The sequence below is a fragment of the Sturnus vulgaris genome, chromosome 4 (assembly GCF_052056855.1).
Source record: "Sturnus vulgaris isolate bStuVul1 chromosome 4, bStuVul1.hap1, whole genome shotgun sequence".
Lineage (NCBI taxonomy): Eukaryota > Metazoa > Chordata > Aves > Passeriformes > Sturnidae > Sturnus > Sturnus vulgaris.
In genome coordinates this window covers 59,365,948-59,431,486 of record NC_142246.1, presented here as the reverse complement: position 1 = coordinate 59,431,486, position 65,539 = coordinate 59,365,948, and the positions used below count along the sequence as shown (strand labels likewise).

At 47.4% G+C, this 65,539-nt stretch overlaps 3 protein-coding genes across 10 annotated transcripts in view; 2 read left to right on the top strand and 1 right to left on the bottom strand.

Annotated features, from left to right (window-relative positions):
* Positions 1 to 5,142: 5,142 nt before the first annotated feature.
* Positions 5,143 to 30,083, top strand: SCD5 (stearoyl-CoA desaturase 5). Its single transcript, XM_014880567.2, has 5 exons — positions 5,143 to 5,514; positions 20,494 to 20,624; positions 24,804 to 25,009; positions 27,646 to 27,878; positions 28,405 to 30,083. Exons 1-5 carry the CDS (start codon positions 5,310 to 5,312, stop codon positions 28,593 to 28,595), a joined length of 966 nt encoding a protein of 321 aa, XP_014736053.1. The 5' UTR covers positions 5,143 to 5,309; the 3' UTR covers positions 28,596 to 30,083.
* Positions 30,084 to 36,732: 6,649 nt separating this feature from the next.
* TMEM150C (transmembrane protein 150C) lies at positions 36,733 to 58,902 on the top strand. 7 transcript variants are annotated; one of them, XM_088164042.1, is made up of 10 exons: positions 36,788 to 36,815; positions 38,092 to 38,300; positions 41,919 to 42,053; positions 47,842 to 47,923; positions 48,950 to 49,003; positions 49,121 to 49,153; positions 49,254 to 49,321; positions 53,311 to 53,438; positions 55,735 to 55,912; positions 56,565 to 58,902. In XM_088164042.1, the coding sequence occupies exons 3-10, from the start codon at positions 42,047 to 42,049 to the stop codon at positions 56,771 to 56,773; spliced, it is 759 nt and encodes a 252-aa protein (XP_088020168.1). In that variant the 5' UTR covers positions 36,788 to 36,815; positions 38,092 to 38,300; positions 41,919 to 42,046; the 3' UTR covers positions 56,774 to 58,902. The 7 variants fall into 7 exon arrangements, with proteins under 7 accessions (XP_088020165.1, XP_088020167.1, XP_088020169.1 ...); XM_088164039.1 differs by lacking the exon at positions 38,092 to 38,300 and having other exon boundaries at positions 36,733 to 36,815; positions 47,839 to 47,923; XM_088164041.1 differs by lacking the exon at positions 38,092 to 38,300 and having other exon boundaries at positions 36,742 to 36,815.
* The window catches only part of ENOPH1 (enolase-phosphatase 1), an 8,408-nt gene continuing 1,750 nt past the window's right edge, over positions 58,882 to 65,539 (bottom strand). Inside the window, exons 2-6 of one of the 2 annotated variants that reach the window (XM_014880570.2) lie at positions 64,233 to 64,334; positions 63,185 to 63,387; positions 62,136 to 62,268; positions 61,746 to 61,869; positions 58,882 to 60,774 (exon numbers count right to left, since the gene is read on the bottom strand). In XM_014880570.2, the coding sequence (XP_014736056.1) occupies positions 60,635 to 60,774; positions 61,746 to 61,869; positions 62,136 to 62,268; positions 63,185 to 63,387; positions 64,233 to 64,334 (702 nt within the window). In that variant the 3' untranslated portion in view covers positions 58,882 to 60,634. The remainder of the gene's footprint in view (positions 60,775 to 61,745; positions 61,870 to 62,135; positions 62,269 to 63,184; positions 63,388 to 64,232; positions 64,335 to 65,539) is intronic. The other variant, XM_088164038.1, reaches the window with a different exon arrangement.

The window sequence follows — 65,539 nt, the reverse complement described above, 5'->3', positions numbered from 1 at the left end:
CAGCAGCACCAACCCCACTGTGCCATTATCCCAGCTGGGGAGCCCCTAATGCCTGAGAGGGGGAACAAAGGAGATCCTGAGTCAGGTATTTCCCTTCCCTGCCTCCCCTCCCCACACCTGCCATCCCACATGGCTCCACGCCTCAAAGTGTCCCTTGTTCCGAGGCATCCATTGCAAAGGCAGAGCAGCAGGTATGGAGCGAGACATGGCTCAAAGCTAAAGGGAAATCCAGCCAAACATCTGCCACCAGCTGACAGCACCTCCCTGCAGGGAATGCAGAGTGTCCTGCTGAGGTGCCTGGTGCTCAGCTGAGTCTCTCAGCCTTGAACAAGGGCCAAGGCTTCACTGAGGAATGTAATAAATACTGCACTGATAACAGGAACACTTTCAGCACATCCAGTCTTAAACGAGTAACCTCCCAGCCTTGACATGCTATACACTGGGTTTAGCATTCCCATGTTTCCTCCGGGGATCCTGCAGATCAAACAGATACATCACCAAATGGTCAGTCAGCATAGATGTATGGATACACTTAATGCAATCCTCACCCAAAAGAGGCTGAACTGATTAAAATTCCTCTGAGCTTTAGAGCTGCAAATTATCCAGAAGAGCATCTAATTAAGAGGGGATTTATTATGAAGCACTCTAAAAAAGAAGCTGCAGCTGACCTCACCCAGTAAGTCCCTGCTTGCCTGGACAGCACACAGACGGTTTCTTGAGAAATTGTTGCTCAAATTCTTTGCCAGGTACACAAGAAGCATTTCAATCCACAAAACTGATCACATATTCCTTGTCCCTCTAATGTTTAAGGCTTTGTTTCCGTCTTTACTTGAAGTGTTTATTTGAACAATGTTTTGGGGTCATTATTTTTCATGGGAAAAGAAAAGAAAAAAGAAGAAAAGAAAAGAAAAGAGAAAAGAAAAGAAAAGAAAAGAAAAGAAAAGAAAAGAAAAGAAAAGAAAAGAAAAGAAAAGAAAAAGAAAAAGAAAACCATTGTTGGCAGCATGTTAAATAGCTATGCACTGAAATGTGATGGTAGCAGGCAGGACAAAATACCATGAAAATTATACTAAATGATCACATGAATCATTCACTGCTTTTCATCATTGCTGCCCTCTTTCTTTCTTCTGGGCAGAGAATTCTAGAAGAATGTTCAAAATATACCAAAAACAATCTTGGGTTTAATGATATGCTCTCTGCTGATTTAGTAGCCTCAGGAGGTGTAGTTAGTAATTAATTAGCTCAGCAGACTAATGTGCTTTGTAGCAATATCACTCATTAAGCCACGCTCTGCTGGGTCCAGGCCCATCAGGAGTCGAGGCCAGTGCTGTTCTGAGACCCACTTGGGATGGAGGTGAGCTGGTGTCTGCCTGCCTCCCCCTGCCACACCACTCTCAAATCCTGGCAAAAGCCTCCCTCTGAACTCCTTTGGGTGGCTTTCTAAAGCAGGAAATAGTCAGGTCAAATAACTGGAAAAGGACAACTAAATTCTGGACCTATGCAACATTAGGGGTCATTTTTTGGTGTTTTACAAACCTTTGTGATATTAAAAAATTTTGAAGATACAAAGATTTTTCAGGCCCTTTGCAGCCCCAGCTCCAGAGGACCATCCTAGCCTGGCTCACCCCAGTAAGGCAGAGAGCCTCTAGGCCTTGTTTTACTTGGCAGTGAGGATTTTTGACAGCACAGCATCAACCTGACAAGCTGCTGCTGCCCATGCACTGACACACAGAACACGACAGGCAGGGCCATTCACAGGTGTGAGTGGATTCCCCCGTGCTCCTCCCTGCACAGTGAGAAAACAAAACAGGCTTTGTCTGAGGAGCAGTACCTAACTCCAGCAGCAGTGCTGAACCCCGCACTCCTTCAAGTCCATGATGTTTTCTGCTGGAATAGGAAGCTCCACAAGATTGAGGTCTTTGCCCTTTGGTTGTCTGACACTCAGTTGTGCTGGCAGAGTAACCCTTCCTCCCAGCAACACAGAAGCCTCTTTGTGGCACAGAGACGGCTGTCCCCATCAGCTGTGGGAATCTGCCAGTGAGGTATTCCCAGGCTGGTGTCCAGGACAGCATTTCACACCTCGGTGCAGATGATGGATGAGCCCTCTCTCCCTGGTGAGGCTGAGAGGATGTGTGATCATTTGTGGGGTGCACTGGAGCACTACCCAGAGCCCATGCCAGTGTGTTCAGTGACCTGGTGCAGCATTTCAGCATTCAGGTTCAGAAAGGCAGGCTCAGTCCCAGGGGAATCACACTCTTGCCCTGCTTCCTGCAAGTGGATTTGAGTCTCTAGTCCAGCCCTCTCGCCCAGCAGTGAGATTTGAGCAGGAGCTGTGTGATGCAGACCACACAGTGAGATCATTTGACGTCAGTGCACAAGACAGGAACAAGAGCTGTGGACAGGGCCCCTGGACCACAGCTCAGTGCCAGGTGCCCCTTTTACCTGTGCAGAACAGGCATTGCTGCAGCAGCTGAGGCCAAACTCAGAGAGCAGACGGACAGGCATGACAACAGAAAGTCCAGCTGGAATTGCCAGCAAAGGCAAGATGTGCAGACAAGAGGGATGCTTCCTCTCAAAACACTGCCTTGAGTTCTCATTTTCAGCACATCTACGTTCACCATTGGATACAGCAGACAAAATCAAGTTGCTTCTAGATCTCTGAACTACACTCAAGCTCTTTTTTCTTCTTTTTTTTTCCTTCCGGACTTGCACATCCTCAGCTTTTAAAAATATGAACCCAGGAATGTTTATTGAGAAAATCTCCTTTTAACTCTGTTGCTGTTTTGGTTGCAGCTCCCCAGGTTTTTTTTTTCTCTAGGCAATTCTGGCTCACTGAATGTTTTCCAATACTATTTTTTTACCAAGCGAAGTAGGATTCAGATTTGCAAAATCTTTTCTTTGCATTTCTGGGTACTAGCAAGGTCTTAATCTGAAAGTCCAGACCTTTCTCTGTGACATGTAGTCCTGACATTAGGATCTATGTAGCCAGGTACCTTTATTCAAGAGAGTATATGTTTTCACATATCCGTATATGTTTTCACATATCCGAAAATATGCTGCTTCCCATAGCCACTGCAGTGATCCTGGGACAAATGCTGATGCTGTCACTGAGTTGCTACTGCCCAAGCAGTGATTTCTGGGATCAGAGGAACAGTGATGGGCTCCACACATGAGAAATTACACTGTGCAATGACATTCTCAAAGGAGATACTTGGGGCTTCCTCTGCTCCTCCATCAGGACCAGCGGCTCCATGAGCATTAGGAACTGCTCTGGAGCCATCTGGGCTGAGTACCACATACTATTCCCCTTACAGTTTTGCTGCTGCACTTGCCAAGCTTTCTCTGCATGGAGAGGGACACGAGGACTTCTCCTTCACAGAAGTTACTCGACAGTGTCACCCTAAAGTATCACCACTCCCTACACCCAGAGGTGGCCACAGCAGAGCATTTTTTGTCATCTTTGTTCACCTGCTTTCCCTGCTGCATTGGCTACTCTGTAAGCAAACTGCTGGGAGCTAGAGATAAATGTGGAGTATGCCACTTACAGTATTGTGTTCAAAGACTCACAGAGGGAACCTTCACAGATGTGTTCATCAGTGACTCGAATTAGCTGGAAATGTGGCAAAGCAATTTGTTTGTGTTTGCCTCCTGCCAGGGTGGCAGGAATTGTCTGTGGAAGGCAGCTGGGAGGCTTCAGTGCCACTTGCATCTGCATGAGCATACAAGACTGACATCTATCCTGTGCCATGCTTTAACAGCCTGCAAAAACAGGTCAGGGTGAATGGTTACATCCTGCCTTTTCAGAGACATGCTCCCTGGGTCTCCATACTTCCTTGCTGCCTGGTAGCATTCCCATTTCATTCACCTTGAACCCTGACATTCCTGCCTTAAACACTCAGGGAATCCTATCCCTGGTGTTCAGAGCTGAGCTTGGGCTGTGTGAGTTCCTCCTGCCTGGTGTCCAAGGGAGGGGGCTTCTTCCTGCTCTCAGGCACCAAGACATGGAAAAATCATTAAAGGAATCATTAAAAATCATTAAGTCTTCTTCCTGCCTGCCCCCAACATCAGATTGCAGAGTCCAAACAGGAAGATGAGTATTAGATCAGTATTAGGTACACTTCAAATAAGCCTGACTTTGGGCACCTGGTGGATGTCAGGGCAGGAAAGCATAGTGCAAGTTAAATCACCTTCTTCTGCTGTCCTGGTGCAGCACTGGAAGGACATGGCATGGAAATCATGGAAAATCTGGTCCCAGCCAGGGCGGAGGGCAGCTGGCACTCCTGGACCACTCCCTCCGTCCCTCCAGTCCTCTCAGGAGCATTCAATACCAAACAAAATGCAACACAGGCAAACGTTTTATCTGGAACCAGTGTCTGGTTCCCACCTAATGGCTTAAACCCCTCTGTATGCTGCTCGTGTGGGATGTTCCTGCTCCGCAGCAGGTGAAGCACCTGGCTAGTGACAGTGAGCTCCTCCGGGCCACCCAGCTGCCACCGGCGAACTCGCCACTGACAAAGTCCCCGCTGGCATCCCCGGTGCCCCGGGATCCTTTCCCGCACGGGGCACGGACACAGGAGAGTGGCGGCCCCACGAAGCCACAGCTGAGCGCTAAAACAAGGCCGCTCCACCCGCGGTGGGACTGAGCAAACAACAAGTGTGGCAGCTCTTGGTTCGGGGGAGCGCTGCCGATAGCTTGGTGCTTGTCTGTGCACTTGTTTTCAGTGCGCACCTTGTCCCTCCCGGGAAGGAAACTTCACCCACCACCTCTCCAACACCTGCTCCTCTTCCCTAGCGCCAGCGGCATCTTTTACTTCCATGGCACGGGCTTCCAGAATTAAACACGGGCCACTGAAACCTCTGTCTGCAGGGAGCCAGAGAGCCGGGGGAGCGGTGCGGGCCGGGGAGCGGGGCCGGGGGAGCTGGGCCGGGGAAGCTGGGCCGGGGGAGCGGTGAGGGCCGGGGGAGCGGGGCCGGGGGAGCGGTGCGGGCCAGACACCGGGGCCGCGCTGCCGCGGGGGCGCGCCGGGGGGCGGCCGCGGGCGGAGCCGGAGCCGCTGCTGGAGCCAGGACCGGGGCGGAGCGGGCGGCCCGGGGCCACCATTGGCTGTCGCTATGCGGTGCCCGCGGCCGCCCCCCGCCCGTCCCCGCCGCGGTGCGGGGCGCAGCCGGCGGCTCGGCGGCTCCATGGAGGCGGCGGCGGCAGCGGCGGCGGCAGCAACAGATGCGGCGGCGGCGCGTCCCGGCCGCCCGTAGCCGCTGCGGGGCCGCGCTGCGCGGGGGCCGCCCCTCCCCAGCGCCCGGCCGGAGCCATGGCCGCGGCCCGGAGGGCGGCCGGCGGCGAGGCGGGCTCGGCGGGCTCGGAGGGCTCGGAGGGCTCGGCGGGCTCGGAGGGCTCGGCGGGCGGAGGGCAGGCCATCGTCTGGCGCAACGTGGTGCTCATGGGGCTGCTGCACCTGGGCGCTGTGTACGCGCTGAGCCTGGTGCCGCGGGCGCACATCCTCACCCTGCTCTGGGGTGAGTGCCGGGGATGCGCTACAGGTGGGGCGGGGGGCGGCCGGAGCGTCTCGGGTTCCCCGTGTCCATCCCCTCTTCCCTGGCGCGGTGGCTTTTGTTCCCGATTCCCCCCCCGGCAGCTCCCGGGATGCCGGCGCCGGGCCCTCGGTTGCTGTAGAAACAGGAGGCGCTCTCCCCGCGGTGACATTTATCAGGTTTTTTAGTTAAAAAAGCCCAGTCGAGCGTTGGTGTCTCGGTTTGAAGGTCTGAGGGAGGACGCGCTGGCCGTCCCTTTGCTGTTTCACCGTGTCACTTTCTGAACACTCACGGTGCTCTGCTCCGGTCTGGAGTAGAAAATCACCTCGTCGTTGGTTTCTTGAGGAAGGTGATACGGATTTTCATTAGGGAAGATGTGAAAGTCGAATAAGAACTGTAAGGTGCTGGCACAGAGAGGATAAGCCGGGCTGTGCTCTCTGAGGGGAGATGGCTTGCAGCGTCTGTCCTGCCAGCCGTGAAAAGACAAGGATTCAGTTTGGGGAAGAGAATATGAAATACAGCGGCTTTTCTTCCATCCCACAGTGCTGAGGTCCTCTTTTCTCCACAGAAGAATGGTGCTGGGAGAAAATGCAACATATAAGCACTGCAGTATTGTGCAAGGCTTGTCAGGGTTTGTGAGACCAAATAGATGGTGAATGTCAGCATCACTATTCAGCAGGCAGAACTGTATATTGATTCATGTAAATCTCAGTGGCCAAGAGGGTAAAAACTTGAGTGCTGCTTACAGCTGATGTAATTTCTTGGATAAATAACCTGCTTTGAGGTGAGTGGAGAATATAACAGCCCGGGATTCTTTTATATAGAGGAAAGAAGAGTCTCTGCTGCAGGAACTCACAGACGTGAAATTTGGGTTGTTAGGCTGCCATCATTACTGTCGAGGTGACTCTTCAGAAGCCCCAGCTAAATGCTTTAGAAGTCAGGCTTATTCCTTCTGTTTGGAGAAGTCTTAAATCTCTTTTCACAGGTTCAGCTTTTGATATTCAATCTGTCTTAAACCCCTAGAAGTCTCCACCTTGCTGCTTGCAGCTGGGAAATGAATCTTTCCATCAGTTCCCATCCTCAGTTTCTGGGTTCCTGGGGGGTACCTGCATTTGACTGGCAACCTGATTTGCACAGTCCCTCACCTGGCTTGCACATGACCAGGAGAGGTTTGTGGGGTGGTTGTGTTTTGCATAGTTTCCTTCTGTAAGCACTGCTCCTCTCGCCTCCCTATTCTTGGTTGTGTTCAGGCTGATTTCATAGTTTATCTTGGCCACAGCTTGGAGATCAGGGAGACCAGGAGAGCCTGTGGGAGCTGTGTGGCTGGAATGCACAGCCTGTGGTCTGCTTTCAACCCTTTTAGGTCCTGTTGTGTGCAGGCAGGTGGGCTTTCTTTTTCTGTTTTGCCTTTCCAAGAAGACAATTTGAAATCATCTCTAATTTCACTGTGCTTAATTACAAAAATCCCTAAGGCTGGAGAAAAAAGGACGGAATTACCAATTCAGCCCTCCATCCTCCGAGATATTTTTTTCCTGGTGGAGATTAAACAGAGGCTAGATAATAAGCAGTTCTCAATGACTTTACAGCTTAATGCCTTCCTTCTGACAGTGAGAGCCTCTCATTTCTTGACATTGTTAATTTTAACAGCCACCTGAGAACAGACCACAGAGTTTTTACAGGAGTTTGGTGGGTGGTTTTTACAGGGGCTCCGCAGCAGGGAGTGAGTGCTCTGGCTCCAGCTGTCCTGGACACTGCATGCTACTCTTGCATCTGGCTGCTGTCAGCTCTGCTCCCCTTAGAGGTGCTTAGCAATGTGAAAACACATTCTCCTGCAAAATATGTCAGACAAATCGGCTTGCTGTCACGCTGGTGACCTGTTTCTGAGCGACTCAGGGTAGATAAAAAAGGGTGGCTGTTCCTTAAGTTGACAAATCCACCTCGGTTCAGTGTGGAAGGAGCCAACCAGTGAAGTCATGTTGGAAGGAATAAGTGTCAATCGGCGGTGTCCTTTGCCTTCCTCAGCTCTCCACATCTCCTTCCCTGTGCAGATCAGCTGTGAGACTGCCTTTCTGTGGGTGCTGGCTGCCAGCCAGTCTTGGGAGCAGGGCTGGCACGCTGGCAAACTGGGATGGTATCAGAGTAGTGTCAGGTAGTGCAGGGATGGGTGTGTGTATGATGAAGGGTGCAGATGGAGGAGCTGCAGCCTTCCATGCATCCCTCTTTTTCTTTCTCTTCCCAAGGAAGCTTCCCAGTGATCCTGTGCAAGCCCTTGCACTGCTCCACTCTGTGTTCTCCACCACTGCTCCCCCATGGATAAGCTGCAGGAACAAGTGTGCCGGGAGTGGGATGCCAGTGCTGGCTGTGACCTCCATGGTGTCTGGCAGGAAGCCGACAGCTTCCCGTGACTCACCACTGCCTGCTTAGCTTTTTACCTTCTCCTCCCCCAAGATATCCACCTCTTGTTGAGTTCTCCCCTGGGGGAGGCCAGGTACAAACCCTCCCTGTGTGCAGGGCTTGCTTTCCTCCTTCCCTCCCGACCCCCGGTGGCAGCTGATGCAGCACCGATTGCAAAGTGGAGCTGGAATGCCACTGTGCCACCTAGAAAACATCTGCTCAGGCCAAGCTGCCTGCTCGGCAGGCTCATTTCCATTGGTAATGTATTGACATTTGTCCAGCTGTACATAATAGACAATGGGGAAGCGCTGCCAAGGAAGGCTCAGCTGGTTGTTTACTCAGGATTATCTGTGCTCCTCTGTTCCCTCTGCCTCCCGCACCAGCACCTTGAGACCCGTGCTGCACTTCCCACACCCCACGTGGAGCTGGGGCTGCACAAGGGATCCCAAGCAGCACTCTGGGTGCTGCAGAGTTGGGGATGTGAATTGGTGCAGAACTGGGAATTCAGTTATCTCTCAGTGGGTGTACAGATAAGCTGGTTAAAACACAGGCTTTCAGGGCCATCCCAGTGTCTCTGTGGAATTTGGTTTCAGTCCAAAACGAACAAAAACAATGAAATTGCTCATGTCAAAATTTTCCATGAGCTGGGAGCTGCCTTGACCCGAGAGGCAGCAGACGGTGTGTGTGAGGCATGGAGCAGCCCCGGGCTGTGCCCATGGGACAGCCGTGGAACCGGCTCAGCAGATTTGGAATGTCCCCTGCTGCAGCAGCCCGGGCTCACTGGGAGCTCTCTTGTCTTTCTCTTTGCCGGCCTGACTTGTGGTTTGGTGCAGGGGTGGGTGGAGAAGACCCTGCTGCCTTCCCCCTGGTGCTCAGCACCCCGGAGGTTTGAAGGGGAGGCAGCACCATTCTCTCCAGGCTCCCAAGAGGAGCTGAGACAGAGTGGGAACAGCTCACTGCTAATGGGGCTGGCTGGGCCAAGCATGCAGGTTTTCCAGGAGTGGACTTGTTCAAAGGGGTGCTTGTGGCCAGCTGGGGCTGTGGCTCACTGATGTCCTCTTTTGGGCTGGACATGCTGCCCCACCTTCCAGAGGTCACTTGGGAGGAACCTGTGCAAGGCTCATCCCCTACAACAGTAATGTGCCATTAAATGATGCTTCTTAGCCAGGAGCCTCCTTGCTCCAGCCAGGTCCACCCTGTGACAGTCCCGGTGAGGTTTATCTGTTCGATTTAGGAAAGCAAATTAAAGAACTCTAAAATCCTTGTGCAGAGGGAAGTACCAGCATGTTTCACTGCAGGGCCCGATGCTAACAGCTGCTCACAGTTTCTTTTGGTGGGCTCATGATAACTTCTTAAAGACTCCGTCTGGGGGATCACGTGATTGTCTCACATTTTGTTTGGAAAAAGGTGCTTTTTAGTCTCTGCAGAGGGCTCGTGAGGAAACACTTGAAGTACCCAAATTAATTTTAGGAAATGGAGCCGCCACAAAAGAGATTAGGCTGTTTACCTGCTTTAGAAACTTTTATTTCAGGCTGCTGAAACAACTTTAAAAACTTTTGCAAGCACCTGGGATGCCTGGATCCCGCCTGGGATATCTGGATCCCTTCAATAAAAGAGATTAAAGCAATTGCGGTCTTAGCACTCTGGGTTATCGCCTCTTTCTCAGGCTGCTGATAGGCAGCACGCCTATGTAATGAGGCACAGGTTGTTGTTGTGCACTGCAGATGCAAGTTTTACTGGTCCTGCATGATTCCAGAGTCTTGGATATTCTTGAGTGCCACCTGCTGGCTTCCTGGTTATTAACTGGTTTTAGTCCCAAACCATTTCTATGCACAGCGTTGGAAACTCTGCGCAGACAGCTGTAAATAAAATCCTAGCTCCAGGGAAGATCCCCTTGGTACCTCTGTGGATGGAGAGTGGAAATATTGTCTCTGTTTCACATCCAGTGAAATGGAGACATTTGATGGAAACTTCTCTGTCAGTTCTGCTGCCACTCTGGAGAGTGGCACTCTTCTGTGGCCTGAAGTGGTTATGCTCAGATGATTTCTGTAGGTGAGGTTTTGGGTCAGAAATAGGGAACAAATGAATTTATCTTGGATACTTAGTAGGAAGGGCTTAATGAACAGAAGGACTTTTCCCCACCTTACTCCCTGCAGTGATCTCCTGTTTGCTGGCTCCCAGAACAGTCCCAGCCATGAGCAGAGAGCAGCTCTGGGAGGTTTCTGTGGAATACAGGAGGCTGGCCTTGTTGTCCATCAGCCCCCAGCTCCACCATGCTTTCAGCAGCTCAAGACTGCAGCTGGTCCACTAGATGATGAGTGGAGAAGAGGTGGAGCATCCGAATGTTAATTGCATCTCTGAGGTGCACATCTGCACAGTTGGGCAGCCCTGCTTGTCTCCAGAGAAGTTTTGGACCACATTTTCCTCTCCTGGCCCATTTGAAAGCATAGTTATATTGCTGTCACTCTTAATAGCCAAATTCTTAGCTTGTTCCTTCTGTCCTGGCATCAAGAGCTGAACTCCCATCATCTCTGACAAGAACAAAGTCTTTTCTCAAACAGTGTTTCTCTCCTTAAAAATGGCATGAGCCCTGGATCTAGGGATTGTTGTAACACATCTGGGAATGGTCTGAGCTTCATGTCCGTGGTAAAACTGGGAACACACCCTCACATAATGCATGTAATGCAGGTTGGAAAAGACCTCTAAGATGATCAAAACCAACCATTAGCCTACACTGCCAAGTCCACCACTAAACCATGTCCCTAAGCAGCACAACTGCACATCTTTTAAATCCACCCAGGGATGGAGACTCCACCACTTCCCTGGGCAGCTTGTTCATGAAAGAGGTATGGATGGATGCAGTCCCTCAGGTGTTCCTGGGTCTGTTTCAGAATCCTGCTCCGAGGTGGTCTCCTGTTGAGAGCACTCCTGCCTGTTGGATGTTTTCCCTTCCCCGATGTTGACTCCTCTCTTGTTTTTACTTGTTGCCGGAGATGGTTCCTTAAGGTCTTGTCTGTCACAATGTTCAGCTCTAAGTATGTGTTTTTGTTCCTTATCCTGATTTAATTCCCAGTGCATTGGTGGTGCTCCTGTGTTGTTTCCCTGTGTTCTGTGTGCTGCACATGTGATCACTGCGAGCATGGCAAAGGAATGGGAAAAAATTCCATTCCATGTGTGTGCTGAGCTCTGGATGTATGTGATGGTCCTTTGGTCCTGTTGCTCTCAGGAGTGGGCTCCAGGCACTCCTGAAGAGTTTCTGCAGTGGCAATGGGTGAGTGAGCAGTGAAGCTGTGTGTGCTTGGCTTCGGGGTGTTCACCCAGCACAAAGCACTGCGGGGCTGCTCTGAGACGTGCTCCAGCCAAGCCACAAGAACAGCAAGCATTCCTTCCCTTTGATCTGTGTGATGAGGACAGAGATGACAGCTGGATCTAGCAAAGGTAGAAATCCCTGTCTGAATTTGGCAGGACTGTTGGCATTTGGGCTGCCCCCTGACACTGTGGGTTTGGGAGAGGCATCCCTGTGAAGCAGCTCTGTGAAGGGAAGGTTTCTTGGCACCCCCAGAGCTGGCTGTAGCAAACAAACAAAAGCCCAGCCAAAGGCCACAAAAGCATGAAGTGCCTTCTTTAGGCAGTCCACCAGTCCCTGAGCTATTGCAGGCGGCTCTGGGGAGTCATCAGGGATTTCTGGCTATAGCTTTTTATCTTTGGTTACTTGTGCAGGTGGGAATGGCAGAATACAGGCTCTGAGGAGTTTCAGTGGATGAGTCAGGATGAACTTTTCTGCAGGAGAAGTCTCAAGGGGCTTACTGCATTGAATTTAGTGTGGTTCCTCATCTCTGTCACTCCACCTACCCTCCCTGCAGTCACAGTTGTAACTAACTTGTAGCTAACACTGATGTTATAATTGAAGCCAAGCAATTTCTTGTAATCAGATTTTATTTTTACCACGTAGGCTGACAATAAAATGTGCTGCCCCACTGGAGAGTGAAACATTACCAATTACTGTGCTAAGTAAAGCAAAGCTGATGTGAAACAGAAAGGAAGGCTGTTTGTGATGGGGAATTATGTGCCTGCCATCCCTCTTGTGCAGGGGCCTCAGCAGCAGGAGGATTTTCCTCAAGACACTTTTGGACAAGGGCATCTCAGATAATATTCTGAGTGCTAGAGCTTGCTGGAGGAGCAGAGCTGGGCTGGGGCAGGGCTATTTGTGCTGGAGGGACACAGTGAGGAGTCATTGGGGGAGTGTGGGGAGCAATCATCTGGTGAGTGCCCCCGGGGAGCATCAGCTTGCCCACACACACACAAGGTCTCCTCCTCTGTCCTGGCATTGTCCTCCAGCCTGACAGCTCTGGCTAACTGACCTGTTGGGTGCAGGGGGCATGTGCCTTCTAATTTTAATGAGGTTTAGCACTTGCAGCCCAGATCTGAGGCTGAAACTGCCAAGAGAGAAAGTTGGAAGATGTCATTTTTTGCAACAGGTTTTGCTCTGAGCTGTGTTTGGTTTTGGAAGGGGGAGGAAAAGGTGCAGCAGCTGGTGGCATACAAGTGGAGCAGACACAAAGCACGTAGGCAAGGTGCAGTGATACAGGAGGAAACATCATCTGGACTGTGAAATCCTGGAAAGTCAAACCCATGAGATCTCTGCTTCGGTGGTCATGGGGAGGGCACTGGGTCAGAGCAGGGCATTCCCCTGTCATGTACCTGGTTCTGCACAGGGTGAGCTTTGGCTTTCCCTTTTTGGACAGGGATGCTAAACAATAACTAAACAATAACTAAATCTTCTTCCTCAGGGCAGAGCTGCCTGCTGAATGCAAGGCTCTGGGGTGCTGTGCTAATGGCTTAACCATGCTATTTCTTTACTCTGTCCCTGAAAAAAAGAGGTAAAATTGGCATTTATTCTGTCTTAGCATTTATAGAGCACTTAAAACCCACCAGAGCTGGAGTCAGTGTGCGGATTGAGGACAGCAGTGAGGTCACTGGGAAAGAAGTGAAATCTACCCGTGGTTTTGTGATGCTGCAGGACCCAGCTGAACTGAGACAGGCTACACGTAAGCACCAAAAATTTCAGAGAAGCCAAAACATCTTCCAGCCTTCTCTTTTGATCTAAAAATATATGTAAGCTGTTCGGCATCTTAAGGCAATCTTCAGTTGCTGGTGAGTTCAGGGAATCTGTATTTCCTTCCTAGGGGAGTTCTAGCATTGGCTGGAATAATTGCTGTCAGCCACGATTTCTGTTGCTCTATTGTCTTGATTGGCTGCAGTTGTCAATATGCACATTTCTGCTATTCCAACCGGAATAAAGTCTTTTGTATACTCAGCCAAAAGTGCTGGCTCTGGGGAATGTTCCTGAAAATGCAGATGCAGGCATATGCATCCAGGCAGAGGCAGCCTGGATTTCATGAGCTGGTGATGGCAGAGCCAAGGGGATGTGATAGATGGCTTCTCCTGGAGCTCCACCATGGTACAGAGGGGCAGGATCAGGGCATCATCAGAAATCATCTTCTCTGCAGCTCTGAAAATCCACTTCCCCTTTGCCTTTGATGTGCTTCCTCTTATCTCTGTCTCTCTTGGCTCAATTTAGAGTAGCTCAGAGGATGTGTAGATCTAATTTTAGATGAAACTTTCTGGCTTGAGCTTTCACATGCTTGGTCTCCACAGGAAAGCACGGCTCCCTGTGAGAGCTGGCATGACCTGTATGGTGGGCGGCCCAGGGAATTGCTGCTGCTGCACGCCAGTGCTTTTTAATTCTCATTTGCTCGCTTGAATCCAGCCCAAGGAGCTTTTGATGCCAGCCTTTGATAGTTAGCAGGGCTCAGTGAGCAGAGGGTTGGCTAGCAGAGCAGTGTTTCCTTCCCAAAGAGCCCAGGGCCAGAACACTAATTCAACATCACTTCTTGGCAGCAATTTAAGGACTAAGGTGAAAATTTCTTCTTCCTTAATAAATGTAGTTCCAGGTCAGGAAATAAGACCTTTTTAGTAGGATACTGCAAGTTAAATGGTATGTTACTGCTCCCTGGTGTCTCTTTGCTGTGGAGGAAGAGACGTCCAAGGTTTCCCTGGAGTTTAGCAGTAGAGATGTGTACTGGGGACTTGATATCTAATCTGCATCTAAGAATGCTGCATGTTGACCCTGGCCCTTCCACTGGTGCAGTGCATGACATCAGCCAGCATTTTGAACTGAGGTGTTTGGAAAGATTGCTGGCCTGATTTGGGGTAGGAAAACTTTCCTTTCTGAGGGCAGACATGGCATTTTAAGAAAATGTATCCCCAAACTTGACATTATCGAATGAAAGCATAAAAGAGCACAGGAGGCACCACAAGATTACCAGCTGCATTTCTGGTCTGAGCCCTGATGTTGAATCCAAAGACAATCTTCTACCTCTGTCTGTGTGTACAGTGAAGTGGAGGATCTTTTAGGAGTTCAGAAGAGACCAGGCATGGTGCAGCTACTGAAATGGGTGGCAGTGCTGCCCCGAATTTCAGTGGGAATGAAGTTTGGTACCACTTGGCACTACTGGAAGCACGTTCCCTGGTTTGGTCATGTTAGTCCTAAATCTGCCACTGAATAACAGCAAGACCCCACAAGTGAGGAGGAGAAGGCAGATACAGGATATGCAGATGTAATTTAATTTTTAGAAAGGAAAATTTCCAGGAGTGTTACATATTTATAGCAGTCAGACAGCTTTGCATGTTTGTGCTTGAGCAACTTGCTGTTTGTATGTCTCACGCAGTTCTTGCAGCACAATGGAAAACTTTGGGTTTGACTAATTTGGTTAGTAAAAATTCCCAAACAAGCAATTTTTATCTGATTGGGTAAGCACGGGATGCTGGTGTGTAAGCAGACAAAAGTTTCATGTCCATTCCTGTAATTTTTAATCCTCAAATAGTTTTGTTTTTTTTTTTAATACAAATGAGTCAAGTTGTGATATCATTTTATACACGGGGAGAAAAAATGGCTTGTGCTAAGATGAAAATTTCTCGGCAGCTTGCTTGAGACTTTGCTGGCTACTGTGGAGAGAAAATTTCCAACAAACGGTGTCATGTCACGAGTTGTTGTCATCATGAACAGCATTTTAAGGTCAGCTGTCTCCAGCTATCCTCTTGTTGAAGAGGTAACTTCAACTCCTGTTAAAGAGGTAACCTGTTAAATAGGTTGCCTCTTCTTGTTGAAGAGGTAGCAGATGTCTACAGGTGAAGCACAGCCCTTGCATTTGTTACATTTAATTCCCCAAGCAAAAGATGTGCTTTCTTTGCCATTAGTGTGATTTGAATTCACGTCTGAGGAAGTTTCTCCCTCCTGTATCCATGGGATCTCACCTCCTGATCCTTGAACTGCTGGAGACACAGTGTGTGTTTGCAAAAATATATAAGCCTTTTCTGAATGTAACTTCAGGCTAGGCCTAGGAATGTGTCAGGCCTTGTAGGCTAAGCAATATTGGGAATGTCATGTCCATCAGAACAGAGTGCTGTGTGCTTCTGAAGCTGTCCCCAAAGAGATGGCAGTAGAAGAGCTAAGGTTTTTCCAAAATAGCAACTAAAGGGCCAAGACACCACTGAAGGAGGAGCTTCCTGAGCACGTACAAAATAGTGCTGGGGTTGCTTGTGAGCAGGTCTTTGCATCAGAGTGTTGGCAGGAGGGGACAGCAGCCAGCACAGGACTAAATGGAGCTGATGGCCTCAGAACAAGACACAAAACCAAGGCCCTGACCCTTGGTGGCTATCCTGACCCAAGGTCTGTCACCCTCCTGGTCAGAGCAAGTGATAACAACTCTGGGACAGCCTACAGTAATTGCTTGCCTTGGTAATTACTTTTCACATACTCTCTGTGCAAAATGTCACAACTTAAAGTCCAGACCACTTGAAGTGTGCAGGTAGTGCTAGTGCAACAATAGCTGTCCTGTGTTGTCTTTTTTATTTTTTTAAATTTTTTTAAAAATTCAGTCTCCTCTGCATACAAACTCCCCTTAGCCCTGTTAGAAGAAAGTATGGGGCCAGGTGAGCCACTGCTGTGATCTCACAAGGCCTGCCCTCTGTCTTGTTTGAAGGGGTGAGTACTTTCCCCCACATGTTTTTCCCCATTGTTGGTTCTGGAGAGACTGAGAGTTTCTGCCCTGCTTGCTGGCACTGATGTAATACACCCCAATCCTGGCTGGTGTAAGATGTGTCATCACTTGACTTAAAATCAAGTCTGCTCCAGGACCAGAAAAAAGTTTCTTACTTGCTGTAACATGCAAAAAGCTCAAAGGTTCACAGAAGTTGCCCAGTCCCAAAGTGTGTTTGGGAAATAGGGCTGTGGTGGGATCTGTGTTTGGAACAACTCACAGAGAGTAAACTGTGAGGATAGTGGTTCTCCAGGCAAGTGCCAGGTGCAGAGAAGTCACCTTGCTGTGGTTGAATGCAGTGTTCAAGTCCCTGTGAAGGGACTGGGAACCACATGGGAGAGAGATGCTGGCAGTGAGACTGGCAAGGGCTGATTCCCTTCCCTGCTCCCAGCCCTGCTGTCCCTCCTGTCCGTGCCATCTATGCACAGGGATCAGAGATCAGAGCCACTGGGTGTGAACTGGTGCCAGGCTCCGTGTGCTGCCACCCCATGGGAACAGCTGTGTGACATTATTCTGTATTTTAAAGATGATTTGTGTGCTGACAGTAATGCTGTTGTGAACGTGCAGTTGATTTTGTGTCACTGCTCCTATTTTCCTGTCTGATGTATCGTCCCTCTGAGATAATTGTGATTTGCTCCATCTAACTGGGTTATGTTTGACATTGGTAACGTGTGGATAGTTGCTATCCCACAGTGTCTCCTTGTCATCTGTGCTGAACAAGGATGTCCAGTCATCTTCTGGCTTTCAGGAGCTAGAATTGTCTGTTCAGATATGCAGAGTGAACCCAGACTTTGTTGAGCATCTTCTTTTGGTTGATTTATTTTTTTAAATAACGAGCTAAAAGTCAAAATCAATCTGCAATGTGCTGGGTTCACAAACAATAAATACATGCCTTTCTAATGTGGTCCCAGCTTTCAGAAACAGAAGTTCTAATTTTGATATTTAGCTTAAAACAGAATTGAAATTTTCGGGGGGTGAGATCTGCTTCAATTTAACCAGTCACTAAGATCAGAGGATTATTTCCTGATGCCTGTGAAGTAAATACAGACTGTGGCAACATCTCTCCATGTCTTCATAAGAAGCCAGTTCCCTGGATACTGAGATTTTTGGAAGAGTTTGGCACTGGGCTTAGTAAAGCTTTTCTGGAAATCCAGCTATGGGCATAATGAGTTGTTCTGAAAAAGGTGCTTCAAATGTTTGATGTTGTTGATTTCCCATCCATTTTTTAACTATTTGCTTGGTGTAGTTTTCATTGCTTCTGTCTGACAGTGAGATGTACCTCTGTGCTGTTCAAAATCACACTCATGTCTTGCTGCCTTATCATATGGCCCACTGGGAATATTTTATGGACTGTTGCTGATCCTCCTTTCAGGCTCCTGCTTCCCCAAGCTTCTCATCCTCATTACATATCCCTGTCTCCAATTACTGCTCTCCAAACTACATTACTTTGCTTGTCTTTACTTTGAGCCTTTCCTTCCCGGTTTCTGCCTGGATCCTTCCATGTTTTCTTAGCTCTCTCACTGCTGCTCCAAAAATAGCATCATCCACTGTTCTAATTAGCATGCTGTTTGCCTTTGTTTCAGGTCATTAATAAGGATGTTGAATAAAAATCTTCTGCCTATTGATTCTGGCATGTTCCCATAAATAGCATTTGTGCACAGGCACCGTGTATTGGAAGCCTAGCAACCCGCCAGCTCCCTGCCTGCACATCACTTTAACCTCGTATGTCTTGTCTCTCTTGTCCTTTTGCACAGGTTTACTTGCTGTTTTCTCTTCCCCCCTTTCCTCTTTGTTCCCTCTTTTAAGTGGTTCTCCCCCTGCTCCAGTTCTGAATAATTTTGCTCTTATGCTGTGCTCTGTCGAGTGAGCTGGTTGGAAATGCTCCTGTCAGACCTTAGCAGAACACACAGAGAACACATCCAGCTGTTTTACCAATTTCCTCTTTGTACATTAGCTCCCCCACTAAATTAAAAAGAAATACAACATTAATTGTTTGAATTGTAGGTTGTTAATTGGTACTTTTCTTGTGGCTTTATTTCTCCCCCTTTTTCTCTGCAATAAATATTATTTACTCATTATTACTTAGGAAACCTGTTTAGCTACATTTTTAAGAGGGTGTTTTCAGTATAAGGAGGAATTACTATTAACTGTCTGCTTTGCTCCACATTGCAATCCTTTTGTGTTTCACTGACATGTTGACCCCCTACGCACAGTCCTATCCCTGAAAATGGGACAAGTAAGCAAGCAGTGGCTTTCTTCTCATACAGTTACAATGTGCATGACTAATATATAATCAAGTGGTTGGTAGTCTGATTTTTTTATTTGAGATCCTAATTTATTCTGCAAAGGAGAGCTTGGGACCTGTCCTTTACATAGCAAATATTTATTATCTTGGCTATTTATACATTGGGAATTAGTGGTCAAATATTTTCGGGCACCTTAATTGCTGTAAGAATCACAAAACTTGCTATCACTAAACAGTGCATTTGTCTGACAGGATTTGTTTCTGCTCTGATGCTGAACCTCCTGAGTAATTTTGTTTGTTTGTTTCTGGGGATGTTCCAACCCTCGGGATTTATATTAGGAAGATTCCTGCTCTTATGATTCCTCCTCTGCAAAGCCAAAAAATAGGCATGGTGCGTGGGTATAAGCCCCAGCTGTTTCCTTGATCACTTGAGCACTGCAGGGGTGGGCTGGGGCTGGCAAGTCCCCGTGGGGCTGGAAAGGGCCAGAGAGTTTTGTCTCTGATTGTGTTTAGTGCAGATATTCCATATGGTCTGTTACCTACCACGCAGCCTCCTCCTTACACTGGACAGAGAAGGGAAGTGAAATCAACCCTAACGTCACATATCTCTCACTTTACCCATTTATCTTTCACTCTCGTTTTAAGCAATCATTCCTGATTAAGATAGATGGGTGCCCTTGAGAAGCATTTGGTCAATTAAATGATTTGTTGCTTTGAAGTGGGAGAAAAGCCCCCTTGTGCTTTAAGGAAGCAAAGAAACTGCTGAAGCTGGGAGATTCCAGCCCATGACTAGCAGGAGGTTAATCAGTCATAAAGCCCACAGAAAATATGTTGCTGTAATGATTCAGGACTCTAACCTTAATATTTTTATGTTAGCTGGATAATGTCAGTATTCTGTGTGTCACAGATCTGTTCCCACAATTACAGTCATTTGAGTGATTTGGAGGGCTTTATTTAGTGATGTTTCTGCACAGCTCAACATCACACACAGCAAATGGTGGGATAGGTTTTCCCTAATTTCATAGAAGTCCAAATCCTTGCTCTAACAAGGCATATGCAAGAACTGGAACTCTGTAGTAGAGAGTGGAGTGTGAAGAATTGTGGTGTCAGCTTTTTTATTGATTTTAGAGTAATCTCTAAATTCAGCAAAATCTGTAGATAATGTGCCGAGAAAAATGCATGATTTTAGTTCCTTTCTGTAGCTCTCTTCAGGTTAGTAGAAATTTTAATTTCATGATAGACTTCAGTGCACTGGGCAAAACGGGACAAATGAGCCTTTTTAGGAATACCATGAGCACTCAGCCTGCTGAAAATCAGAATTGTCTCTTCAATGATGGCACCCAAAGCAGGTTTTAGAGAGGCATCATCTTTACTGGGACTATTCTGACTCCAGCTGTCCACTGCATCTTGTGAGAAAGGCTTTGGTTTGCTGTACAGGGGATGACAAGGATTTTGGCCGTGGACATGATGACAAGCAGTTTGGGTAAATCTGTTTTTGATGGATCCACCAGCGGAGTGGAAAAGTCCATTTGCTTCTTCAGTCTGCAAGAGTGACAATCAACTTGAAATATGGTTGCTGTTATTTTCCCAAATATCTTTCCATTCTATTTTCTCTCAGATGCTGCAATTTCAAGCACTGTGAGCTGGGAGTTGATAGAGGGACACAGTAGACACACACCTACATATACACTTGTTTTCTTTTTGCAAAGACAAATGTTTTACATTACATACTGAAAAAAACAGACTGTGAATTCCCGTCAAACCACTGCCTGTCTAACAGGACAGACTCCTGTGCAGACACAAGTACAAATCCCCTTTTTGGGGATCTCGTTTTCCTTATTAGTTCTGGTATCTCTATTTAGGTATATGAAATAGGCTGTTTTAACCAAAACGGGTCTGTGTGCATAGGGTGGCAGGGAGCCCTGGCTAAATAACACATTGCTGCAGATGGTGTAAATTGAAGTTGTCCTGTAAGATCTTTAATGCTTGAATCTGCTCTAGTTTTAATTTTACACTTGCAAAATAAGCCTGTCCTCCTTAGGCAAAGAGTCTGTGAGGCAGAGGTGGGCTGAGCACCTCACCTCCTGTCTGCCCAGCCTCATCTCCTGAGTGACCCTGCAGGTGTTGGCAGGCAGGGCAACGAGCATCTTTACACCAAGGCGAGCACGGATAATGTCAGCTGGCCCCGCGGCACACGCTGTGTTTTGTTCTTGTGTCTTTCAGCGTATTTCTGTTTCCTGATGACGGCTCTGGGTGTGACAGCTGGCGCGCATCGCCTGTGGAGCCACCGCTCCTACAAAGCCAAGCTGCCTCTAAGGATCTTCCTGGCTGCAGCTAACTCCATGGCTTTCCAGGTGAGCTTGTGTTGCTTGTTCAGTTTCTTGGCCTTCAGGCAGCTCTCTCTGCTGTGTAGGGATCCCCTCAGCTTAGAGACAGCAAAAGAAAGAAAAAAAAACCTGGCAGAAAAACAGAAAGACATTTATTTGCTGTAACACATTCTGCTGGCTCAGGGGATGCAGAGCTCCTCTCACCACCCATGTAACAACGTGCACTAGGCAGACCAGGAGCAATAATTACATGAGGACTAAGCTGAACATGACCAAATCAGAGGCTGAGCACCCCAGCAATTGGTGATCTGTAGCTCAGGTCAGGCCCCACACTTCACAGGACAGCATGGAGACTTTTAAAAGGGCCAACTCAATGCAAATGTGTGTGTGTGTGTGTGTGTGTGTGTGTGTGTGTAACCAAGAGTCTGTTCATCCAGGCAGCCAGAGACTTTGTGGCCAGAAAGGAGAGCAGGCATCCTTTCACAATCTTAATTTATCTCTGTTTTATGCAGCGTTTTTCACCAGCCAAATTCAAATACATTTGTGAAGAAGTGTGTTACTAGCTCTGTACTTGCTGGTAGGCAGTCCTAGACCACAGAAACACTTGTGTAACACCCAGCTGGTTGTAGGAGTTAGCCCTGAACCAGGATCTTCTCAGTGTGAATTTGGTTCCTCCTCTGGCTGGTAAGGATAGAGATAGGAACCTGCACTAAAATTAAACTTATTGAGCTTGGCTGCTATAACCCCTTGTGGCACCGTGTACCACGTATGTGTTGTGCCTTGAGTTTTCATCTTTTTCCTTTCAGTCTGGTTGGTTGACTTTTTGTTCATTTGCCTTGACAGAGAATGAAAAGAGTCCCTTTATCTACCTCTGTACTGCTCATTTATCATCTTTGATTTTCTCTTTTTTAAGGTGGAAAGAATTAATTAGTTAGCCCCACTATACATTACAAAGAGCACAATGCTTTCACTTGAAAATGGAAATGTGTCCATTTCGACTGTAACCTTTCTTTATTCTGAACAGTTTTCCATCTGTTTCTTGGTTCCTTGCAGAGCTTTACAAGCCCTTTGCTCAGTGTGTTAAACAACTGCTTGGAGTTTTGAGAAGCCCCTGGTACTGCCTCCCTGTTACACAGCTGATCTTATCTTTCACAAGTAATTTAAATGAATGTGTAGGGCTGTTTGCAGTGAGCCTGCACGCGGGGATTTCATTGCATTCTGCTCCCCTGTTGCTATGGATTTTGCTCTCAGCTGCATTGGCCTCATCACTGCTTTTGTCTGAGGACACGGTGGGATTCTGAAGCAGGGAAGTACTTCAAAGTAGCTTCAAGCCACCCTTGTGCCCTTCATATCAGAAATAAGAGGAAAGGCCAAATTACCCACTCTAAATCTGAAGCCTGTTCCTAATTACCATGACATCCATTGACTATAAAGGCTATTTCTACCACCACAAGTAGACAGTGAATGATGAGTTTTCAGGTCCATCTCCTTTACGTTGGCTGTGGGAAGAAGAGGTAGCATTGGAGATGCACACAGCATCCCTGGATGCTAAATGAGGAGGAAATATTCCAAATTCTTGAAGGGCAGGGGAAGGAAACTCTGCTGCAGAGTTTTAGCTTGATGCTGCCTGGGCTGTGACATGCTGTACCTCCTCTGGAATACCATCAGATGCAGCCACTTTTGCCCTGTGGATTTTTTTATGATTGGAGCATGCTGAGCTGTGTTTCTTCTCTCCATCTAGAATGAAGCTGTCATAATTTTGAAAGACTGTGCTTCTTGCTGTCACTTGTCTGTTTCAGGCATAGGTAATACCTGGGTTATTGATCTCCTAGCATTTATCTTCTAGCACCTCAGCTGGGCTGTGCTGGTGCCATCTCAGTGGCACACCTGTGTTTGTGCTGGGTGCATTTGTGCACAGCAGGAGGGGTGGTGTGGAAATCTGTGTCAGCACAACGAGAGACACAGCCCAGGCTATTGGCACATTTCAGTCTGAAGGTTTGTTAAGGGACCTGCTAATGAAACCTCATGGCTGCACCAGTGGCACAGCATGATGCTGTTGCTTGCTGCTTCAGAAGGAATTTCACCCCTGTGTTTACCCGAAACTTGATCAAAAGTGATGTGTTCTTGAAAAGTGGTTGCTAATAATATGCTCGGAGCATATTTACACATGCTGTGCTCCAGTTCTTGGTGTATTTATTGTCAACAGTTCTGGCCTCAGGCCTTTATTTCCTCTTACCCTTTGTGGTTTTTAATTAGATGCAATTCAGTTGTTTCACAGCTTCCTAACCCTTTCATCTGGGGAATGGAGGTTTTTTTTTGCCAGCTCCGCAGGCATTTGCTGTGGCATGAAAAGCCAAGTTAATTTCTCACAGTATCATTTGTTTTCCTGGTTATCTGCTGTCCCACAAATTACTTTATCAAGTGCTCTTGTGACAAATTGATCAATCGTCTCACTTGACAAATTATTTCTCGTTAAGAAAGAAGACCTTTTCTAAGTGTGCTTAAGTTTCTTAATGTTGACATTTTCCAGTCATATGGATATTCCCACTGAAGCCCCTTGAAGCAGTGTAGAGGTTTTCATTCCTTTTGATTACTCTGTAGGAAGGTAGAGGTCTCCCCTTGTTCTTACTGAGGACTTGGGTGACTTCCTTTGCTTTTTTGCATTCACTTTGTTTTCTCATGCAGTGAGATAGTTAAGGTGCAACACACTGGAGCACTGGCAAGGGGCTGATCTTTGCTTCCTCCTCTGAGTGGCTTAGATGCGTCAGTGCTGCAGAAAAATGTCCCCCTCATCCCCAGCCCACTGCCAGCATCACTGTGTTCACTACATGACAAGAGTAAAGGGCTGAGCATAGCTGAATGCAGTGGAGCTGAGATCTTTCCGGAGCTCTTGTTCCCCACTTGTCCCTGGTGGGCTTTTGCAGACAGAGACCATTTTTGCAAAGCTGAAATTGGATGTGGAGCCATTTGAGCTGGATTCTTTAGCTGCTCTTTGCAGTTGTTCCCAGAGTCCCCTCAGTGCTTTCTCTCAAATGTTGATAGCTGAAAGAAAGAGCAATGATTTCTGCAATGCTTTCAGCACAGGGCTTTTGCCCCACAAAATATAGGTGCACACAGTTTCATTATCCTGTGCTTGCTGTGTCCTGTATATTCAGTGCCCAGATGGGTGGTGTGCTGTTCTTACTTCAGAGACACTGCAAATGGTTTGCTCAGTTCTACTGGAGCAAAGCTGCTGTGGTTGGTGGTTGTGGGTGCTGTTCCTAAAAGTAACCCAAGCCTTTCCTTCCTTGGGTATTTCTGCTTTGGTACCTCCCTGACTGTGCAGAGATAGAAATAGCAACCTCTGCTAAGAATTCTCTGATTGAAGTTCACACTCCTGTGGACCTGGGCATTAACTGACATTTGCATATTTTGGTGCTGATGTTGAGCCATTCAATTCTTAGATGAGTGTGTGGCCTGAGGTTTGCAAGTGCTGAATGTGCTTACAATGCTCAGCACCACTGCAAAAGCCATCGGTTTAGTCCAGTGCATCCAGCCAGGGCATCCTGCAGAGCAAACTAGAAGGCTGAAATCCTTTGGCTGAGTGAACTCAGAAAGTCTCTTTATGGATCCAAGTGTGAAATTGTGGTCCATCCCTTCCTCCCTGCAGCCCACATGATTCCACTTACAACCACAAGGCGTTTCAGTGTTGTGTTGTTCACTACAGTAGTTGTAGTGATCCACCAGCTCTGTCCCATTTTCAGCGTTGTGTTTGTGCCTGGAGGGTACCAGCTGCAACCAGCTGAGAATGAGGATGCCAGAACTGAGAGTCTCTGTACAGCAGTCCCCTGAAAATAAATATACAAGGTTCCCCACAGCACAGGCTTAAAATAATAATATAAACGTGTATGTACCCAGTCCCAGCAGCCCATCCTCAGACATCCAGGGCAGACTGATGATGGTAACTCCCAAGAGGCTCTAACAGCCATTTCCAGCACTGAGACTTGTCCAGTCTGTGTCACTAGTTCCCACATCAGATCCCATTCCATGTGGGGGCTGACAGGAGCGGAGTGATGCGCTGGCTGGCTGCAAAGCTGGGGGTTTTAGTCAACAACCTTCTTTGAGGAGCATCAGAGAGGGGCTTGCTGCTGTTACTACGAGTGGGAGGACTGGAGGTTGTAGTGCCTGGCCCCTCTCCTCTCACCCCACCGTATTTTTTTTGTGCAGAACGACATCTACGAGTGGAGCCGCGACCACCGCGTGCACCACAAGTACTCGGAGACGGACGCGGACCCGCACAACGCCCGCCGGGGCTTCTTCTTCTCCCACATCGGCTGGCTCTTCGTGCGCAAGCACCGCGACGTCATCGAGAAGGGCAGGAAGCTGGATTTCACTGACCTGCTGGATGACCCTGTCGTCAGGTTCCAGAGAAAGTGAGTGCGAGCGCTGGGCCCTGCGTGCAGAATCCTCCCACCTGGTGCTCTGGTTGTGGCTCATTCCTTGTTTTCATCTCTCTCTTTTCCGTCCCTGCCACCTTGGCTGCAGGTGCTGGGATGCCTTTCTTCTGGCCCCCATTATTCCCATGTGCCTGACTGTCCTCTCAGGCTCTGTGGCACAAGCACTGAGCCCTGTCCTTGTGCCTCTGCTTTCCCAAAAAGCCAGTTATGAAAACAGCTCTGGCAGAAGTTGCTCAGAACTTGGCCACCTTCTTTGATCACAGGAGCAAACTGCAATCACTAATTGCCTTAACAAAGAAGTGCACATTTCACTCTGCAAAGTCCTCTTTGGCACCCCTGGGCCAGTGCAGGCCAAGTGCCACCTCTCCCAAGACTGCCATTCTATTACAGGATTAATTATCTCCCTTGGGAACCTAACTCAGTTTGCTACACTCTCTGTGAGAGCTGGGAATTGAGCAACATCCTTTATGTGAGTACTTGCATTTTAGGTACAAGAAGACTTTCTGCTTGCAAGCATTTCATCCAGGCACTTTGGAAAACTGCTTAAGGCCATTTCTGTGTATTTTCTGATTGAGGAGAGCAGTCAGTTAAGTCTAAAAATTAGGGTTTTTTCTGCTAGTGCACAGATTTCTCTAAGGCAAAAAAATTACCCTTGTAATGGAAATCTTCCAGGAGTGAGGAATAATTCCCTCCACATATGGTTGCTTTTACTGGTTCCTCAGTTGGCAGTCCCTTTTTGCATCAGCTCCCTTGCAGTTTGCTGCAGCTCCTCCTGGTTATTACCTTTTCCAAGACAACAGCATCCCACGAGAAGCAGGCCTTACTGCTTTGGTCATGCTGCAAAGGCTGTCTGGTGAAGAAGTGTGTTTTCTGCAGGAAGGTTATCTTAGGAAATGCCTTTGCTCTGGATTTGGATTTAGGACTTTGTCCCTTACCCAGAATTTGGGTTTTTCCTTTCTACAGGGTTGCAGTGTTGGGGTTTTTTGACAGTGTGGAAAAACTAACAGGCCAGATCACTTAGAATCATAATAAATCCTTCTTGTCATGTTTTGTTTTAAGTTCAAGTTGTTAGCTTTGCTGAAATTTGTGGTGTTGCTGAGTTGTGGACGAGGCACCACTCAGATCACTTCAGCTGAAATCACAGTACTGCTCCAGGCACGACTGACAGCAAAACCTACCCTCTGTGAATAAGGCAGAAATAATCCTGCAAGTGATGTGAGAGAGGAGCTCACAGGTGAAGTGTCTCCATGACAGAGTGGAGTGTGGTGAAAGCAGTGGTGTCCCTCAGGCACGTGTTGAAGCATTGATTCCCCTGCACTCCAGGTAAGGAGGTTTCTCACTCCAAGGTGGATGTTTCAGTCAAAGGGAGACAATGTCCTCTGATGCTTGTTCAGATGGGAGATTTCATGTCTTCATCAAAGACTTCAGTCTGGGCTTCTTCCATCTTGCAGGATAGTTTTAATTGGTGCCTGATAAGCTGTTTTCATATTTTATTCTGTTTCCCCAGAGTGGTAGAGGCTTTGAACTTTGAAGGAGTTCTCTGGACTGGAAAGTATTTTTTTCCTCCAGCTCTACTTAAATCCTGGCCTTGAACTGATGAGGTTTGCAAACATTATCAGAAGTCAGTGGTATGAGTGGGAAATTATTTGGTACCTTTGGTGGAGCAAAGAAAGGGAACTTGTTTGCTTGGAGGGCCGTAGGTCAGGTAAGTGAGGATTGAGTTCTATGAGAGAGCTGAGGAATGCTCTCTTTGCCATGGCTGGTGTTGCTGTAGAGCTGCAGATCTTCTTCTGGAGCCCAGGATGTGAGGCATAACCTCCAAACAACAAAATACATCAAGCAAAGAACTTGCAAGAGATTTATTTATTTCATGCACAAGATGATCAAAACTAGCTCGTGTTACAGATGAGAACTGTGTTAATGAAAACTTCTTTCCTTCCAAAAATACTGCTAATATTAACATTTTTCTAGTCCTCTGTGGGTTTTAATTGAAAGCTGTTTGTTTTAGTCAAATAAAAATGACAGTTCTTCCTGTCCAAAAGACTTTCAGGGAATGCAGAGTTTTGATGCCTGGAAAGGCTGACCTGGAACAGAGACCAGACAGAGCAAAAGGGATAAAATAGGTATTTATTGAAAGGATACACCTTGGGCAGTGCAAGAGCCTGGCCAAGGCTGCACCCAAGTCAAATCCAAGATCGATCCTGGTCATGAGTTTTTACACTTTTATAAGTTTTGGTTCATCTACACGTTGGGGTCAATTATCCAACCACAGCCCCAGGCTATGAAGCCTCAGCTCCCTGATTTGCTCTCTTTTCCTCACTGTTTTTTATGCTTTTTAGGTATCAGTTGTCATTGATTCTCTAGCTAGAAAGGAATTGTTGCGAAGAGAACTTACTAACACCTAATATGAAGTTTCAGGATTACACACCAAGCAGCAGAGATTCTGGAAAAATATAAAAGCTAAAACTAATAACTGTTTAATAAATCCAAACTCTGTTTTTCCTCATCCCTTCCAGAAAACAACAAAAGCAGGAGTCTATTTTTAACCTGTCATAAGGGGACGAACAAGACGGGTCTTACTTTGCATTCCTTTTTCCCTTCTCTCCCTGCAGGTACTACAAGAGCTCGGTTGTGCTGATGTGCTTTGTGATCCCCACCGTCGTGCCGTGGTACCTGTGGGGCGAGAGCCTGTGGAATGCCTACTTCCTGGCCTCCATCCTGCGGTACACCATCTCCCTGAACGTCACCTGGCTGGTCAACAGCGCCGCTCACATGTACGGCAACCGCCCCTACGACAAGAACATCAACCCCAGGCAGAACACCCTGGTCACCCTGGGAGCCATCGGTGAGTGCTCTGCCAACTCAGAGGGATGTCCCAGCCTCTTTCACCCTGCTTGGGGCTCTGGGTGCCTGCAGCTGGACACCGCTTGGAGCCAAAGTTTGGAGGAGGCCGGAGCTTGTGTGTCCTAATGGAAGGCGCCCTTGTCCTGCTAATGGTGCCCACGCTGAAATAACACCACGTAGTCTCTGGGAAAGGAGGTGTTAGCAGCCAGCAGCAAGCTCTGCTCAGCAGATAGTGCAGTAGAAGTGAGTGACCCCACTTCTGACTCACTTGTGTGTCTCCGCTCTTGAAGCACTTCTGATTTTCTTCCCTGAGCGTAAAGAGTGGGACATGCCCTTTCCTACTGGGGAGGAAAGCCCAGAGCACTGAAACGGAGTCTGGTTTGGGTCTGCCCCAGAGGTCTGGGGTGGAGCATGACCTCCACTAGATGCAAGACTTGGGAAATGGGTGTTGGAGTGTCCTGCCCAAGTTCCTGTGTTGCCAAAAGTGACCAGCCACGTGGTCTTTAAACTCCCTCTCTGTTTTTCAGGTGAGGGTTTCCACAACTACCACCACACCTTCCCGTTTGACTACTCAGCCAGTGAGCTGGGCCTGAAGTTCAACCCCACCACCTGGTTCATTGACTTCATGTTTTGGCTGGGGTTGGTCACTGACCGCAAGCAGGCTCCGAAGGAGATGATCCAGGCTCGCAAGGAGAGGACTGGAGATGGCAGTGCCTGAGCAGTGCGCGCGCAACCCCGTGCCTGTGGTGGATTTACCTCTGGGTAAAAGTTGATTTTTTGTTACTTCAGATTGGTTGGGCTGAATTAATTCCCCAGGAATTGATTCAGCCACGGCTTTTTTTTTTTTTCTTCTTTCTTTATTAGCTGTCTTATGTCCAAACTTAAGACTATTAAGTGTAAAAATGTTATATATTATTTAATATTGCAGTTCAGCGGGAGAGAGATTTGATTTTAGTCACTGTAGTTCATGTCTGAGATTTGTTGTAATTTGCTAGTTCATGGTAAATGTTGGCAGGTTGAAGGAACTAACTGTCCTTTCCAAGTGCAGTTAGAGGAGATTTTTGTTCCTATTGCTAATCCAATAAGGTTTTGAGGTGCATCTTTTGGGAGGATGGGGCAGGGCCCAGTGTTCTGTGTCAGCTGCATGCTCATGGAAAGGACAGTAACACCACAGATAAAAAACAGTATGTCCAAGGGGAAAAATCACCCTCAGTTTAGTTAGATGTTAGTTTGGAAACCTGCTTTCTTCTTTTTGTTAGCCCTGTTAGCCAGCCCAGTGCACTGCTGTCTTTGCTAAATATGAAAACCATTTATTGCTGAGCAGGCTTTTGTGTTGAAGACTAGTCTCTATACAGGCCAAAATACCAACTGATGTTATATTGAGATGGTTCCTTTGTTGTCATATATACATTGTACTCGTAAATGTATAGAGCTCAACCATGTCTTAAGCCAAATAAAGCTTCAGTTTCAATGTTTGGAGACCTAAGTCATATTCTAATCAGTCATGGCCATCGATGCATGCATATTTTAGCTCCTTTTGCACAAGTGGCCTCTTAATTTCTTTTTTTGCCTTTGACTAGTGGGTCTTAGAAAACTGACCTTTATCTAAGTCAGAGCCTGTACTAGTATTTCAGCTGCATGCAACATCCATTGGTTTCTGAGCAAAATATAAAGACAGTTATGTAGCTTCTGAATTTTAACAGTTGCCTTGCTTAACCAAAAAAAAAAAAAAAAAGAAAAAAAAAAAGAAAAATAAAATCTAAAAAAAAAAGGCATGTGGATTTATTGGGACATATAGCCCTTTGTGTTAGATGTTAGCCAGTGCAGGAAAGAGGCTTTGTACTGTCAGCACTGGAGCACTTTTGAAGATAGAGGGCATGATTTTCATTTATAAAGAAGGTCACTGTCTTGCCCCTCAGAGAGGGAGTGCCTGTTTCCCAATCACACAGCCCCACACGCTGGGCAAGGCAGGGATCTCAAGATAACTGAGACTCAGGCCCAGATATTTTCAGGAAAGATGCAAAAGTGGGGGAAAAAAATAAAATGGTTTCTTTTTTGTTCTGTTCCTTGTTTTTCAAATGATGCCATATAATAGAAAAGAGTTGTCTTTATTCTGTCTTTCATCCAACAGGTGTTTTAAAAGTGTTATTTTGCCGTTAATGATGTGTAAACTCCTGAGTGATTTACAATAAACAGTTATGAGTTAGCCTGGCCACTGTGTTTAATTTTGAAACATCTCCCAAAGCAAAGGTCTTTGTGCATCACACATCAGAATTACAGCAGTGTTTTGCTTGGCATTTCCAGCTACGCATTTGGTGCAGCTCAAAATACCTTCCCCCTCAGCATTTCTGAATGTCAGGGGAAGAGGAGGCTGTCAAATGGAAGGACACCAAGGGATTTGATTACTGTGGGCTTCCTGGCCAAGCTGATAGAGGAGGAAAAGAAACTGGAAGCTGACGGAGACTGTGGCAAGGTCTTGCATGTGAAAATCCCACTTTAATAGAAAAATACCAGCCCATTGTGACTGCAGGACAATGCTTTGGCCAAAAATACTAAATATTTTACTTAGATTTTCCTGTAAATTCTCATTTTTTTCTGCTGAGATGGGCCTGAAGACCCGGGTGTGCCTGAAGATGTTTTGATGTGCATTAATCGGAAGTCAGAGCCATTTGACAGATGCAGGAATTACACACAAACACACACACACACACACACACACACACACACACTCAAGCTCCTGGAGCTGGGAGGCTCCTGACTTGCTGGTTCAAAAGATAGAGCTGTTCCTTCCACGGCAAAAATCATAGGGAACCTGCCTTCAAAGTGATGTGTGTAATGGGTTTGGACTTGGGGTGTGAGTGTAGGAGTGAGGCTTGGAGAACATGTGAGAACGCCTGATCTCACCGGTGCTCTCATCCTTTCCTTTGTGCAATTTCCTGACCACAGAACTACAGGGAATGCACCAAGATACACAGCTTCCTGTTGATCTTTATCAATTTTCTTTTGTACTGCTATTGCTTGCACTTCCTTAGGCTCGTTCCTGTCAAGTGCCTGGTGTAAGAAGAATAAGTGGCCTTACTAAGAGGCACATGCTGTTCTGAGCCGCTCTGAATACTTGAAATTACAACAAGGTAATATTCCCCCCACCCTCCTCCAGGTATAAGACTTCAAAAGCAGCAGCAGTTCCAGTGCATTTCAGGGATCTGAAAACTGAAATTGAAGCCATTGTCAAGTTACCTGGTTTTGAAAAACTGAAAAATACTAAAGAAACATTGTTCAGAAAAGAAAAAGCTCCTCCATCAAATGTTTTATCTGGAAGCTTATGCTACCTGAATCCCTCTTTTTGCAGATGAAATTCTCCATGTGGTAGAGTAGATAAAAAGGTGTCAGCCTTTATAGGAAAACTCGATTCTTTAAAGAGAGTGCCACCAATTTTGGTAAAAAATGAATACTTCTGTGCATTTCCTTTTTTGCTTATTTGTTTGTATTTTTGTGTTTGTTTTGAACTTTTTGCCTATTTGTTTTGATATTTTTTTACAGTTTGGTCGTGTTCTTTAGTGTGGTTTTCTCTTCCTCTAGAAAATGTAGGGTCTGTGGGATACAGGAACGGCCACTGCCATTTCTCAGTGTAGCTATTGGATCCATCCCCTGTTGAATGGAGTGATGTGGGGAAGTTGTGGAGTGTTGGTAGGGTGGGCACTAGGGCATGAGCTGCACTTATTTCTGTGGACTTTGGCACTTCTCCTGCTGATTTGGTAGTCGAAGACCTGGCTAGAGCTTTCTGAGCAGTGCAGGAGTGTTGAGGGACTGCTGGTGGATTGGTGGCTGGCTGTAGGTTGGACTTAACCAGTGACTATCTCCTGAGACCTGATGGTCTGGCAGTGCCTGACCTTGTGTTATCTCTAACTCTGTTCTTGGCACACTAACCCATCTGGAATAACCACATAGCAGTGGAAGCAGGTGTTTGTACTATGCCTCATCCACTGTTGCAATGAGTGTTTGCAGGCTCTCACTTTGGCACACAGCAGGCACTGGATCAGTTTTGCCTCTTTTCCCAGAACTGGTGGGGCTCTTATGAAATGCAGCGTTGGCTCTGGAGCTGTGTGCTCCTTCCAAATGGAGCAAGTCAGCTGCTTTCTGGCATGGGGTGGCTCAAGGGAATGCTAGCCTGCCCTGGGATCCCTGGGACTTGGCACAATCTCTAGAGGAGGATCTAATCTGTAAATTACAGCAGAGAAGAGGATTTAATCTCCAAATTAGAGCATGTAATTGGTTATGCCAACACTGATGAAACGCGGCCCCTGTCTGGGCTGCACACAAACACGGCAGTCATGGTGTGAGGTGAGGCCAAGGCTGTGGTGGCTGGCTGCAGGGGAACTTCCAGGCTCCATCTGACCCCATCGCTGCTGCAGCTGGGCTGGGCTAATCCCTGGAGCAGGAGTGATGAGCAAAACCTGCTGGCACTGAAGTTATACCTTGAGAAAGAGTAACAGGGAGAGGGTGAGTGCTGGTGCTGAAGAAATGCATCAGGGTTTGCATTCTTGGGGTACCAGGGGTGGATTTCTGCTCTGCCCACTTCCTCCAGAGGCTCTGCTGTTCCCTGGTAAGCGCTGGGAATGTCTGCATCCCTCTGCAGCTTGGAAGTGCAAGGCAAACTGCTGTCCCCGGCTGGCAGCCAGAACACAGCTTTCTAGAAATAAGCCCAGCAGATGGGAAATGTGGCCTGACTGCAGGTATCACATTCAGCTGCTGGGGTGGGAGGCTCCCAGGGAAAAAAAAATATATCTAAAAGGTCTCCTGTGGCCACGTGAGCCTGAGAATCCATGCAAGCTGGAAGTGTGGGCTGACCTATGGGCTCTGGTTAGATGATGTTTGGGGTATTTGCAGCTGGGAGGCCTCTCAGTTTGGAGGAAGGTTGATGGTATATCAGCTCCCAGACAAACAGAGCTGTTTTGTAGCTCTACCCTTTAAGTGCAAAGAGAGTTTGTGTACAGGGTGTTAACCATGTTCTGGGTGTATATTGGAATCAAGGTGCAATTTCCCCGAAGATCTTATTTTAAAAGAAGAATGAAAAGCAAAACTGAAAACAGAGCGCAGTGGGAAAGGAGGGCATGTATCCACATGCCCTGCCACAGTGGCTCTGGCACAGTTGTGCCTGGCTCAGGACCAGAAACCTCTGGCAAAATCCTCTACCCAGCAGCACCAGCCCCACTAAACAGGGGAACAAAAAATTAGAACTCCTGGAGTGCCCCTGCATGGGCAGAATTGCCCACTGAATAGTTTGGAGGCTTTTGCTGTTTAAATAACCCCTTGCACATGGGGTGCATTGCTTTTAGTGAGTCCATCTCCTGCTGCCCTACTCCCCCAAAGAGTTAAATCCTGATTTAGGCTGTTTCTGTGAAAATGATGAAAGGATTCCCACCCTGGATTTCAGACAAGTGACTCCTGGAGCTGTGCCGCTGCCTCTCCCCTTCCTGCACCAGCTATGACCAAGCTGGGGTTAAAGCCATAAGGGCAAGGAGCAAAGGTGTGGCCCCAGTGCGGGTAAAGGCCCTGCCCCATACAAGCATTTTTAAAGATAAATCTACTGCTCAAGAGAAGCTGATGAGCAGCAAAGCCTGCCTGCAGAACAATAAAAAAAAAAATCCTCTTTTGCAGGACTTGGGAAATGTTTGGAGGAAAGGCTCCACTGAGCAGCACAGATAAGAAATGTAGGTGAAATGGTGCTTACCACATCTGCACAGCATGCCTAACCTTTGTATTCACTGTGGCTACTAAACTTTCCTGACTGACACGATTCCCTTAGCATTTATAGCATGATAATAGGAAATAATTAGATTTACCCAATCTCATTATTCTTAAAAAAACCCAAAAAACCACAGTCCTTTTTTTCCCCAGCATTTTCTGTGCTTCATGTGGGACTGTCCTCTTGCCAGGCCAGAATACACACCCGCTGGGGCCAGGGCACACCAGTGTACAGCTCTCATCTGCAGACACTGGCACTGCCAGCTTTCTTCCCCAGAGTTCACAACTCCTCTTTTTCCCATGTATTTCCTATCATAGCAGTAATTCTTTTTAACTTCTCTTTTTATGGAAAAAAAGTATAATTTTCTTTCCATTTCCTCCATCTCCTTTCCTAACATTCAAATGGTATCACTTTGCTGCAGATAGATGGAATGGGTCTCTTCAATTTGCTGCTCCATTCCCTGATATAGGTGAATTTTTCTCGGTTGGGATCACGTGGGTGAACTGGGAAGAGCTTCATTTCGTAGGGTTGGGATCTGGGGATATTTCTTAGGGTGAGAGAGTGCACCTTGCAGGTCACTGCCTCTCCAGCCACCCTGAGCACACCTTGTCAAAGCCAAGCCACGAGTGGGCTTGCTTAGGTGGCATCTGTTTATCAGCAGGGCATTTGGAGATATGAAGCCTATCACAATATTTGAAAAGCTTGATAAAGGAACAGATGGCTTTGATAGGAGATGATCTGGCTAATGAAATGAGGGCTAACACTTCAACTGAGGAACAGTTTTAAAGGGCTCTTAACAGTTTTAATTGTATTTAATATATGCCTCGGGGTGTGGAGCAGCTCCAATGGCTGCTGCTGAGTGATCCCTAGGCCTATTTCCCCCACTGCTTCTCTTTCTGGATGGACAACCTTTCTTGCCTGTCCTCATCCCACCTTTGCAGCAGAAAGAAGCACAACAGCAGAAAAAGGTGGCAAATACATGTTTTCTTGAAACTGAAACTCCCAGAAATGAAAGCAACTCAAAGCAATGCCCTTTTCCATTTCCCTCATCTTTGTGTACCTTTTCCTCCCCCAAAAAAACAGTCCAGGATTACCACAGCCAGTCTTCAATGGTAATTTCACCCAGGGAATGATGGCAAATAGAGGGGCATGAGGTTGCTTTGCTTTGCAGGATGAGGGTTGTGCTCCTCCCATGGTGTCCCATGAAGACATCGCAGGAAATATCTTCGAGGACCCACATAACATCACCCCTTGATGGCTGATTCCTCCCTGCATCTCTCTTGCTTCCTGCACTGGGTGGGCTCCAACACATGCTCGCTGTCCTCAGGCTGTGCCCTTTTTTCAAGCTGTGATTTTTAAAATTTGTAATAGGTTTTTGGTGGGCCTGTCAGCATCATGCGTTTTCCAGCACTCAGAGGGACACCATCTGCTCAAAAAGGAGCTGTGAACAAAATGTCTCAGACACTCAGAGTTTACCAAAAATGAAATTGCCTTAAAATCCCATATGGTGCATTGTTTCCCTTCCAGCACTGGCTGACAGCAGAGGTGAAGTGACTAAGGCAGTTTCTGATTAGTTGCTGCATTTTCCTTTCTGGCCAAAATCGCTGGGGCTGAGCACTGCCACTTCTCACCTGTTTGACAGAAGGTTTTCTTCAGCCTCAGCTGCTGAAAGCCAGAGGGTACTGAGATTCAAATACCTCCCCTCTATTACTTTTAAGGTGAGCTTTCTTGACTCTTGCCATCACAAGAAGCCTTCCAGGGAGGGATGTGGTTAATGCTGATAGCTCAAGCATATTTTTTTCCAGGCACCCGATTTTGGGGCCCCTGTTGGCTACATGGAGACAATAGCAGCTCCTTGCCCGAGGAAAGCCATACCTGGAAGGCACTTGTGGCTCCTAAGCGTGGCAGTGCCATGGGGCAATGTCAGGTGCATGCAGAGGGGAAACCTGACCAAGATCTCTGGATTTTGTGGGGTTGCAAAAAAAGCAAATGCTGCAAGGAAACATTTATTACTCCGGGATAACATAAGATTTGAAATACCAATGCAGGAAGAATGTTATTTCAGCTCTAAAATTAGCCCCCTTGGCCTTTAAAACACTGAGAAGCATACACAGTACATGCCTTTCTGTGGGAGCATCTGTCCTCTCCCTTGATGATGCAGCCACTTTGGTAAGTGCTCAGGGGACCTGATGGTGCAGAGCTTGCTCTGAGGATCAGGTTTTCAATCCCCGGGGATCAGAGACACGAAATCTCTTCAGTGTTCCATGAGGGCCAAAGCTGCAGGGTGAAGGAGTGTTGCTTGCTAGAAGGGCAGCCTATGAAATACTGATAAACTGCTGATGTATAACTCAGCTCAGCTCTGGGGGTTGACATGGATTTAGGCATCTGTCTGTTTTGTGTTGGTTCATAAGTGATGGCACCAGGACAAAATTTTGACTAAGTGCTACCTAATTTGGATTTTAGGAAAACAAACAAGACAGTCACTAAATAGCATCAGTCATCCTGACACAGAGAGAGATGGGAGGAAGAGGAAAAAGAAGTGGTAGCAATCACGTTGACTAAATTCCATGAAGATCAGACAGCAAAACGACCCCTCCACCCCAGGAAACAATCCCAAATGGTTATCACCGAGCTGTTTTGCTGGGAATGTTTCTGCCCAAAATTCCAACCACGGAGATACTTCAGAGAGATCACAAAGCCCACCACCCAGTGAGTGGCTGCTTCCTTGAGGCCTTCAAAAAGAGCCATCCAGATGGGCAGCACTTTCCAGGACAGCTGCAAAGTTGCGGGGTTTGCGTGGCGAGCCCTCCCCGGTGCCTCCGGGGGCTGGGAGCAGAAGGCTCACCAGGAGCCGCAGGCTGGGGAGGTGCTCCTGGCCCTGGGAAGGGCAGCCAGGGAAGAAGGCAGAGCAGGGATCCTTTGGAACGGCCGCAGCGGGACCGCGGCCGCACACGGGCTGCGGTGCTGGCCGTGCCCCAGGGATGCCCTGAAGCCCCGGGGGGGCTGTGGCTGCGTCCCAGCACCCCAAACGCGGCGGTCAGAGCGACCCTGGGGCTCCCGCGGTGCTCCTGGCCCCCGGTGGTCGCGGCGGCTGCGGGCCCGCCCGTCCGGGGCGGGGCTCGGCGGGGCGGGGGCTCGGACCCAGCCCGGCCGCGCTCGCCGTCAGAACCGGAGCCGTCCGCAGGTGCGCAGGTAGGAGCCGCTCCCGGAGCGCCGGACACCCCTTCCCTCCCGCCCGCTGCCGGCTCGCTGTCGCCCCGCCTGTCGCGACTCGTGGGCCCGGCCGCCGGGGAGCCCCCGAGCCGCCAGCGGGGCAGGGCTGGGGCCGCGGGGGTGCGGCCTGCGGCAGAGCCGGGAACCCCGCGCTGCCTGCCCCGAGCACCCTGTGCAGGTACACACGGGCCGGGGGAGGCTATGAGAGCCGCTTCACGCCGGGCCTGAAGGAGCAGCTGTGGAACAGCTCTCCCAGCTCGTGGTTGCGGCGTCCCTCTGGGAATCCATCCCTTCGGCGCTGAGGGATGTGGTGGTGACAGAGCTCGGCAGGGTCCCCCTCAGCCGGGTCGCTGCACAGCGGTCCCTGAAGAAGCTCACCTGTGTTCAGTCTGTGGGGTGGGACAGGTACTGACTTCCCCAGGTGCTGTCAGGACATGCGGGCTGTGTCCGGTTAAGTTCCCTGGAGGGAATTTAGGGTGTCAGAAAGGCTATTCAGCTGTGCTGTGGTGCCTCACGGAGAGAAGGGCGAGATCCTCTCTGAGTGACAGAAAGATGCTGGGTGCTGATGTCCACGGTCGCTTGGGATCTCAGCTTTTAGTTAGAGCATCATGCTTGTGCCAGACATTTGATTCAGAGCCCTTAAGCTATAAAGGTTGCAGAAATTATGAGTTAACCCTTCTGCCTTTTTTTTTCTTTTTTTTTTTTTTTCTTTTCAAGCAAAGCTACTTTTGAAAGCGACCCTAAGGGTTGTCTGATCAATATTCACACAGTCCTCATGCCATGGCAATGTAGTTATGCATGGTTAATTAGGAATAGCAATTCAATATGGAGGAGGGCAGTGTGTGAAAGGTATATCCTGACACTGACTGCCTGTTGTGTCTTCTGTGCTCAAACAGATGACAGTCCCTAAAAGAAGGGGACTTGATTCTTGCCCACTTTCTGCTTTTGGGTAATGGGATGAAGACAGGGGCTCCTATTTGCTTGACAAATGTCCTGCTCTTGATTTCACTGCTGAACTATTAAAAGTCAGATTGTTTTGTTGTGGTTATCTATGCCCAGCTGTCAGCATTTTCTGAACCTGGGTGCTGAAAGTGCAGTTGTTTCATTTCCCATTTTAAGATTCTTTGTGCTGCAGTGTTTGCTTTTCACATGCAGAGCAGGGATGTGTGCTTGTAAGGACACCAACGTTTTCAACTGGGGTTTCTTTTTTTTCTTGGAAGAAATGTAATGTCCATGTTTTTGTGTCTTCCCCCAGCCATTTCCGGGCAGCCTGAGATTGCAAGATTGCGGTTTGGCTCAAAAGAGAGACTTTAAGGTCCCAGTCCTGCAGTCCAAGCTGAGCCAATGAGCTGTGATCGCAGCTTAAGTGGGAGCAAAGAAGCAAAGAAAGGTCTGTGAGGAAGGAGAGAGAGGATCCTTGCAAGTATATTGGGAAGGATACACTTGGATAGGAGGTGGTGGCAGGTGAGGAAGCTGCTGCTGCAGTAGAAAGCTTGGACCAGGACTCTGAGTGCACGCTCTTCTGTGTCACTGATTTCCAGTGTGACGTCGCAGCGAGCAAATCACTGGCCTTGTTGTCTAAAATGGGAATAATTGTGGTGTTTTGCTGTCTCAAGAAGACTTGCAAAAGTCTCTCCTTGATTTATGTCCCTGCAGGTTGCAGAAGAGGTCACCTGAGGTTCAGGGATGAAGGCAGGATGAGAGTGAAAAGGAAGCAAAAAGCATTGGGAATAGGTGGAGAGAGAAGGGCAGAGTGAATGGGAGGAGAGGAAAAGACTGATGAAGCTTCAAAAACCATGAAAGGAACTGTTAAAACAGTTATAGGTTACCTCACATGGAGTTTATTGCACATTTTTAATGCAGAGGTTGCTGCTGGATGGTCCTGCGTGCTGGGGAGGGGTCTGGGCTGCCTCTCCCATGGGTAGCAAAAGGAAGGGAGCAAAAGCCTGGAGGATGTGGGCTGATCTGTTGCAATGGTGGGGAGAGTATCCAGCGTCCTCTCTGCAATTTCCTGAGCTGGGGCAGGTCCAGGTACTTAGGGAGAGAACTTCAGCTCTTGCTGTGTTATTTCCTGCTTCTCGTGAGGAACCGCTGGTATTAATAGTGGTGACTGCCTAAACCAGAAGAGCCAGTGGCCCTTCAGTTTTGGCACCACAGGACTGCAAGAGTGGGTTTTGCCTGGCCAAGATACTGAGGATGGCCACAGCTTTGTCAGGAGAGTCTCCCCAGTGTGGTCTTGGCCCAGCTGAATGCTCTTGGAGGTGGTTTAATGTGGTCTCCTACAGGAAAGTCTGTCTCTGAAGATATTTCGATAGACTTAAAAAGTAATAATCCCTCTGGATGCAATGTAGAGGCTGCTCACACAGGCTTGGCCTCCGTTTAACAGCTGGAAGCTCTTCCCTGCTCCCCCCGTGTTGTGTTTGCTTGAAGGGAAGCACTGTATGGCACCTTCCTACTGTAGCTCACCCAAACACCCTACAAACTGCAATTTATGGATGTAGGAGCTTGAGACACTGGTAAACAAAGGAAATTGATTCCTACAAATAAGGAATGCTGGCGATGAAGTGGTGAACACCACAGAAAAGCCTGTCTATGATTGCTTACCTCATACTTTGCTTCTCAGGGCAAATGGTTTCCACAGGTCTCAACAGAGTCAAAAGACAGTCCCTGTGCCAGAGAGGGTCACTTTAGTGGGATGACAAAAGCCAAGTCATGGGTACTGCACATCCGTTCCTTGCAGCTTCCCCTCTGGCCCATCACCTGGCTGCTGCTCCTCCGAGGCTTTGGTGGTTAATATGTGAAGAAGAGGACGTCTTTCTGTGGAGGAGGAGGAAGTCCTTAGGCTGAAGAGGTTGATGAGGGAAAACTGTCCTGAGAAACAGTGTGCTCTGCCACAGTCCCCTAACAGCTCACAGGTCTTGGGTATTTTCCCCATGACCAGTTGCCTTTACCAAAGGAGTTGCTGCTCTGGGGACAGTGTACATCTCTCCAAAAGTGTAGAGCTGCAAAGTGCAGTGAAGAAAGGAGCTTATACTTCAAAAAGGTGAATAGAAGAGGGAATTGAAAGGGATAAGAGATAGGAAAATCAGGGTAAACAGGTTGGAGAAGCCCTGCTTACACCCCATGAGACGTTCTGTAACTTGAATGTGTGTTTTTTGTTTGGTAGGGAAAAAATAGTGGCAGGATAGAAAAGGCAGGGGAACCTGGAATTTTTCTGGCTTTGCAGGGTGTGTACTCTCTCATGTATAAACTGTAGGAGAAGGAGACAATATGATCAGGAGTAATACTCGGCCAAGTCTGTTCCCTTGGGCTTAGTCTGTTTTTCCTTACCTTCAAAGCTATTTGTAAGTCAACACTTGCAGTTTCACCTCCCTGTTAAGTGTTCTTTGCCACTCCCAACACTTCCATTGTTTTCCTGATAATGGGACAAACCTTTTGGGCAGGCTTCCTTCCCCCTTCCTATGTAATGTGTGTCTTGGCTTTGCTTGCTCGTACAGGTTGGAAATGATTGAAGACATTTGTGATTTTTGGAACTGAGGAGCAAATAAAACACCTCTATCAGTTTACTAATACCCTTTCAAGACCTCTGTACGTTATGGGAGGAGAAACACTCAATCTGCTTGTTGCTGCTTCATTAGATTGGGGTGGTTGAGGTGGAGGACAATGACTAGACAGCCTGTCTGCACAGTGCCTCTGACTTCCTGGGCTTTGCCATAACATCAGCCTGCATTTCTGTATTGCTTGCAGAGCAAGGAGATGGTTTCAGAGACTCTTTCCTCACAGCACAGGTGTCTTATTATTTTATAAAGCCTTTTTTGCCCTCCTCATTTTCCAGCAACTCTTTACTTTGGGGTTTGGCTGGGACTTAGAGGTAAGTGCCCTTCTCACAAGCATCCCAAACCAAAGGATTCTCAAGGGGAACCTTGTGGTCATGGTGGTGCTGTGAGACTGTGGATTTGGTCTGTGTTGAGACTCTGCTAGAGATATCCCTCGTGTCTCAGAAGTCTGGTGCAAGTGGCCCCAGTCTTGAGCATCTCTGTTTTAAGGAAAATTTCCTGTCTGACCACCCAGAAACCACTCTTGTCAGTCACACTTCCACCATCCCAGGCTGTTACTGCTGGGACCGAAGCCCTTTCACAGTGGGTAGTTCCATTAAGCCAATATGTGCCTTGCTTGATTCCCCACACACCCCACATTTACACAGTCAGACAGGTTTTCCTCACTGGCTGGACCCCAGGATTCCCATAGCAGAGTCCCAGAAGCCTGGACCCTTTAAGTAATTTAATCATGGTGTAGTAACACCACAACAGCTTGGTTTGATGTCTTCAGGTGGACTCCCTGCATTAAAGAATCCCTGGCCTTTTATATCCTCACAGTCTGTGTGCCTATTCCAAACGGGTTATTTAGTCTGGGGTCTTCTCACTCTTTATTTGGGTTCTACAGAGTCTCTGGGTAACCAGCCACCCTTGGCCAGTGCCACAGGTCTTCATGTCCTCTGCTAGGCAAGGAATGGATGCCAGGTCATGGCTCCTTGGATGTGGCTCCAGCCACCACCACAGCCTGCTCACCTAGATACTACTTGCATTCCTCAACATGTGCACTTGGAGAGAATAAGGCGTCTGCCCTGGGAGGTGGGCAGTCCAGCACACACTGGGAGGACTCACTGGGAGCTGGTTGTCACCTGACTTGTGCGGCCCCTGAGGCAGGAGGAGCTGGGCTGGCTGTATTTTGCAGTGAGTGCTCCCTGGCAGAACGGGATCCCTGGGGCAAAGAAACACACAGCACCTGCAAAATGCAGTTCTCCTCAGCTCACCCTGGCTCTCCTGCCTGGTTTCACTGCCTGCTGCCCCAGCTCCTTCTGTCTGAACTGGATGTTACCTTCTACCTCACCCAGCTCATCTCTCTGTCTCCTTTACCTCTTTGCAGGCTGAGGGCCAGGACTGCCCAAGCTCCACTCATGATAAGAGTGGGACCTCATGGAAGTCAGTGTGATCTGGCATAGGTCCATGGGTCAAAGCCTGCAGAGCACCCCTTTAGTCCTGTGGTGGCAAATCATACTAATTTTTCTTTTCTAACACCCAGGAGCGTGGTCTGGAAGTGGGGTGTGCCTGGTTTGTGCAGCATCAAATGCAAGACAGGCAGACTCAGCCCACAAGAGTTGAAAGTCGGCGTTTCTGGCTGTAACACAGCAGCTCGGCACTGGTTGCTAAATGGCCTGTAAGTACTTAGACCCATATGTGATGAGACTGAAGGTTGTAGGGCAGCAAGAAGCAGAAAACCAAGGGCCCTCTTTGAAGTACAGTGGGATGCACTGGCCTCAGGACCCAGCAGTGCTGCAGGGATATCTCTGGGTCAGACACTGTAGATGTCAATATGTCCTTTTCTGGCCCTGTTTTTTAGTGATTAGGTTTCATTCCTTTGTTGCACTTGGCCCATCTCTGATAGGTTTATGTTGGCCAGAGGATTTCCTTAGCACCCTGCGTCCCAGTGTGTGAAATGAGACAAGAAACTTACTGATGTTGCCCTTGGTGAAAACATTGCCTCTCAACATTGTTGCAGGATTACTGAAGCATCTCTCCTGCTTCCCCCATGCACAACCCAGAGATGTCTTTACCTTTTCCCATTCCTCTTGTGTAAATAAAATGGAAATGGCATTTCTGCACATCCATGAGATGGTAGGTGGGTACCTGGAGCAAGCAGAACATCCTACCCTGCTGACAGAGGGAATCACTTTTTTTCTTGTTACCCCACCATTTTATTATGTATTTACAAGCCTCTGTCACATCTTATCTCTCTCATTGTGCTCTCACACTGGAAACCTTGCGATAAACCTGAAAATGCCCTGTTTTGTTATGTTGGCATTTGTGACTTGTGGGTGGCAGGTTATATAATGTGCTGGTTTGTATCCACTCAGTTACAGTGATTAGCTATCTAGTGACTGTGGTTGTTTTTGCTTTTAACAGCATAGGGAGCTATAGTGGGCTCCCCCAAAAGACAGAATGTGTTTGTTTCTCTTTGATTGTTGCTGACTGGCAGCAATTCTTTATGACTTGCTCTATGTTTTGAGCAGTGTCTTCCTTCTTGCAATGCTCCTAGCTTTGTACCTGTTCTCTAAAATAACCCAGTGGCCCAGTGCTGTGAAATGCAGGAGTGTTACTCAGGCTTATTATGCATTTCAAATCCGTCTGCATGCTTTAAAAAGATGTATGACTCTATTAATGTGGTAATTTTGTCCTTCCTTACATTCATGTTCTCCGGTAAAAGCAACTTCAGGAGGAGCCTGTGACTTTGCTTGGCAGATGAAATTAAGATGTCCATATTAAATGAACCTTGAGCAAGCAGCAGTATATGTTTGGTGAGCTGCCTGCTGTAATTGAAGTGTGTACATTAGAGGAACGGAAGCTTAATTGGTTGAGGGTGTATAGCGGGGCAATGGTAAAAAAAGCAGAGCAAGCAGCTGACAGTCTAAGCAGATATAGACATAAAAATGGAACTGGAGATGAGTAAGCTTGCATTGAGAGAAATTCTCAAGACACACACCAGGGCAGTGCTAATGTGAAACTCTTTTCAGTTCTACACACCTCAGCAGGGGGTTTGCCGTGCTGGTGTGAGAGTGTGTGTCAAGAGGGACTGGAAAGCCACATGTGAGCTTTTGAGAAGGAGGGCTGGGTCAGCTGTGGTACCGAAAATATTTTTGTTATTTTGTGGTTCCATTGCACCGTGAGGGCTTTCTGTCACTGAAGGCCTTCCTTAGAGATGGAAGACAAATGGGTATGGGAAATTACCAACTGCCTCTTGGATGCAGAGTGTTTATTTGGGAGAGTATGGGCTGGCAGAGATTGCTGTGGTTGCCAGTTGGAGTTGACTGCTCAGATTTGGCATCAGTGGACATGGCAGCAATGCAGAACAGAGCTGTGGAGAGGAGGTTTGGCTTTATGTCATCTCTGTGGAGCAATTAACTGTCAAAGAGTTTGTTTCTACATTTCCCATAAAAAATGTTGGTAATTTTTCCTATCACTCTTGGCATTTTACTTTGGCTAAACTGGTGTGGTACTGAAGGAGAGGCTGCTTTTTATATTCCTTTTTTTCTTCTTCCTGTCTGCTTTTGGAGGTGCTGGTCTTAGTGTGCACGGAGGTTTCCCAGCTTGAAGATACAAACACTGGGGACATCCCTGAAGAGGACAAGGCTAACCCAAAGGCAGCTGCTGAGAATGATGTGTGCTGAGCATTAGTGCAAGGCTAGGCAGGTTTGGCACATATTCAGGGTTTCTCCTTTGGAAGAAGTTTGGATTACATGTAATTTTGTTCCTGGCACCTGAATAACACAGCAGGGAATGAATGAGAAATGTGCATGAGCTGAGCTGTGTTTCTAAACCATCCTCTGCCCACGTGGGGATGCTGAAACATATCCAAGCATGTGTGGGCTGTGCCAGTGACCAGCATTAAAAGGTGTTGCTGTTTGGGGATATGGGGGAAAGGGATCCTTCTTTCCTGCTTTTGGTATTTTCATCTGCCAGATGCAGGTGGCTTCCTTCTTTTTAACTGGCTGAAATTAGGGTCTCTGACCTATGGAGCTGGCTTCCCATCAGGAGGCTGTGCTCTGCACCGATCGTTCATTTAATATGCAATGATTTCAGATGTCGTTTTCTGTTAGTGGCTGATGGAAGGGGACTCAGTGTGGCACAGTGAATACTAAACAGAGGGCTGTTTTCCAAGGAGGTGAGTCTGTAGCCATGTTGCTCTGACTCTGAGGAGATTGGGCACTAGTCTTGGCCTTGCTCCATTTTAGAGCTCAGCACAAAGCAGTGGTTATCTAGACAGTATTTTCACATTTTCCCCACTTTGTTCTGGTGTGGAGTCCATGTCCCTGTGTGTTGCCTCACTGCTCTGCCTGGGGAAAAAGCCCTTGCCACCTCCTTCTCTGCATGACAGGCAATGCTGAAATAGCTTGTGAAGGCTGCTATTTCCATGCTGGAAGCTGGAGAAGCTGCACCAACCCGTTAATGAGGACGGGTGTTATGGCTACTGTTTGCTTTTACTGTGTAAATGAAACTTCTGTACCTTTCCAAAAGTGAAGGGTAAATAATATATGCCATCCCCTCATGTGAAAGAATTGTGTTACCTTGGCTCAGTCCAGCCACCACCAGAGACAAGAGGAGAGTTGAGCACAGCAGTAATTACCTTGCAGAGCAAGGGCTGGCACCGGAGCTGATGTTACTTTCCTGCTCCCTTCAGCCAAGGCAGGAGGGGGCAATTTGGCCACCGTTAGGTCTCCCTTGTGTGGGGCGCTGGTGCTTGGGCACTGTGCTGCCAGAGGCCGTCAGGGTCACGGTCCTGTGGCAGGTGGGGCAGCTGCCACCTGGAAGTGGTCCTTGAGATTGCTGTCATGGGTCTCCCTGTAGCACAGCACCGTCCAACATCAGCTAAGGAATGCTGCTGCAGTGCTGCTGAGCAGCAGGAGGAAAAGGCAAGGGCTGCACTTCATGGAATAGCTGCAGGCATGACAGCGGGAGCTGTGCAGGTTACAGAGATGTGAAATGCTGCATCTCCTGTGCTGGAGGGGAGGAATAGAAGTGAGATGGGAAATCTAGTACCCCTCATGGATAATTTCTTCTGATCTTTTCTCTGTGCTAAAGATCTGTATGCACACTGAAGCTGCCTGCCTTTTAAATCAGCATACTTAATAATTGCATCATTTCATGCTCCTTGTCTGCAGTTCTCTCTGCTCCCAGGTCAGAGAAGAGACCTTATCTGACTGCTTTTCTGTCTTTTAAGGTTTGGAATTCAGCCTTACCCCAGGCTGTCTATACAACCAGCACAAATTGTGGCCTCATGGCTTTGTGCAAGTGTAGTGTGACTCTGGACACTGCCAGGTTGTTGTTTTATACCCCTGCTAGGCCATTTGCAGGGAGAACAAGATAGCTGATCTGTAGAGGTGAGAGTGCCATGCCTCCTACATGGCACAGGGAGCCTCACTCAAGTTCTTCAGCCTCTGTCCCAGTGAGGCAGGGCAGGAATTGGTGTCTGGGGCCCTGGGCAGTCGATTCAGCGTGTCCTTTGCAACTTGGGGTGCCTTAGGAGAGCAGTGAGCTGGGGGCTGTTGGAGAAGATGAAAATGGAAAACCTTATAAATATGATTACCTGGCAAAACATTTTGAGAAAATGGAAACTATAAGCGGGATTGAAATGAAATCCATCTTTGAGATACCAAACCTTAGTTACTGAACAACTAGAAAACAAAAGTATGGCCAGCTGAAAGTAATCTCCTCTTGATTGAACAATCCCCTTTGCTTGTAGACAGGTCCAAGGGTCAGAGATGACCCTACTAGCATGGCATAGGGTGTCTAAAGAGTAGTATTTAGAGTTTCAAGTGTAACACAGTATGGTAATGTAATGCTTCTTATAGGCTGTATGTAAATGCTATAGGATTTGTATCTTGTATTAGATTGGTTAGTGAAAATTAGAATATTCAACACAGAAGATGATTTATTGTATTGTAACGCGAACCTCGTGCTCTTACCCCTCTTACACCTCGCTCTCTTACCCCTTACCCCTTGCTCTCTACTTTCCTTACTCTTGCCCTCCTACTCTCACAGGCCTGCTCCGAGCTGCAGCTGGCAGCTCCCAGCAGGGCCCTTCTACCCACGCCCTTTGCAATAAACCAAAAGTTCCAACCCCTGGCTTTAGAGATCTCTCCGTCAGTCCCGACCGTCCAGACCACCGACACTCCTAGAGGGGGCTGCTGTGACATGGTGAGGATGGTGCTGACTTTCTTCTGGGTCTTGACAGCAGGGAGCAGATCATGGCTCGGTGCTGCAGATGTAGGAAGGCCAGGGGAGTTGAGAGAAGGAGGATGACTATGCTGGTACTTTCTTCTCTGGGGTAAAGGGAAGGGTCATGGCTTTAAGGACTTCGATGAGGTAATTGAGCTGCAAATGCAAACAAGCTTAAGTGAGAGGCTGTCACCTCTAAGCTGTCCTGAGACCCCAGGGTGCCTCACTATGCCACGTGGGTGCTGGTGGCCCCAGGGAATGCCTGCCCTGCAGCAGGGGCACAGGTGCTGCTGTCCTGGTGAAAGTAAAGCAGGTGCTGGAGCTGTGAGCTCGGTATTGTTCCCCTCTCTTTGTGTCTCTTGGCTGTGCTGGTGCCTGGAGGAGCACTTATGGAGGAGGACAGAGCATGAGGAAATCCTTGATCCATTATCAAAGGACTCACATGGAGACGTAGGACTCTGTGTCCGCAGCATAGCAGTTTTTCTGAATTGCACATATTACAGGAACAGCCCTGGCAATCCAGATGCTCGTCCAGCATGATCTTGCCTGGAGGACAAATGCTTCCTGGGGAGGCGGTGTCCAAGCACCCGTACGCCCCATGCAGGATTTCACAGTGCCTGCACGTCAGGGGCTGATGCTGTTGCAGAGCCTCATCTCGACTCCCTGACAGCATGCTAGGAGCCGGCACTGGAGCTTGGCTCTGCTCTAGGTGTGGCCACACACTATTTTTAGCTGCTTGCTGTGGCCAGGATGGGAGCTGGTTGTGTGCTTTATGGAGATGATGACAGCACGGGCATCTCTCTCTCTCTCTCTCCATGCTGCGGGCTTTGCTGAGGCAGCGTGTGTGGAATTGGTAATAATCCTGGATAGGAGGCAGCCTTGCCTTGTGCGTGTGGGAAGCAGTAGGGAGTCAGAGCTGCAGGTCTTGTGGTCACCTTGCAGGAGATCCTTAAGAGAAGTACTTTGAAAACCACTCAAATTCTGTAGGTGTGGTTGAAAAGTCTCCTGCTCCACAGCCCCAGTGCCTTGGTTGTTACCAGCTGCATGCAGGACGCTGCCTGTGTGCAGCAGCTTAACTCTTAATGCCAGTAGTGACAGCAGGAAAGGTTTGCAGTGGCCATGAAGAGCTTGATACCTGCTGTGGGGATGCCCTTCTTGCTCTCAGAAGAGGGGGGCTGAGGAGGGTGGGTGCCTCAGCCCTCTGTTTTTACTTTATTCTTTGTTTCTAGCAGGTATGGATGGGAAGAAATGCAGTGTGTGGATGTTTTTACCTCTTGTCTTTACCCTGTTTACATCAGCTGGATTATGGATAGTGTAAGTTATCTCCTGCTGGTTGGATGGGAGGCTGCTTCTTATTAAAGAGTCTTTTGGGGATGCTCTGCCCTTGAGCTACTGTGGGGCTGGGAAGGCACATGATAGGGGCAGGGGCCAGTCTGTGCCAGTTCATGGCTTGAAGTATCACATTTTTATTCCTGAGTTTCTGTGCTCCCCAGGCCAAGTTGCTGACCTTGCTTTCTTCCTGGTATGTGTTACTGGGAGCTGCCTGAAAAGAAACAGCCAAAAATGTAAAAATTTCCTTTAATCACATTTTCTTTGAATGACTCAGCAGAGCTCTTGGAGGAACACTTAGGCCCTGCTTTGGGGTAGAAATTCAAAATCTGCAGCATCCAGCACCACACTGATGAAAATCTGCCAGCAGCTTAATGCTGACACCTCACTCTCTCCCTAATGCTTCTTGCCAAAATGCACTCAAGACACACACTTCCCTGAGCTTGGCTCTCTCCAAGCATGCAGGCAGATGACTGCAGCATGGATTTGGGAGTGATAAATGTGTTATCAGCAGCTATACTCAGGCTGAGAAGCAGTTATGTTGCAGGATGTGGCTTTGACCATGGTCTATGGATGCTGTTTTTCAGCAGTAGGGGCAGCTTAAGCCTTTTGTTTGACCTCCATTGCTTGTTTTTCTTGTCCCATCCCCTCTCTATTAAAACCGCTTTTGTGGATGGAGTACCATAGTACTTACTGATGATTCACAGTACCTCATGAATCAAAATGACTCAAACTAAAAATGAAAACATTCCCCTGGCTCGTTATTTTAAAGGCATCTCAGTTCAGTGACCCTGTTTGTGTACTCAATCATGCAAACCAGATGCAACACGAAGGCACATGGACTGAGAAATAAGCAAAACTGCCTGCTTGTGCAGAGAGAAACACAGGCTCCTCCAGCAGATCCTGCCAGTGGACTTTGAAGCACTTAATGTGTTGTTTGAATGATATTTAGAATGGAACCTAGAATGAGATTTTACACTATTTTCCTTTTTTCCCCCTTTTTCTTGACAGGTACTTTATAGCAGTGGAAGACAACAAAATTCTCCCACTAAGTGTACCAGATAGGTAAGAGCTGTTTGTGGGCTTTATATTCAATCAGTTGTTTTTTTGAAATAATGAAACAATTACAGGAAAATGGGAAAGAAAACCTTGAATCTTTATTCCTGTGCCTGTGTCTCTTAGGAAACCTGGTTCCAAAAGACCACCTTATATAAGGTAAATGAATTATTTTCTTCCAAGTACTGTTCTGGTTGATGGTTGCTATTTATGTGTCTTTGCCTTATAGAGTTACAATGATACACTTTATATTTTCAAGTATTGCAGGTGATGCACCTCCTGCAAGCTGTGTGTTTAGTCAAGTCATGAACATGGCAGCATTTCTAGGTAGGAACCACAGCTGGAGTTTCTTTCTTTCTGTTTGTTTTAAGAGTCACTGAAACTTAAGTAATATCCTGTACATATTCTTTTTGAATGTGATGATGTGAAACCTTTTGAACTGTCATTTTATTGCTTCTTCTTCCCATTGCAAAGAAAGAAATGTAACAGGGGAAATATAACCTCCAGACTGCAAATGTGTCGTGGGAGGTGTGATGGTAGGTGCCTGTCTTGGCCTCGGTGATGATGAAATGGTTGTGTTTAGAACTTTTGCTGTAATGAGAAAAAAGGGCTTTAGGGAATCAATGCAGAATTGATCCTCTAAATTTCAAGAAAGCAAACTTTAGGCTCTTCTGGAAGATATATACTGAGCAGAATACCTCAGGAATCTGCTCTTGAGGGCTTAGGTGTCCATGAGTGCTGGTCAGTTTTTAAGAACCACATTTTAGAAGCACAGGAGCAGGCAATCCAGCTATGTGGGATTGTGCTCAAAGAGTGGAGGAGAAGACCAGCTTGGCTTAAGAGGAAAAAGCCATTATGTGGTCTCTGGAAGAGAGGTTAGGCTTTCCAGGAAGATTGCAGAGCTGTGGTTTGTATATGCAGGGAGAAGACAGGAAAGGCCAAAGCTCAGTTTGATTTAAAACTGGTCAGAGTTGTTTCAGGCAACAAAAAGAGTGGTTTTAAGTATGTCAATGGCAAAAGGAGGCCTAAAGAAAATATTGGGCAGATACTTGTTAAAGGCTGTAACCTGACTAAGAGGGATGAAGAAGAAGCAGAGGCATTCAGTGCTTTTTCTGCCTCTTTAATAAAATGCTCTAATAAAATGCTTTAAAGATTTTAAAGTCTTTAATAAAATGCTGATAGAGCTTGGGCTGTCCAGTCCTCTCAGTTGAAGGACTACAAGTATGGGAGTGACTGTCCATTTGTGAGCACTGGAATTGTCAGGGACCAGATGTATCAGCTGAATGCTCACTAGTCCCTTGGTCCTGCATGGGATTCATCCCAGAATACTGAAGGAGGTAGTGGAGGTTGGGGCAGGACCCCTCTCTGTCATCCACCCAAAGTCTTGGGATTCTGGGGAGGGCCCTGCTGGAAGCCAGCGTTATTCCAGTCTACAAGAAGGGCATGAAGAAACACCCAGAGACCTACAGACCTGTTGGTCTAACCTCAGTTCCTGGGAAAAATTACAGACAAGATGATATGGACACATTTAAAGAATAATGCAGTCACCAGGCACAGTCAGAATAGGCTCACAAAGTCCTGTTTAACAAATTCAGAATCCTTCCATGATAAAGCCACATACCTGGTGGATGAAGGGATGGATGTAGCTTTTCTGGATTTTAGTAAGATTCTGATGCTGTCCCTCACAGCAGCCTTCTGGAGAAGTTGTCCACCTGTGAGATCAGCAGGATCCCAGTGAAGAACTGGTTGAAGGGCAAGACTCACAGGGCTGTAGAGAAGCTGCATCTGTGTGCCATCCAGCCACCAGTGGTGTCCCTCAGGGCTCAGTTCTAGGGCCAGTTCTGTTCGATGTTTTTATCAACAATCCACATGAATGACGGGAAGGCACCATCAGGAAGTTTGCTGCTGATCCCAAACTGAGAGGTGCTGCTGGCTCTCCTGAGAAACCAGGTGCCTTCTAGAGGGATCTAGGGACCTGGGACATTGGGCAGTAATTAATGGGATGAAACTAAACAAGTCTAAATGCTGTATCCTGCACCTGGGATACCTGGACTCAAGTATGAATGGGAAGAGGATGTGGAAAGAGAGGTGTGGATCTCTTCCTCCTCAGAACCAGTGACAGGACGTGGGAATGGTTCAAAGCTGCTCCAGGAGGAGTTTAGACTGAACATTAGGGAGCATTTCTTTACTGAGAGAGTGGTCAAACACTGGAATAGGATTCCTAGTGAGATGGTTGATGCCTCAAGCCTGTCCCTGTTTAAGAAGCATCTGGACAATGCCCTTAATAACATGCTTTAGCTTTTGGTCACCTCTAAATTGGTCAGGCAGCTGAATTTGATGATTGTTGTAGGCCCCTTCCAATAGAAAAAGTCTGTTCTCTTCTAATCTCTCCTTTGTGGATAAAGTCAATCTTTTCTTTACTGTATTTGTGTAGTTCTGAGAGCTGCTTTTGGCTTGTATCTCTGACTACCTTGGTTATGTCAAAGCTAAAGGAGAGGAAAACTACAGAAACATGCTAGAAATGTGGGAATTAGTGAAATTGAAAATACTAGTGTTTTGCACGGAATGCTTTTAATCCTATTCTATCATTCCCATCTGGATTTAGAAAAAGATCACATACTTCCAGGAGTCTCTATTGTAGAAATAGAAATTAAAAAGTTCCTGTACCTAAGCTTGAGTAGTCACAGGTGGCTGCCCCAGTCAGTTTCCTGGGGATGAAAAATAGAAATCTTCTTTTTGGTGGGAACAAAGTTCTCATTTTTAAGGATTGATTCACTAGAGCAATTATGAAAGAGTAAATTCAAATATCTTTCGCAGTTTGGATAAAAGTAGGTATTTTTCACTTACTGTGCCCTTATTTTCCTAAACCATGTTTTTGATATTATACCAAGGGTTTTGTGGAAAATGTAGATCTAATTTGCTAAGGCAAACTTCTTACAACAATATGAGCTGCATGCTATCAATTTGAGCATGAGCATAAGAAGGTGTTTGACAGCAAGCAAATTTCCCTGTTCAACTAAATTGATTTGTAGTGGTCTGGCTTGAATTGCATCTGAAGGCCAACTGATTGCCTGGCTTTCTGTGTTCTTCCATGCACCATTCACTAGGGAGGGCAAGAATACACAGTTTGAGTATTTTCTGGGGTTATGCCATATCATATGATGTATGATATACCATGTTGATCATGTATTATATACCGTAGTGCTTGGGGGAGTTGTTAGCTTGAAAGGAATGTTATTCCATTCTTCATGGAAAATTGTTTGTGGCAACAGAACTTGTTCCCAGAGGAGAAGAAGAGGCAGTGGGCATTATGGCAAACCCTACAGAAATATGTATGTGCCATTCATATGTTTTTTTTAATACAAGTGGGGTTTGACATACCTCTTCCAGGAGAGCTCAGGACTTGTGAGTGGAGTGAAACAATGCAAATCCAGGTGCCACTAAGTGAATGCATCATGTGAATGTGATAGACTCTGTGCTGGGAGCTTCACAGGCAAGCAGGAGGGTGTTCTTTCCCCCAGAAATTTGCAGACAAAGCATGAGAAAGAGAAGTCTGGAGCTTGCTGTAGCTGGATTACAAGAGAAATGCTTCCTGTGCTTGGTCTTGTCCCTGATTACAGAATTCACAGAATGACTAGGTTGGAAGAGACCTTCAAGATCAAGTCCAACTCATGCCCTAACACCTCAACTAGACCATGGCACCAAGTGCCACATCCAGTCCTTTTAAAAACACATTTAGGGATGTGTCCACCATCTCCCTGGGCAGACCATTCCAGTACTTTATCATCCTTTCTGTACAAAACTTTTTCATAATATCCAACCTATATTTCCCTTGGTTCAGCTTAAGACTGTGTCCTCTGGTTCTGTCATCTGCTGCCTGGAGAAAGAGACCAACCCCCACCTTTCAAGGAGTTGTAGAGAGCGATAAGGTCACCCCTGAGTCTCCTTTTCTCCAGGCTAAACAACCCCAGCTCCCTCAGCTGTTCCTCACAGGGTTTCTGTTCCAAGCCCCTCACCAGCCTCGTTGCCTCCTCTGGACGAGCTCCAGCATCTCAAGGTCCTTCCTAAACTGAGGGGACAGAACTGGACACAGCACTCAAAGTGTGACCTCACCAGTGCCAAGAACAGGGGAAGAATGACCTCCCTGCTCCTGCTGGCCACACTATTCCTGATTAAGTGGGAGGGGGCTGTGCAGAAGCACAAAGCTTGCTGGCCTGCAGGTAGAAAGAGGAGGAGGGGATTGTGAGCCCCCAGGCAGATGTTTGCTGCAGCAGGTTCTGCCTACTGATGCCCCTTGCCTTGTGTTTCCTTCCCAGCACTTGTTGTGGCTGTCCTGCGCTTCATTCAGCTGAAGCCAAAGGTGCTCACCCCTTGGCTGAACATCAGCGGCTTGGTGGCACTGTGCTTGGCCTCTTTTGGGATGACCCTACTCGGCAACTTTCAGGTACTGCTCTGCAGGCTTGGACTGCTCTGTCTGCCATGTGAGTTCCCTGCTTTTCTAGTGGATCTGCTCGGGTCTGTGAATGACCTGTGATGTGAGTCTGGGAGAAGCATGTGCCCCAGCTCTCTCTTTACCTGCTCTGCCCCCTCTATCTGCCACTTGTGTGCCGAGATGAAGGGCCTCAACCACTTTCCACGTTTCCAGCAGGATTTGCACCTGCATGCTTAAACCTGACCTGCTGAGAGCCACTGCAGGAGCCTCCTGAATCTCTGGAGCCCTGGGAGCTGGCACAGATGGCTCTGGATAAGAGGGTTGAGCAGGAAGTTTGCAGACACATCTGTGGAAACAGATGCACAAATGCCCATACAAATTTAGCAGATGGCTCAGTGTCCTTCTTTTAAAACATTTGTTGGTTTAAATCCACCTCTTGCTGATCCTCAGACCTACCAGGAGAGGGACACAGCAGAGGAGTGCCAGGACTTCTCCAGATGTGATGGGTGTCTGGGTGAGGGCCCTCCCATTCTCCCTCTGTTCTGCAACGTTATAGGAGCAAACATCTGCCACATCTGTAGGGATGGGTGTCCCCTGTGATCACATTTGCCTCTGTCAGGGCTGCAGTGAAAATCAAGGTGTTGGAGTCAGTGGAGTCTCTGCCTCTCACTGGGGCACAAGCAATGACCCCAAATAATGGCAGGAACTGAGAAAGGTCAGTGCAGGCTGGCTGCTTCCCTGGCTTTGCATGACAGAGACCCAGTACAGAAATGGTACTTGTTTTGTGGAGGGTGAGGAGGATCTCTCTGGATTGTACAGTTATTGAAGAAACTTGATGTCCTTTACAGTTGATTTTTTTTTTTCTTTTTGAATGAGATGTGAGATAATTTGACTTTTATGGATTTGGTCTTCCTAACTCCACAGCACAAACCCAAAACCTAGGGTCTTGTTTTTTCACAAAGGCTTCCCAGTTAGGAATTATGAAGCCTTTGTAACAGCTTTGTCTACCTCTGAGAAGACTATTTCTAGTACAGGACAGGCACTAGGAAACAGTTTTGGCCTCTCCTTCCTTTTCTCACTCTTCAGAGGAAATGATTGTAATGTAGCAGTAGATGCTTTGAATCATGCCTGGCTATAAATTCTGATTATTCTCTGATACCTGATTCTAATCATCCATTCCTTGTTAGTTACCTGTATCCTTTCTTAGACCTTTTGCCAAACATGAAAGCATGTGGTAATGAGACCTTAGGCTATGCCTCTCCCTGCCTGTCTGCTGAGCTGAATGTGGCATTAAAGCATATTTCTGGAAAATTACACATTGGGTTTTTAAAGGGATGTTATAGCTGTGAGTCCCCTGCAGTGCTGATTATCTTGGGAAAGGCAGCTCAGTCCTATTTTTGCCTGAATGATTATTTGGACCTACTCTTGAAAGAAATTCAGGGTAGAGAGGAGAGGAGATATCAGTGGAGGCCCAGCAACTAGATTGTTGTCCTGTAGATTGTGTCTTATTTGATGGATATTTGTTAAATCATCAAACAAGAATTAAGGTTGCAGGGAGAAGTTACAGACAGGTGGTTTCTTTTCTAGAAAAGCCTCAGAGGCAGAGGGAAAATGGAAATTGTTTGGCTTAAGTCCATGCTGGACTTTTTGAATGGATTTGCAGCCTCAAGGGAACTTTTTGCAGATTCTTGCTAGTTGAACCTGGCTGTCATTTTGCCTTGCAGTGTTGCACAGTCACTGAGCCCTGTGAGACAGGGCAGCCCAAGGAACAGGGAAGCACTGGCACTCCATAGAAGTTGGGTTCATGTTCAGTGGTTGAGGATGGGCAGAAGAGGAAATTTGGTGGGAGAAAATTGCCTAACCAGGAGCATGTATTTGTGTTTTGGCTTGTGCTAGCTCAAGGGGGTGTCAGGGCTCTGCTCCCTGCAGCTGGCACTGAAGGTGCACAATTTGCATCCATTGCAGGGAGCTGTACAAGACGCACAGTGAGTTGTCCTTGCCTGCCCTGGCCATCACCTTGAGCAAAGGAAGAATTTATTTCTGAGCTCTGCATTTGTGAGTCTTGTCAGGGAGCTGTGGAGACAGTCCCCAAGAAACTGCATTTTCCATGGCACTCTTGGGCTTTGGGCAGAAGATCTGCTTGACTGTGACAGCTTCAACTCACCTTGTTTCTGTTACACTTTACACCTCTGCCAGAAGAAATGATACAGCATCTCTGTCTCACACCCCAGTGATCCCCACTCTCCCCTACCCCACCTCAGCAGCAGCTAGTTAGCTATCAGATAATTCCTGTTGTATTTGTTCCTAGCTTTCCAATGATGAGGAGATCCACAACGTGGGCACTTCGCTGACCTTTGGCTTCGGGACGTTGGCGTGCTGGATCCAGTCTGCCCTTACCCTCAAGATCAACCTGAAGAATGAGGGGCGGAAAGCTGGGATTCCACGAGTGGCTCTCTCAGCCAGCATCACCCTCTGTGTGGTGCTCTGTATCCTTTTGTCTTGCTCCCCAGGAAGCCAGGTATTGTGTATGTTCTGCAGAAGCTCTTCTCACACCTGTCCTAGGATCTCAAAGCATTTTGGAATGCTACTCAGGCTGTCTTCATGGTACAAGCCTATTTCAGTGCCATACTGTGTAGAGTGATGCTTCCAGATTTCAGAGAAAGGAACAATTTTGCACGTGATCTAAACAGAAGGGAATATTTCACAGTGTGGATTGAAAGGTGTTCCCATTGCCTGCAGTGGGTGCAGTGATTTGATCCAGTTCCCCCTGGGAAGCTCGTGGCAGGTAGGGGCCAACGGCCAGGTCTCCACTTGCTGGCTCTGTCCCTGGCTAGTTGGATGTTCAAGCAAATCACTGACTTCTCTGCACCCAAGTCTTCCCCTCTGTTAATGTTTATTAACATTAATAATATGATCTGGGATCAGGAAGCCCTGGTCTGTGTAGGAGAGCTGCTGTGCTCCATGGGCATCATTGAACACCTGACATCCCTTTCATCTCCAGCATCACATTTACACTCTCCTCATGATGGCTGGATGGGTTGACTTACCCAGGTGACTTCGTTCAGATTTTTTTCCCTGTTGGCTTTCAAACTGGTTGGTGTCTGCTCCCACTTGTGTTCCCTGACTTTCCTCTTCCAGATTTCATCCTTATGGCCCAGGGCATTCACATGCATGCTTCCAGGATCCAGTGGGGCCTAGTGATGTGCTTCCTGTGCTACTTTGGCACCTTTGCAGTGGAGTTCAGGCATTATAGATTTGAGATCATTTGTTCTGAGTACCAGGAAAACTTTCTGAGCTTTTCTGAAAGCTTATCAGAAGCCTCTGAGTACCAGACAGATCAGGTGTAGCCTGTCCTCTGGCGGGGGGGGAAGGGGCAGGTGTGATCTCATGGGTGAAACATGACCTCATTTACACTTTTTTTATGAGTTTGTTTTCATGTGCAATCATAATGGTATTGCCAAAGGGCTCTGAGGGTGACTGTCTCACCAGGAACCAAACAAACAGAGGTATCTGCTGGAAGAAGAGTGGATCCATCTCAGTGAGGGAGCACAAGCTGCTTAGTTGTGCCACCAGTGGCTCTTTCTGAGCGGCTCTGTCACACTTCTGTTGTTCAAAAAATTCAGCAGCCTGTCCTTGTGATGCCCTGCTGAGACCAGTCCTGTTCAGCCCACCCTGCAGAGAAGGAAGTAGAGGAAGCAGACTTCTTCAAACAGCAAGAGTCTTCAGGAGTCACCGGCTCCCGAGTCACCAGACTGCATCTTCTGTGGTTTTTGGGTTGTTTTCTTTGCTGCCAACTGGGGAAGCTTGGTAGGGAGAGCAAGAGCAGCTGTTTGTTTCTTCAGAACCTGGAATCAGACACGGAAGACCCCAGTGGACTGGCTTTTAAAGATGGCAAGAAGGCAGGCATTTTTTCCAGCCTGGAAAGCAGCTGATGGTAAATCTGGGTTTTCTGTGATCAGGAAGTGAGACTTAGCTGATGCTGCCTTGTATCCAGGCAGATCATCCCCAGGCCAGAGGGGGTGACGCAGTGGGATGCTGTGCTTGGCTTCCTGAGGGGACTGGTGGGAGTGAGATGCAGAATTAAGATGAGAATGTCTGTGTGCTCTGAAGACAACCCAGAAAAGGCTGCTTTTTCCATATGTAGTGCTTCCACCACACATTGTGTATAGTATTTCAGAAGATTTTAAATTTTTTTTTCTTTATGTTCACTGAGGGGGAGAACATTGTGTTAGAGACAATAGGCTCGTCTGCCATGAGAACAGTACCAGTGGTTCTAGGCACAGAGTTTGGTTTTGCTCCTTGTGCAAACCAAACTTCAGACATGCTGGTTTGGGTTCTCGGCCCCTCAGTGTTGCCAGTTGTCCTGAGTGGAGCCTGCCACAGGTTTAAATGCACTTCCAAGGTGCCAGGAGGGAGTTCTGCCCTTGAGGCTGGGTAATCTGCCTAAGAGCTGGAGGTGCAAGAAGGGAACAGCAAAACCAGAAGGGCTTCTCCCTCCCTATAGGGAGGTTTTCAAACAGAAGGTCTGTTTTCAGAGAAGGAGCTTAAAGCCCATTTTGAAGACCTGATTTTGGGAAGGCTGCTGTACTGGCAGGGCAGTGATGGGAATTGCTTCTCATGAACATGGTTCCTATTTTCCTCCACAAATCAGGCTCAGCTTAGGTTTACATCTTAGCTGTAGGAAAACAAGCAGTAACTAAAATGGTAGGAAAAGGCACTTGAAGGGGAACTCCTACTGCTCTGTGGCATTTTTGACAAGAGACAGAAAAGGCAAAAGGGCATTCAGTCTTCTGCAAAGGTCACAGCCCTCCCTTGAGAGGACAAACAGTTGAGACAAACTCAACTGTGTGTTAAGTAGAAAGCTTTCAGCCGGCCCTTTGTTTCCTGTGCACCAAAACTTGTTCTCAGGCAGCTGTTAAAAATCCAGAGCATTTTTGGCCAGCAGAGCGTTGTGGATTGCTGAAGGCTCCCTCCTTGTAGCAGTGTCATTAGTGGAAAGCTTTCCTGGAAAGATGTGCTGAGAGTGGCCAAGGACACAGCAGTGTGAGGTGCCAGCTCCCTTGAGGTTCATCCAGGGAGCTCTTCCTGGGCAAGGGCAGGAGGGGGCAGTCAGGAGAACACGCAGGTAGGGATCCTCTTGCACTGGCACACACTCGATCCGTATGGAGCACAAAATAGCAATTTGTTCTGAGGGTGTTTTACTGTAAATAGTCCACTGTGACTTTTTTTCCCCTAATTAATACTTCCAATTTATTATTTTAGCTTTTATAATTTTATCGGAGGAAAAAGAAAGATTATGTGGTTATTTTTTTTCTTTTGCTCCTTTTCCTATATGCAATCCAAACTGAACTTCAGGTTTTTAGTGATAATTCTGTACATTTCTTAGAGTATTTCTAACAGCACATTTCAGTACAACTAAATGACAACTGATATACACTGAAACATGACCACTAAATAAAGTGCTTTTATGGAGAAAGTGAGTTTTATTTTTGTCCCTACCCCAAGCATAGCTTTTTGATGGCAAAGGCAAAACAAAAGGTGAGTATTTATTTACAGTGTAATGATTCACATTATCACTTAAGGAAGCTAGGGATCATTCAGCCATGCAGATACACTTATTGTAACAGCACTAATTAGCAGGCTCTTTCTAGGAGCAAGATCACACCCATTGCACAGCCCAGAAAGGCATCTGGACTAGTTGCCCCACAGCCTGACCTGCCACTAATAGATTTTTAGAAAGGCCATGCTGGCACAATGTGGTTTCCTCCCCAAGTGCCTGTCTCTTTCTTGTTCTTTACCCATCAGCCTCCCTCAACAGGGACAGCTGTAGGTGTAGATCAGAGCTCAGGAAGGCAGCATGCACATATTCTGGCTGTGAGGGCAAGACACCAGTGCATGAATGCCAGCAGCAGGGAATGGGGAAATGGGGATTTCAGATAGGAGTTTCAGACTGCCTCTGACTCCACTACTACCTGTATAACCTACCTGTGGCTCTCACTCCTGCACTGAGCCACAGCTGTAATCCTAAAATGGTCAGGGAGGTAGTACAGCTTCCTTGGCAGGACAAGGCTGCTGCCTTAAAGAAAGGACTGGGGAAGGTGAAAGCAGGAACACAGTGTTCACAGGTTTAGAAATAAAATAATAAAATTTGCCTTTTAGGTGCTGAGATCACTGGTGCTAAGACAGGAAGGCTAAATGCTGTGATGGAGTGAACACAATGAAAGCAAAGTTGTGTTTTTATTTACTACATTAGGAAAAACTCCATGACCGTCTGATCTACATTGGCACAACTTAGGTAAGGTGGAAAGGTCAGGGATTTAATTCTTATCAAATGCAGCAGGATGTTTGCCCTCAGGAGCAGTTTGTCAAGGTTTGCTCATAGCTGATCAGTGCTATGAATGTGTGACTGGGTGAGGTTGGTTGGAGGAGGAGCTCCAGGGGTCAGAAATGCTGTCAAGCTGACTTTGGGGTTCAGCCAGTTGTATCCCATAGCCCAGCACCACGATGCAGTGAAGTGTGTCCAGAATTTAATTTAAAGCTGTATTTATATATACTCGACTTCATTCTGGGTAGGGTGGCTGTGGAGCTCTAAGGAGCTTCTATATCTAAGTTGTCCTGTTTTGTACCTAGAGCTGCTGCAGACAGTCAAGATACACGTTGTTCCTTGTCTAAAGAGCTTGCCTGCAGCAAGAGCTGGCTTTTTCTACTGTATTTTAGCCCACGCTTAGCATTTTCCTTTGGGAACCCTAACTGTGAATATTTTTGACTTAGCCAGAAATCCTATCTGCAGGGAGAAGCTCACATATACCCCCGTGGTCCCTAGCACTCCCTCTGGGACAAGGGGACATAAACTTTGTTTGCAGACTGCTTCTAAAAATGACAGAGCTCACGGTGGGGCATCTCAGCACCAGATTTCAGTGGATGAGTCTGAAGGAAGCATTCCCTTAGCTAACTGCTAGCCAGGAAAGACGAGGAACAGCAGGACTCATGGGTGCTGCTCCCTGCCCTGTTCCCAGCTCCAGCTGGCAGCAGGCCTCTGTCCTACTGCACAAGGGACCCCACACCAAACTCTCCATCCATACCTGCCTGCACGAGGCCCAAGACATAATGTGGATTTAGTTCGAAATTCCGATTATGGACAAAATTAACCTAACATTTCACAAGGACAATCGGGTGAAGCACAGTCTTTTGTGCATGCACCGCTTTCCCTAAGTGGAGGAAGGCAAGAAGAGTTCGGTGAAAGACGAGATGAGGCTGTAATAGGATTTCTCATCGTCTGTCAGTCCTGCGTTGCCCGGTCTGATCACCACAGCCACGTGAGTGTCTGCCTCCTCGGCTGCACTGGCTTCTGAAACAAACAGAGTGGGGAGAGAGAAGCTGAGAGCTGCTTACTGGCCTCTTCACATCAGGGTCCTTAAGGCTTGAGGATGCCCCAAAACACTCGAGTGCTTTTAAAGACTGAGAAAGCAGCGTTTGCACGTGGCAGGGCCCTAGAGAGGAACCAGCTCCTGGCAGACCTGCTGTTGATAGCTGTAGCTGCAAGAATGGACAGGAGCTGGCTGCCTCACCATCCTCTCCCCTCTGCCAGCTGATGGCTGTCCAAGGCACCTTGCAGGCAGCACACACCATCAGCTCGATTCCTGTCATGAGGCTGTGGTCAGCCCCCCTCCCCCAGTCACTTCTCACAAGCTTCTTTTTGCTCCCTGAACACAAAAGGCCACTGGAAGATGATCCAGGGAAGAGGAGGTAACTACAAGCTCCCACCAGCTCTGCTGCCAAGGCTGGGGAGGAGGTAAGGACTCGGGGGGACTGAGCTGGTTTAGACTGAGACCCAGTGCCATTTCTGCCAGAAAGATGTTTCCAGCAAAAGCAGGAATTAAATTAGCTTCTCAAACCCGAATTTCCAGGGGTCAAGTGTTGGCAACCTGAAGCAATGTTTTCCTGCTGCTGAACACAACCCAACCATGAGCAGCACAAAGAATCAGCCACATAGCAACACAGCAAACACCATCGTTTCCCCTGGCCAAACCACTGACCCTGTTTGTAAATGGGGCGTGTTTCAGCTCTGCTTCAGCAGTCTCTCCTTCCTGGTGGTGCAAAGGCAGGTTTTCTACTTGACCTATTTTCCCTCATCGCAGCACTGCACACGGATATCCCATGGCTGTGTGCAAGCCCGGGTGTGTAAAGGAGGATGGCAGCAGCTGGAGAGAAGGTGCTGAGGCATTTCTGGGGTGCTTGTGAGAAGTCAGCAGCACACCTCTGAAGAGCACCTGCCTCTCCTGCACAGGTGAGAGCCAGCAGGACTGGCAGGTGACATACCTCGAGGGACATCTGTCAGGAAGAGGATGTTGTTGGTGGCACACCCAATACTGGCAGCAATCCTCCTGTAGCTCTCACTTTCTACCTTGGGGCCTATTTTGGTATCAAAGTGGCCATCAAACAGCTGAAAGAGAGAGAGAAGCACAAGCCATTACTGAATGCCACCTGAAGAGCAGGGATAAACCTCCCTCCCTCCCTTTCTGCCACAGTAACGAGGAGTTGGTGCAGCCATGCTCTCAGTCAACTGCTTGAGCTGAATTCCCATGGTTCAAACCCACTGCCCCACCTTACTGTCACAGAATTCATACCCAAAGTATTACAGCAAGGGAGATTGTGAGGGGAGTGCTCTGCAGGGGGAGAAGCTGTAAGGAAGGTGGTAAGGTTATCTACCTCTAGGATATCACCTTCTGTAGAGTATCCAAACAAAAGCTTCTGGGCTTCGACGCTGCCTGAAGAGTAGATATAGACCTTCATGCCTGCTTCCCGCCACTTCCTGATGGCTGGAACAACGTCCTCGAAGATTCTGGAGCAAAACAGGGCAGCAAGTAAGGGCAAATCCAGAGGCACCTGGAGGCACATCATTAGCCAGGCACTGTGACAATTAATTTGTCCCATTAGTTTGCAAGGGAACTTAATTTTCAATCTGCTCAGGGCTCCTGGAATCAGGCAGTCTCTTTCAGCAGCAGGTGATGCCGAGCTGGGCAAGGAGATTTTCGAGATCTCACTCCTTGAATGCAGCCAAGCAGGCAGCTTTCTTCACAGTTTTTGGCTCACCGTAAGACAATTTAGCCTTGTTTTTAAAAACAAAACCAACGTGATATCTGTCTCTCTTGATTTGTTTTCGGGTTTTGTTACTTTCTCTGATGGATGTTTACATTTTTCTGTGAGTTCATTTTCTTTTTCCTCCTTCCTCATTTGACAAAACATTTTGTGAATTTATGGGCTTGTTTTACTTAGAGGCCTGAAATGCATAGTTTAACCAAGTATCCCTTAAATAAGATCAGGCTTAATTTCAGTTGTCCCTACTTATGCACTTCTGTGTTACGGCTGACACATAAAGAGGAACCTGAAGGTAAAAAGAAGTGGAAAGGCAGGAAAATCACAGGTAAAAGACAAAGGAGGACGAAACAACTGAGAGGGTCTGACTCTGCAAACCTGGCTTGTTTATACTTCTTCCAAAATACGAGTGCAATTTGGGGATAAAAAATGCAAGACAGAGAACTGTAAGCAGGTCACACTTGTGTGTTAAACTCTTGGTTTACCAAGAAATCTCTCAAATACTGGCTTGTCTGCTGAGCTAGTGATGCTACTTGTATTTTTAAGTGGTGCTGTTTCCAGGAATAGATTATTAAACTATTCTGCTAATAAACTTTTAGGAAAGATGCCCCCCATAGCTGCCCCCCAGGAGGGGACACACAACTACTCACACAATTACTCACTCTCCTTTGACGTGCCCAGTGGCATAGGCTGCCCTCCACATGTGGCCCTGCAGCTGCTTCAGTGCCGTGGTCTTCCTGTCCAGGGACATCTGCCAGTGCACGTTGTCCACGACCGCCTGGATGACGCGCTCCAGCTCCTCTTCCCCACTGCCGCTCTCCAAAGGGATCGGCACGGCCCCGTCCAGGCTGGAGTCCTCCTGAGCCTGCAAAGTGGTGTTAGAGCCTGGTGTTAACAATGCCAAGCTTGTGGGTTTGATCCCTGTACTAAATCATTCACTGAAGAGTTGGGCTCGCTGATCCTTGCAGGTCCCCTCCAACTCAGAATATCCTGTGATTCTGTGCGATCATCCGTGATAAAAAGAGGGAAGAGGTGGAACAATTTCAACACCTCTAATGTAGGAAAGTGGTCTAACACCTGCCTCCATGCAGACCCCTGTGCAGGACACTGCTTCAACTGCTCTTCACACGACGGGTTACAATGTTGTCTGAGTGCTTTTCTCAATGGAAAATTGAGACTTCAGTTGTGTTTAGAAATACTTGCTTGGACTGTACTTTCCAAACCAAACAATTAGCATTACTGTAGCCATATTGTAAATACTCTAATGAGACTATGGTTGCTTAAGTATTTAATTACTGTAATTAAGGCAAAGAAGCAAATGCATCTGTTGGCTTCAGCCACAAGCCTCAAATTGATGCTGTGTCTCTGTACAGAGGCAGCATCCACTGCTCTGCCATCCCCCTGTGCTGCTTCCCAAAAGAGGTTTGGATTCAACAAGAGAAGGCAAAAAAGTGCAGGCAAAAAGCTGGAAAGTCTTTGTTCAACAGCCTCCCAGGGGCTGTGAAGAGCAAGCTGAATTGAGGAAAGCTGCTGCCTGCCAAGCACAACCCCAGGCTTTGGATGAGGTAGAATCCAACCATCAAGGCAACCGGCCTCTTTGGATGAGGGCAAAGAGAGAGGGACAAATGTGGGGTGACCAGGAGAGTGTGAGTGACCTGAAGCCTCAGGCATGCTATGAAAATGCAGAGACATGGAATAACTGTTACTTACCTGTTTCCTCAGAAGTCCAACATCCCGCTGGCACTCCTCCTCCTCCCAGTGAGCACGCAGATACTCCTTCACGTTGTCTTTGATGTAAGGGAACAAGGTCTCCTGGCAGAAAAAGAGGCTGCTACTTTAACCTGGCAGAGGTAAGGCTGACTGACTTTTAAAGGAACCGTTCACACGTGCTGCCGTGTACAGTCATTTTCCCAAGTTTTAGCTTCCCCTGCAGTCCTGCAGCTGGTGAAACTTCCTGCCAAGGGTGTCTGCCTGGTCACAGGACTGAGCCAGCCTCAGACCAGGATCAGTCCAGGTGGACTTTTTTACATAAATGTTTACATAGCTGAAAGTTTTAAACGCTGTGATGGAAAGGTGGGTGCTGACTTTTCCTGGGCTTGCCAAAAAATGTCTCAAATGGCACACGTGACCCCACATTCCCACCAGCTGAGGAGTACAAGGCTGACAAGTATGTACTCTGAACAGGTAAGTTATGATATTGTATTTTTGATGGGGCACTTGTCTTAGCAAAGGTCATTCTGAAAATACATCTCAACCTCTCGCCAAAGCTAGAGGACCTTTTAAAATGAAAAGCCTGGTCTGGTGACACTGAACTCCACAGGACAGTCTTGCAAATGAAATTAAATGGGGTTTGAGAAAAGTGCCACAGGAAAATTACAAACCTTCACAGAGGTCCCAAGGGCAACCAGTAATAATTACAAATTGCTCTCATTAGTGGTGTTTCACTAGTCAGAAGCCATAGGCAGCATCTCTGGGTGTGAAAAATGCCTCAGGTCAAAAAGGGCAGGGAAGTCCTTCCTTTCGGGTAGGGAACTGAGCTTTTCTTAATTGGGAAAAAACTAACCTGAACCCACCTCTCCTCAAAAAATGGCCCATAGCTTCTTGTTGTATGTCATCTTTAGCTTGTTACTGAATTAAGAAATCCGTGGTCCTGAGAGTGTGATGTGGTGGCAGCACTGCAGGATTTTCTATTGCTGTAATATTGTGTTTTCCATGTTATATATTTTAAAAACAATGCAAATTGCCTAAAGAATTACCACAAACTTGTCTAGGGAAATCAAAAGCCTGTAATGCCCCCAGTTATTTTCTCATTTCCTTTACTTTCAAACTATCCTTTAAATTGTGGAGGAAATTAAAGAGAATCCACTGAGAAATGCAGTGACCTGCTGGCTTGGTTTAACCTCCTTTACAACCCAGATGTCAAAAGGACCCGATTGTTTTTCAAAAGCAGTGTTTCATACTCTTGTGCTGGCTAAGGAAAACTTCCAAACAGACTCTGAAAGATCAGTGGATTCTGT

Excerpts from the sequence above, each read along its gene's own strand:
- SCD5 (XM_014880567.2), top strand. The coding sequence starts at position 5,310 with ATGGCCGCGGCCCGGAGGGCGGCCGGCGGCGAGGCGGGCTCGGCGGGC. Across the intron at positions 20,625-24,803 it reads CTAACTCCATGGCTTTCCAG|AACGACATCTACGAGTGGAG; the intron begins GTGAGCTTGTGT and ends TTTTTTGTGCAG. Across the intron at positions 25,010-27,645 it reads GTCGTCAGGTTCCAGAGAAA|GTACTACAAGAGCTCGGTTG; the intron begins GTGAGTGCGAGC and ends CTCTCCCTGCAG.
- TMEM150C (XM_088164039.1), top strand. Across the intron at positions 49,322-53,310 it reads GAACATGGCAGCATTTCTAG|CACTTGTTGTGGCTGTCCTG; the intron begins GTAGGAACCACA and ends TTTCCTTCCCAG. Across the intron at positions 55,913-56,564 it reads CACCCTCTGTGTGGTGCTCT|ATTTCATCCTTATGGCCCAG; the intron begins GTATCCTTTTGT and ends TTCCTCTTCCAG.